Genomic DNA, 67803 nt, shown 5'->3' on the forward strand with positions numbered 1-67803 from the left:
TTTGGGCCTTGTTCTGCTGTTTTAGAGGCCCCCTGTTTGTTTTTCCTATTTTTTGTGTAGTTTTTATTTGTGCTGGCCCTGGCCTGAGACTTTTTAGTCTTGGGGCCTGCCTTCCTGTGTAATGTGTTCGATGTATAATGTACTGTGGATTTCCTTTCTAATGTAGATTAATTTGCCATTTTTCTTTTATTTTATTTTTACAAAAGAACTACACTGCTTTGACCTGCTTGCTTCCTAACCTCAAAACGGTTCAAACCCATATCATGCAATATCTCATTCCTAGCAGACCAATTGTGTTTTGGATTTGAAAAAGTCAAACATTATTGTCAATCTAGTTGGATTTTAGTTGATAGTTGGGCAGCTTACCAATATCGTCTATTGGTCGAATATGTATATAATTACTATATGTATCCCACAAAACTTTGAATTTATATAATATGATTTCCTAACTCCCTATTTTTTAATTCAACAATACTCAAGTTCCTATTTGAAAATTAGGATTTTTAGCCGTTTTGCTCCATAAACTATGATCTTAATTGAACTTGAAACTCTTAAATTAAAAAGTCAGTCAATTTAGCCGTCAAATTAAAAAAATTCGTCAATTTCACCAATGCTGTTAATTTTTCCAAATTTTATCTACTTTTCCGTCCAAAAAATCATGTGTCATCCACTTGAGTTACTATTTGATTGTTTTGCTATCTAAAGTATTTAGAAATTATAAAAATGAAACCGGAAAAAAAACCCACCAGCGCTCCTACCAAACACCTAACCCTCCCACAAGCTTCTCTCTTTCCATAACGCACCACAATCAGAAGCTTCTCTCTCTCTCTCTCATAACATGCGAGACGCAAGCCAACGCCATCGCCTGCGACCAAGACTCCACCAAAGGAAACTCCAACTCTAATAACCTGAATCTGAATCCGAATTCGTACTCCAGTTCCAACTCGCAACAGTTTTCACTGAACTTGAAGTCCAAGGCTGCAATTATCGGCCCCAACTTTCTCCTCAGCCATAAGTTCTGTACATTCTCCATTCCTTGAATTTCTTTCACTTTTGCGGATGATTAATTGGTGTTTGGTCGATAAATTTGAGAATTTGGGTTGCATGGAAAATATAGTTTTTATTTATTTATTATAAATTTTATAATGTTTTTTTTTTCTTCCTCTTTTGATTTTATGTATTTAAATTTTATTTTAGAGGTTAATGACCTAAATGGCCCTCCAACTATTGGTTTAGTATCATTTTGGTCCACCAACTAAAATTTTCATTTCAAACGTCCTTAAACTTTTTATTTTGTACTAAGATGGTCCATCAGTCAAAATCTGTATATTATTCCGTGAAATCGATGAACAAAACCGTATTTTTAGGTGAGTATCCTTTTCTAAAAGGGTTATTGATCCAAATGGTTCCCTAACTTTTGCTCCAGTATCATTTTGATATACCAACTAAAATTTTCTTTTGAACCGTCCTTCAACTCTTTTTTTGTTTTTGTATCAAGATGGTCTTATTGTTAAAGTCTGTCAATTTTATTGTTAAATTGAGGAGTAAAAATGTCTCTATGAATTAAAATAATAATATATAATTAAACATTAAAGAAAACTATTATAAAACTTAGAAAATTTTAAAAAATTGAAGCTCACTAGCCACATGGTTTTTTTTTTGATTTTTTGGTGAGAGTAACCTAACAATTAATAATAATTATTTATTTATTGTTTAAATTAATTAAAATAACATAAATATAAAAAAATAACAATTTTTTTAAAAGAGTAAACAATAATTAAAAATTAAAGGAAACTTTTATAGGAACTTGTACCTAATTTTAAAATTGAAAAAATTGAATCTCACCACCAACATGGTTTTTTTTTATGACATGGACTTAAAAAGTAATATTTTTTTGTCTATTGGTTAAATTAATTAAAATTTTTAAAATAAGATAAATGCAAAAATAAATAACAATAAAATTGACGGACTTTGACGGTAGGACCATCTTGATACCTTCAAATAAAAATTTTAGTTGGTGGACTAAAATGATACTGGATCAATTGACAGGCCCCAACCCAAATTTCACTTTGGAATCCGAGCCGAACACAGTGAGTGTCCGACACCTGATTATCTTCTGTCGAAAATTCAGCAGAGTTTCCCATCTAATTTACTCATTTTCCAAAATCTCCACCTGTCATCAAACATTTATATAACTTAATCGTTCAGCATGCATTCAATTATATCCAAACAAATAAAGCATCATAATATCTTGATCTCAGATCACAATAAATCAAATAAATCAATCTGCTAATAAAATTCATATCAACTTTCAGAACAACAATATTGCGTTGGTAATCTCAAACATTCTAACTCGTGGCTGCACCTTGTAACTATAGGCTGCCTACGTACCCTTACTAAAGGATCAAGCCTCACGTAATTCTTTAATTGCAAAACCACTCTAGTTCTCATATTTCATCTCAGCTTTCTATTTCAAACTTCCTGGCATTTCTCACATAGCAATATATTATCAAATGAAGAAATAAAAGCATTTATATCAAGTAATTATGCTTGGAAAGCCATAACCATCAATTCTTCGTGACACCAATGGTGACACGTCTTGACTTGTAATCCGCAATCCTCGCTTCTACGGTCCGCATAACTCTAAGATTCTTAGGGCAAAATATGCTAAAAAACTCAAGATATTTAATACTATATAAAATAATGCAAGATAAAGATAAATGAACATAATAAAATAACATAAGTTAAAGATTATAAGTTCCGAACACCCTTGTATTGAACTCACGTAAAGTTCATAAATAAATATATATATATATATATATATATATCAATAACTTGATTAGAATCTATATATATTTCCATCTATCGCTTGTAAAACAAATGTGACGCTTAAGAAAATAATGGTAACTGTATAAAATCCTCAATTTAGTTTAAAAGCATCTCAGAACTTAAATTCTCTCCACCTAGGCGTACCCCCATTTCTGATCCGTCAATTCCTTTAATACCTTCAATTCCATATATGCCATCAATTCCATATATCCGTCAATTCCAATAATAATCCGTCAATTCCAATGTTAGTCCATCAATTCCATCCTCGCAGGTCTCGGAACCATAAAGTTAACTGAGCCGCAATTCTCGCAGGTCTCAGAGATAACACTTCAATCCTCTCCGCAGTCATCGCACCACACGGTTTAGGCGTCCCCGAAACTCGTGGGGCATCATCAAAATAACAAACTGTCTCAAGGCAACTGGGAGGGAGGGGGGGTTGTTACCCTCGCGGTGGGTTTGAAAACCATAACTCGTCATTTATATAAACTTTCAATAAATTGGTTCTCAACTAAACTTAAAATATATACACATATATATATATATACACACCACAATCTGATAAAAGCCAAAAGCTAAGATTCATCCTTTTCAACTACTGAATATATATATATATATATATATATATACCAAATACTTGGCTAGTTTGTTAACTATTTCGATCTCTGCTTAGCATACCATTCCAATATTATATTTATACTCTTACCACACAATTAACCATATGAACATATATAAACAGGTGATAAATAAACAGATAATTAAATACTCATCTCGAAATCACATAAAATCATGAAATTAGAACTACAACTAAACCAAGTGAACACTCGCTCGCACATGAGCTTTCTAAAGGCTCAAACATAACACATGGAGCTCATCCTCATTATTTAATCCAAAGTCCTGGGCCTAGGCTCCTAGATGTGCTTGCATTATATTTGAAGTCATTCTCAGGCCTGTGTAAGCATGTCCAATTATTAGAACAGTCTAGAAGTGTCTCGGGACTCAAAAAGGGATAAGTCCCAATAAGTCAACCCGGGACCCCGTGGGGTCCACGAACTCAAGATTCTGATCCAAGAGTTCCTAGAGATCTTATCATGCCTAGGACACATGTCTTGAGACTTTGGTCTCGATCGGACGGTCAGACTACTCACGATCCCACGATCGAACGGTTACTGTAAACCTACTCCTAGGGTTGGCCTTTACGGAGTATCCGGGACTCCGATTCCCGATCCGTTGAATCCTACACGATCCGGGAATTGTCTAGATTGACATATACGAGAATAACCACGATCCAACAGTTCAAATGTATCACTCGGAAATCGCACAATATGCGAGATCCAATTGGGGCTCAAACGTTGTCCAAATTGAGATCCGTGAATTCCTACGCGCTCGTGACAACACGAGGATCATTCTAGGACTAAGAGTGACCTCACTATGCAATCCACGCGCAGCAACACGCTCTGGCAGCGCGTGCGTGACTTGATCAATTTCCGGCAGAGAGAAATACTCCAAACCGCCAGCCCGGTATAACACCCTATTTGGAACTACTTTTGTTCTTGGACCTACCTCGAAAAATGACTGGAAGTGGCCGGAATCTCTTCCCAAAATATGGCCAAATTTTGGGTTACAAATCAAGTTGCCTACACTAGAAATTGATCAAATCCTACCCAACCATCAGCTAGAACATATTGAAAGGATGAAAAAACATACCAAATTCGACGAAAATGGTGGCCAGAGGTGTCCGAACGAGTTCTACGATATTTCGTCAAAAACTGTCCAAACTGCCCTGTTTCGTGGCGGTTTTTGACGACCACAACGGCGAATCGAGGCTGAGATAGGCTGGGACTGGAAGAGGGAAGTATGGTGGTTCTAACGGGACTGGCCTTGCTTGAATTGGTAGCCGGAGTTGGGAAAAATCACCCTTTGAAGTTGGCTCGTCAAAACTCCGTTACAACTCCGATTCGAGTCCAATACGTGTCTACGGACTCGTTTCGATGTGCTCTACACAACGGTACAATCGGAATTTCCAAATTCCTTCCCAAACTTAAAATGACCTTTTTGCCCCTTATAATATTAAATAATATTTTAATTTATCAAAAACCTTAATTAATTCAAATCATTTTATTTTATGTTTATTTCAATTTATTTCCTCGTTTAAATTTATTCTCTCTTACTTTAAATATTTTAACACTTTTTAGGGCCGGAATATAACAATTTCACCAAAGTTTCTCCGGTCAACAAGTCAACATGTAAACCTATTGAAATATTCTGGGGTAACATTGTATTTTTCTTTAATAATTTAGTATTTAATTATTAGTTTAGGACCGGGTCGTTACATCAATAGTTGAGGGACCATTTCAGTCATACCCTTCGATAGAGCTTCTCAAAAGTCGCATATACCCTTCAAAACTCAGTCACATGGCCATCGCGTGATCAGCAGTGACGGAATCTGTCACGGATGGACCATCTTAGTACAAAATAAAAAGTTTAAGGATGTTTGAAGTGAAAATTTTAGTTGATGGACCAAAATGATACTGGAGCAATAGTTTGGGGACCATTTAGGTCATTAACCTTTTTATTTTATTTGAAAATACAAATATACTCCTAAAATTAACGAAGAATTGGATGAAATTATCTAAAATCTAATTGCATGAGTGAAATTGGCCATTTCAATTAATTTGGGTGTTAAATTGGCAGATTTTGTAGTTCAGAGGGGTAAATTCGATTAAAGTCATAGTTCAAGGGGGGAAATGACACATTGCTCTAAAAACTAAGGAATTGCAGAGGATGAGATGTGATTCTGTGAATAAGCCAAGTCAAAAATTGACTAACAATATATTTAGTTACCAAAGAAACTAAATGGATTCTACGGTAAGCCAATATGAATTCCATTAACTCACTAGTGTAACTCCAACAAAAAAAAATAAAAACCAAAAACAAAAAAAAACTCACTGATGTCACAAATTGAGTTACCTTTTTTTTTCTTCTTATAATTGTCTAATAGTCATCTTTTTATTTTTTATAGAAGCGATATTTTATTTTAAACTAATCTAAACTACTTGGAGTGGAGGGGAATTCGAACTCAGGTGCAAAGTGGGGAATGCATTCACTTTAACCAACTTGGCTAAGCACATGTCTCCAGTCATCTTTTAGAGTTTTTTTTTTTCTTTTGGGCAAAATCTTTTAGAGTTTTAGCACAAAATGTCCCTGACGTTTGCGAAACTATCTGATTGCATTCTTAAAGTTTTTTTGTATCACTCATGGTCCCTAACGTTACTATGGGTGCTTTTAAATAGTCCATCTGTTAAAAAAATTATTAAATCCAGGAATATAATCGTCAAATCAATCCGGGAAATACAAAAAAATAGGAAATTTGGAACATCCGTCGCAATTGGCCAGAGCCCAAGGCATATATATATAAGTCCGAAGTTGATCTGGAAATTTGACTTTTAGTGACGAAAAATCTGAAGAACACCGTTGCAGAAAATGTTTAGCCATGAAAAATCTGATGAACATCCGTCGCTAAAAACTTTTGGTGACGAAAAGCTTCAAATTCTGGGCCAAACAACAGCTGATTTTTTTGGTTTTTAGGTCCTCTTTTCAACTTCAAATCGTCAGATTGCGAAGATACCTCCCCAGTTAGTACAGCTTCTCTTGAATTTCTGAATTACTAGCACCTAGTGGATTCACTATATATGTAATCAAGAATGGTAATGACCCCAATAACAAAAGCGTGATCCATGTCTGGTGTCACCACAACATGGTAGAGATCCTTGCTTGCCATAAACTCCTTCTTCACCCCTATCTATGTTTCATTGTGATCAATAAACAAATCCAAACATTCAGAATTTCAATAGAAACAAACAATGAAACTTTTTATATATTCTTTCATGAATAGGAATTATTACTTGTGCCATTGTGTTGCCTCTTGAGTCAACAATCCTACAATCTTTAGCAGGAAAATATCCCTTGATCTCAAAGTCCCAGTCTTTGTTTTGCCTAGCCTCGGTGGAGATTCTGATTGCATGAGTTCTTGCCAAACAAGAGTTTGGCTCTTTCAAACAGAAAACCAATTTAAGAAAACCAATTATATATATTTTATAATTTTGAATTGATTTGACGATTATATCCCTAGATTTAACAGTTTTTTTGACAGACGGACTATTTAAAAGCACCCATATTAACGTTATTAGGGACCATGATTGATACAAAAAAACTTTAAGGATGCAATTTGATAGTTTCGCAAACATCAGGGACGTTTTATGATAAAAAGCCTACTGAAAATACAAATTATTCTTATGATTTTTTTTTATGCGGAAATTATTCTTATGATTCCGATCCCAACCTCTACATTTTTATTTGAGATATTTAGTGATATACCCATTTCTATCACTAATATTATAAATAAACCCTACACAATTGAATTCCTATAAACAAACCCAAAAAAAATCCAAAAAATGATAGCTAACCTTATTGAATTTAATATTGATTATTAAATTACTTTGATGCCCTATTGAGTGCTTTGGGTATTTTTATGAGATTTTGGGGTTGGACTTGTTTTAAGAAATTGATGGTAGTTTTGTAATTTATAAGAAGTTAAAAGCTTTTTTGTTATATTGTAAATGGGCATTGGGTGTGTTTCTAAAGTTCATTTTATATAGGGTATTTTTATAATTTGGGCCCCCATATTGGGTATAATAGGGAATCTCCCTTTTTATTTTCCAACCAGACCTAACTAGAATCCTTGTGACACGGGCTTCGCCACCTGGCACCCAGCAATTTTTTAACACCGTGGTATTCGCACGACATCGTTTCTGGTTTCTTTCTTTTTACCTGTCAGCGATTCAGTTATATGATACAAACACGCTACGGCGATCGGAGAGACAGAGGAAGCGAGCTGATCATTCATCTTGGCTCTCTCTCTCTCTTCTTTCCAAATCCCGTGGAATTTCAATTATCGACTGAAGCAATTTAGGTAACGTTTGGTTTCACCCCTCATTTCTTCATCATTTTGAATTTACTTTCATAAAATCTATGCCAAATTGAAATGTTGCGGCAATTTTTCCTCATAAAACTTCTTAATTTCCGTTGTACTCCCAAGTCATATTTCACTCAGTTCTTTGTTGGGTAGTTGGTTTCCTAGCTCATCATGTCGTGTCTGCGTAAATGTTTGTTTCTCTACTCTATCAGAATTCAATTTGACGTTTTATTTGGTTTTGGTGGGATAATTTTGGCCTAATAATGCTGCATTGTGAAGGAAAAAAAAGTTTTAATATGTTAGAATTAGATAATGGCAAATTATTTCATGTAAGAAATTGTTGCAATTTATACGCTGTTTTTAAAAATATCTTTTATGTTTTTTTTATTTTTTTATTTTAAAATTCTAGACTTCGCTCTATGAACTAGCTTGTTGTTGACAGGATACACTAGAAGAATTCTTGAAGATTCAATTTGGTGTTGCACCTTCTACAGTTTTAGCAGTTAACCCCTTCTCTTGTATCACCCTTGTTTGTCTGGTGTGATGTGGGGTTTTGCTTCTAATGCCATCACAAGCATTGGACTTAAAAGAAGCTCCTCAGAGCCAAGCCGGGTTTGTTTGGACTCCTCGGACGATGAAGTCTGCTCAAATTCAAGCCAAGAGGAGGGGTTAGAATGCCCTATATGCCTGGAATCTTTTAACATTGTCGAGAATGTGCCCCATGTCTTATGGTGTGGTCATACCCTGTGTAGAAATTGTGTCTTGGGGCTTCAATGGGCTCTCTTTAAATTCTCCTCTCAAAATTTTAAGATCCCATTTTTCATTGCTTGCCCGTGGTGCCACTTGTTGTCTTTGCGGCTGGTTTATAAGGGGAATCTAAAGTTTCCACGCAAGAATTTCTTCCTTCTCTGGATGATTGAGAGCTTCAATGGTGAAAGGGTAAAGTTTGGTTCTGCACTCAGTGGGGAGAATCAACAAATTGGTTCTCCAAGAGCAAGTTTAGCTATTGGAAATCAAACTGGCAACGGTAACCTGAGGAGGACCCATTCTAGTTGCCCTTCGCTGTCGAGGTATAACCACGATGATAGGGGTAGTCGTGTCGAGCGGCATCATTTCTCCCTGCAGAAGTCTTTGGAAAGTTTCATTCACCTTACATCCAAGTTCCCATTAGTCGTAGTGTTTCTTTTGATTGTCTTTTTTGCAATACCTGGCTGTGCTATTATTTTGGCTCTCTACTTGTTACTCACAGTGGTTTTCGCAATCCCCTCTTTTTTCTTGTTGTACTTTGCATACCCTATTTTGGAGAGGTTGGTGAGGGAGATAACCTCATGACCAGGCATTATTGGCTCGTCACCCTTTTTAGAACCTTATGGCTCCAACTATCCTCTTCCAGTTGTCATCCAAATTTTTTTTCATCAAAGTAGAGCACATTATGCTAACTTGAGCCTTCGGCATCCAGAGCACTCTCGGATTACATGGTATGCATGACAGTGGAAGTTTCAAGAGTATATGAGGCATGTTTCTTGGGTAATTTGTAAGGTCTGGCGTCTGAGTTTGAATGATTGTCATTAATGTAACTACCATTGTTTATTGGAAGTGGCTGATTTCCTATTGCTCAACTGATTTTTGAGGGAGTATTTGAAGTTGTGTTAGTGAATTTTTACATGTACGCTTACTTGAAGGCCGGCAAAAATGACCGAAAACAACTATTTGACTTTCATGTCTAATCTGTTTCATGAAATCTGCGCAACATAAATGAATAGATTTGGGAAAGTCATTTGACTGGTGTAAACCTTTGGGAAGGCTAGGCTCCAAGGCTCGTCCTTATTCGTTATACAATGAACAGTCAGTATTATTGCCTTCTAATTTCAGCTTGATGCATGCTGCGATACCTTATACATTCAACAGCACAAGCGTGGGATGTCTGATTGGTTTCTTGACAAAGGCCTTGTCTTTTACTCTTAACTTCATTTGTGGTCTAGTACCATCTAATTAGTTGATTTGTACGTGCTTTTAGTATGGTATGAATAATCATGGTGGAACTGCCATCTTATTGTGATTGCACTCTGAGTTTCATACAGGATATGAAAGAAATATTTACAATCTTGAAAGTAGCGGAGTATCTATAATTGGTCGACTTAGAAGCAGAAACATGATGTAGGAGCTTTCCCTGTTTTTCTGATTGCATTTGCCTTTTCTTTTACCTTCAAGACTTCATTTCTGTACCGCTCCTCTGCCTGTGCCCTTGCTCCCTCTGCAATCTGTTTAATATGTTCCATATCTCTGTTGAACTTTCGTTGAGCTTTTACTCTTTTTTTCTCTACTTCACTCTGCAGGTTCAATAAGTTTAAGTTGGATATTAGTCCATATGGTCAAAGTATTACATTTGATAAAGAAATGAAACAAAACCTCTTTTGTACTGAGTCGGCGTCTGGTTTTCTTCTTCTTCTTGCTCTCCCAGGAAAGTATTGTGGCGTTTTGTTTCTCATACCTGACAATCATGAATGTTAGAGGAAGAACAGAATATGATCTTAAATTCCAAGGTGGAAGCTCTCAAGAATCTGTAGTTCATTCAAATTCAATATATAATAAGAGAAAGAACAGCATATGATCTTGAATTTCTAGGAGGAAAACCATATTATTTTCTGTAACCATTTTGGGTATGCTCGAGTTTCTAAACATAATATAATGAAGAATGTAGATCACGTAAAATGTTCGCCAATGCTGAGTAACTACCTTTCTTTAAGCATAGTAAGCTTATTCTCCTCCCAAATATCTGCTTGTGTTTTTCTTGTTCCAGGTTCTGTTGCACTCTGCCTCATGGTTTCATTTGAAGGGCCTGCAGTCTCAGGTTTTATATTGTCAGCTTTGTTCAACTGTTTATCAGCAACAGTTGGAGTGTTTTTAATTGACGGGGAACGAAGGGGTTGTGGTGCTGCAGTTTCGGGTTTTATACTGTCAGTGCTGTTCATCTGCTTATCAGCAAAAGTTGGAGTTTTTTTTATTGACGGAGCCTTTCCGCCGGGGACCTTCCCAGTTGTGGTAGTACCATCTGGATGTTCTCGTTCTGGAATACTTTTAGTTGAACCTGCACTTAATACAGGCCATCTTCTTGGTTATGAACTTACAGTTTGCAAATAAAAACTGGGAACTCAGTTTTAGTTGTCATAAGAATGTTAACCATATTATCTTACCTGGGAATAGTTTGGAAACTCTTCCAGGTTCCGGCTTCGAAATTGCTGTTTCTTCCTTTTTGCTCTTGATCCTCACCAAAGAGGTTTTTGGCTCATTGCCGGTCTTTTTCTGATCAGAGATGGCTGAGTCTTCAATTGACTTAATGGCATATGCAGCTGCTGCCACTGCGGTTGCATGCTCTATTGCCTTGTTAGAATCATAGTCTTGACTCATTTTCCCCGACAGCTGTCTCTGGAACCAATTATGGGGTTTCCTTTTATCTGCAGAAACAGCTTAAGGGGTTCACAATCTGATCATCCTGAAAAATTGTTTCTACACCAGAAAATCTGTATTCTTTGACTTGAAAATGGGTGATATTTTCCCGAGAAAACGGGTTCAAATATTACCTTTGAAAGATTGAGCTTTCTGTGGCGATATTCTACGATCATGTTCAGTCTTCCCTTGTCTTACACCAGAAAATCTCACCCTAACAATAGTGATTAGTCATATTTAAATGGATGATCTCCTCTGGTTATGACTAATAATCATAATTATATGTTTAAAACAAATCAACAATTTTCGAAGTTACTGTCGGAATACCTTATTTGCTTAAGCAAAGACTCCATCTTTCAGATGAAACTGGCCCCCCAATTTCTTCTTCCAAGTAATGATTTGGCACCCATAAGAAGTTGGTGTTTATTTGAAGGTTACGCTTAGAGGGAAGGAGAGCTAGTTAATAGGCTGTTGTTAGGGCCAAGGCGGCAAGAAAACTTAAGTATACTTTGCATGCACGTAATGCCTGGTTTGGATCTTAAAAAAGGCCTTTCTAGTGAAGAAAAGCATTCCTTCTTTCCTTTGATTCTTAGCTTTCTGACTTCCAAAGAACAAAGCATATGTGATCACAACATCACAGATAACAATGCTAATCTTCTATTTCGAAAGAGTACTTAGATTACAACCCTACCAAAAGCTAAAGACATTTTATTCTAAGAACCGAAAAAAAAAGGTAGCTAATGAATTATATAACAAAAAGTTTATGCTAAGCGCAAGCAGGGGCATGGAAGTCTTTAATAGATACAAAGACAATTGAATCAGCTGCAACACTGATGGCAGAGGTAGGATCCACAAGTTTTGGTTCCATTTTAGGAATGTCTGATGAATTTGTGAGCTTCAAAGGATTTCCATTGAGCAGCACCACATCGCTTTGAATGTTGCCACCTTCTGGTGTCAAATGATACTCTTCTCTTTCTCGTCCAACTATACGACCATGCTTTCTCACCCGTATTGGCCCCAGATACAAATTGTAGTCGGGGAGGACAGCAACGTCGAAGGTGGTTGTGTTGGACATGTTGATCAAAACTAGAGTGATACCCTTCTGAAACAAAATATGTTGTGAATGTCAGATATGTTAAAGATCCTTTTAAGGATCAAAAAGGCAGAGGCTGATTGAAATCTGAGGTCTGAAACATTGAGTTACCTGATTCTTTGAGCAATGGGAATATGCACGCAAATAAGGGGAGCCAAGGTGCGAGGTGGAGAGCACCCTATTTCCCATTAGTCGATGCCACAAAAGAGCACTGGTGGAAAAGCAGAAAGAAGGAAAAAAAAAAAAAAAAAGGAAAATCCAATGAACATGTCAAGATAAGTTAGTTGATCATTTTAAGTTAAGAAAAATTTAAGGCAGAGATTCTAACCCATAATAGTCCGGATTAGGGATGAATGTTGTGGTATTAAGAAGAGCATAGTTCCCTCCAATCAAGGCTTGTCTGCAGTAAACCTTATGGTTGTAGGTTGATGTCATGCCAAGTTGGTCCAAGTACCTATTTCAATCAAAGTTAGATCCACATTTGTTTTGTTTGTGTGTCTTTCTAAATTATTAAAGCTAGGGAAAAGGTCCTGACCAGAAGCCATTAGCAAAGGTATGTGACACATCTTTGCCACCACTGTTATAAGCTCCACCTGCTTCCCCAACCCAAGCTTCTGACCATGGCCCAAACTCCTTGATTGTATTTGACAGATCATAAAATGTCTGAGCTATCTCTGAAAGGAAAAATGGGTTTTGAACCCTGTCGATAAGGGTGGGATCAACACCTGCAATCACAATATTTTCATCAAATATAAATCAAATCACAGACACACATCCTGGTCCAGAAGTGGGCATGATTATGCACCTGCACCAAGATTGTAGAGGTGATGAGTTACCGCGTCTACGACACCGGGTCCTGTAGCCTGCAGGAAGTTTTCATACCATTTTTTGTCATAAAAACTAGCTGGGCCTATAATCTTTGGTCGTTTAGAGGCATCTGGGTACAATTCTGTCACAACTTCTTTGAGTTTTTTGATGTCTTTTGCATATTGATCACTTTCTATCCTTGCAGCAACCCCACTCCCGGCTAGCTCATTTCCTGTTAGCATTTGCACTCAGTGAGTAACACAATCAAGTTATATATATAAGTACATATCTAAGCCAAAATTAAAAATAATTTTATTTACCAAGCTCATATGAATCAATCTGGTATCCCTTTGCAATAGTGTACTCCATGAGATCACGAGAGTTTTGCGGGTTCCAGTCACCAATCCGGAGACTTTTGTCTTTGGGAGACACTTGCTTCCCTTGGAGGGCATTCAGCCCAAATGTGATTTTAGCTCTACAACAATCAATAATGTGTGAGTTTGCTAGCAAATGTTCAAACAACCATGGAGCTTCCTAGTTCCTGCACAGCTTTGTATACACAAAAGATCAGCATATATACTTACTTTGTATTGTTAAAGAAGTCATTGAGCTCATCCCATCTTTTCTGGTCAAGGCAAGCATCGCTGAACCCGAACAAACCAGACTCTTGTTTTTTGAAACCTTCACATGATTTAATTCCATATCCAACACCATAATTCACCTGATCTTGCAATGAGCCTCCAACTCTGATTCTCATTGGATTGAAAGCTGAAATTATATCAACAAATTTAGTCCCCCTGTGATGTGACCGTAAACGAATAGTACTTTTTATTCAGAAACTTACCCTTGATAGCATTGTTCAAGATCTTGTTATCCAAATCCTGCAAAAATTGGCCCAAATTATCAAGAAAGTTCAGCTCCTCATCAATTTGTTCATAAAGAAGATGAAAGAGTAAGCAGAGAAAGCAAAACAAAACACACATACCAAATTGAAGATGCCAGCCTTTCCCCATGGACACTGATTGTAGTCACATTTGTTAGTTGGCCACCAGTCCAGAGTTGCACATATGAAATTATCATCTGTGCTGGCTATTGAAGTAACCCCTCCAACGCTGACTTCAACATATTCAGCTAAAGATAATGAAAACCAAGATACAAAGATACAGCATATAAGTGCTCTGAGTCTGACCATCTTTTTCCACATACAAAAAGCCGTGAAAGAAAGATGACATCTATATAGAAAAGTAGAGTTTGTTTGGGGATAAAAGTCAGATATTGATAACGACAAAATCTCTGTAATTTGGTTGTCTTTCAAATTCTAGTATTTGTTTATGTATATACCACTGATTCAGTTAAACTTAAATGTTGAGGGAAATTACCATGTAAGCAAGAGTTCCTGCCAATAGCATTGTGACATGTGTGCAGAAATTTTTCTTTTTGTGTTTTTCATGAATTATTTTTGCATATATTTCAAACTGTGATTCGCATGAATGAATAGTATCTTCTTAGGAGGAAAATAGTATCCAAATGTTGATAAAAACCAAATCTTTGAATCTTTCGTGGTGTTATCTATTTATCCAATTTGAAATAATAATTTCGTTGCTTATCTATTGATATGAAGTTCAATTGATCATGGTTAAGGGTTATACTGATTGACTCGTGTTGTATTAGTAAGAAACATATTATTGGTTGGTTTTTGACTGTTGAGTGTGTTTGTCGAGTCGAGTTTCAAGCTTTCTACTAAACACCACCTCGTCCAATCCATTCTTATCTTTAATTGGACTTTTGGGTTAGAATAAAAAAGGTTATCTTGAAAAGGATTTTTGGATTCTGGCAAAAAGAAAAGGATTTTTAGCTGATGGAGTCACGATCTGGACCTGAGCTGTTGCTATCTTGATGAGAGTCTTGTCTGGCTTGAATATCTGTTGCTTTAAAAAGTTTAAAAAATACAAAAATGCTTTCATTGAGAGTCGAACTCAAGACCTCCCGCTTACTAAACGGGTGCTCTAACCAACTGAGCTATGAAAGCAATCTTGTTATTGCTTTTACCACGAACATATTTTAAATGTAACTCGGTGAAACCATCTCAACAAAGAATAAGATGCACCGCGTCACCCACCCACAATTCTCTCCCACGTTTATTACCATAATCCATCGAACAGATGGTTTCAGAGGTGGACGCCAATGTCATCATATGGCGGCAGCAGCAGCAGTAGATGCCTGCAACTGTTAGAGAAGTGCAAGAACATGAAGCACTTGCAGCAAGCTCATGCACAAGTATTCACATGTGGGCTTGGCAATAGCAGCTTTGCCTTAAGCAGGGTCTTGGCCTTCTGCTCAGACCCAAATCATGGAAGCCTCTCCCATGCTTGGAAACTCTTCCAACACATCCCACAACCCACCATTTGCATCTACAACACCATGCTAAAAGCTTTATTGCTCAGAAATGATCTCATCCTAACCATCAATGTATTTACCAAGATGTTGCAAAATGGGATGTACCCAGATAATTATACCCTCCCTTATGTGTCAAAAGCTTGTGCTAGGCTGCAAAGCTCTTGTCTTGGAGAATTGGTTCATGGGTGCAGTTTGAAATTGGGTTTTGTTTCTGATATCTTTGTGGGTAACTCTCTGATTGTCATGTACTGTGCATTTGATGATATGAAAGCTGCAAGACACATATTTGATGAAATTCCTAGCCTAAGTGCTGTTTCATGGACGGTCATGATTTCTGGCCATTCAAAGGCGGGTGATCTCGACACAGCAAGACTGTTCTTTGATGAAGCTCCTGTGAGAGACAGAGGAATATGGGGCGCCATGATTTCTGGGTATGTGCAGAATAATTGTTTCAAGGAAGGTCTTTATATGTTCCGGCTGATGCAGCTTACGGAGATAGAGCCTGATGAGGCAATTTTTGTCAGCGTTCTATGTGCATGTGCTCATTTGGGAGCTTTGGATACTGGGATTTGGATTCACTCGTATTTGAATCGGCTTCGGTTGCCGCTGAGTGTTCGTTTGAGCACTGGTCTTATTGACATGTATGCTAAATGTGGGAAATTGGATTTGGCTAGAGGACTGTTTTATCAGATGCCAAAGAGAGACACAGTTTGCTGGAATGCTATGATTTCAGGAATGGCAATGCATGGAGATGGAGAAGGTGCACTTGAGCTGTTTAGAGAGATGGAGGCTGCTTGGGTTAGGCCAGATGATATCACCTTCATTGCCGTGTTTACTGCTTGTAGTTATTCAGGCATGGCACATGAAGGCATGAAGGTGTTTGATAAAATGTGTCGGATATACAACATTGAGCCGAAAAGCGAACATTATGGATGTATAGTCGACCTTCTAAGCCGTGCCGGTCTCTTTGAAGAAGCAAAGGAAATAATTCAAAGAATGCCCAGTTCAAGTAAACCATCTGAAGAAGCAGTGGCTTGGAGAGCGTTTCTTAGTGCTTGTTGCAATCAGGGACAAGCTCAACTAGCTGAGGTTGCTGCGGAGAAACTCTTTCGGCTCGAACGCCACAGTGGGGTCTATGTCTTGCTCTCAAATTTATATGCTGCCGGGGGCAAGCATGGTGATGCCAGAAGAATGAGGCATTTGATGAGAAACAGAGGAGTTGAGAAAGCACCAGGTTGTAGTTCGGTTGAGGTTAATAGAGCAGTTCATGAATTCATTGTGGGGGAGAAAACACACCGGCAAATGGAAGAAATACAATTAGTTTTGGGGACCATAAGCAAACAGTTGGATTTTTTAGGCAGTTATCCATATTTGTTTCTAGCTGACAAGACATGACTCAATTAAATAAGGTTAATTGCCGCCCAATTCCTAACCTTGTATTTCATGCAGCTGATAATACAGAGACCTAATATAAACCAAAATTAGCTCTGAGAATAAAAATGAAACGCCAAGAATGGGTAGGGAATGTTAAATTTTGCTTCTCTGATAACACATGATATTGTATCCCTGTTGAACTGGGTGTATACCATGATCTAAGACATCCATCAGTTCTGAAACTACTATTTACGATTTCAGCAACTCCTCAGACAGTTAGCAACATAGGAACTCATTAATGACATCAAAACTTCATCGACACAGATTTTTCATTTCATTCTGAGACTACGTGCACCCTTGTTTGGGCAGTACATAAACACAATTGGTAACAAATAAATAATTGCTTGATGTCTTGACTAAACAAGAAATTCCGTGTCAGTGAGCTCAAGAACTTTGTGTATGCCTATCGGTTTCACACCTGGTCTGAATGCATTCCCTTCAATATACCTACAACCGAGATATCAAACATTCAGCTGCATAGTTTCAGGAATTAAAAGTTTCCAAGTTCCAGAGGCAAAGAAACTCACATGTCTTTCAAGAATGGGTGTTTATAGAAGGCATCGGGAATTCTCCCTGAAAATTGATTGTGATCCAAATACCTAAAATTGATAAATGAACCATAAGCATGTTGGTGAAAATAATTTTGCACACAAAAACACTCATATGCACAAGTGTTTCAAGATAACAAACTGATATATGAATCCTGATATATCAATTTCACCAATGAATGGTAAGTGTGTTAGTCTCTAATAGAAGCCAATAAAGCCAATAAAGCCAACAAGAAATGCATGTCAATGTAGCTAAAGGAATCAAAAATCTTGAAAATCCCTAGTCAATTTTCCATGAGAAGCGAGGGCAGAAACTAAAATTATGCAGGATGCTGTCAGAATTTCTAGCGTGCCAAGATAATTTGCCCACATGCAAGGTATAGTAGATATTAGACAACTCGAAAAGATGATAGCAGAATTAATAAAAAGGAAAATTCTTGGTTGAGAGCACAAGATAATGCATGTCTAAAAAAAAAATTAATTCACAACCAGAAATGAATGAACTTACAAATCTACTTCCTCAATCTAATGCAGTAGTAGGTAAACCTTTGTCAAGGTTGTTCAGTTAGCCCAAGATTTGCTATAATGGTGCTTTTTCCATTATTATTTTTTATAATAGTGTAATAAAGATATGTAGTTCAGGGGTATTGCAAGAGCCTAGATTCAAGTTGAATACTGGCATTAAAAAGGAGGCAAAACCCTTGATGAAAGTACCCCTAAACACCAACTATTCAAGCACAAATAAAAAGAACAGAAATTTCATAAAAAGAAACTCACAAGTAAGTCAATCTCGGAATATGGGAAAGTCCTAATGGAACTATCCCAGACATCTTGTTGTAAGATAGGTACCTGTAGCCAACAAAAGAATTAACCCAACAAACTTTATCTCAGGTCAAAATGTAATTATAACACATACACAGATGGGGGGAGAGAGAGAGAGAGAGAGAGAGAGAGAGAGAGAGAGAGAAACATACAAGATTTCCAACTTGGTCAAGTTTGCAAGCTGTGCTGGAATTCCTCCCGTAAGATAGTTGTTGTTTAGGTAACTACACAACCCAGTTGCAAAAAGAACAACTTAATTTATCATATCATTTATACTAGAGGTGTAAGTAATTACGTATTCATCAGCTTGGATTAACTTACAGGTTACGTAAAGCTGGAAAGCAGCCCTCGATACGTATGAGTTCCCTAATGGTACCCACCAAATGATTATTACCAACGTCCCTATGAACAAATGGCATCACAATGACACACATCAGTAACCAGATACAGATGCGTTATCATTAAGAATATGCGAAGAACTATGTAAACATACAAGTGCCGAAGATTTTGCAAAGTTCCTAGTTCTGCAGGAATCCGCCCAACAAGACGATTTTCTTGCAGATAGAGATAGCGAAGCTCTGGAAGATTAGCAAGCTCCTTTGGAATTTCCCCTTTGAAACTATTAAAGCTTAGATGCCTACAGAATTATTAGTTCATAAAAATAGTGAATAAGTAAATAAATCATGGTGAAATAGTCACAGATAAGAAAGATGCAAATCATTGTGAAAGATAGAATCTGAGTTCACTCACAAATGGGTTAAACTCTTCAGTTCACCAATTTCAGGAGGAATGACATCTTGTAACTTATTCCATCTCAAATTACTGAGAATTTAAAAAAAAAAAAATCAAAAGCTTCTATTAGAATTAAGAAGAAGATGGCAAATCTATCTCTAACTGTCAACCTGCTAGCATATAAAAGCATGTTATCACATAAACCGAATACTATGCCCATAAGTTGAACAGAAAACAAACTGATCTAAAATAAAAAAGGAGTAGAAAGGCTGTACAGCATTTTAAGACGCTTCAAACGTCCAATTTGGGGGGGAATAGGGCCCGTCAGCTTGTTGTTATGGAGATCCCTGTGACACGAACGAACACAGTCACATACAGGATACATCAGATTCTTGAAAACAAATATGAAGTTCGAGATTTGACAAAACTGAAAAACAACTGAGGGGTTATTAATTATGAAGATGTAGCTTATAAATTTGAGGTTTATAAACGTCAACGCGTAAATGAGCACTGAAACAACATAAATTTGTATTAATTGTGAGCAAATTGCAAATTAAAGAGGATTAAAGAGCAGCAGATTTAAAGAGGTGTTCTTACAGCCTAGTGAGATCCAAGAGATTGGTGACAGCAGTAGGAAAAGGCCCAACAATTGAGACTGCATAAACCTCCCTGCAAATTAGCAAAACAAAAACAACATAAATACATTTTTTCTTCAAAACTGAAAACTCTGGGCAATCGCATCGAATCGGATAGAAGGCAAAAGAAAATGGCTTACAACTCAGTGACGACTCGATAATCGCCTTGAGTGGAGCAAGTGACGCCGGACCACGGCGGAAGGTCGCCGTCTCCGCACGGATCGTCTCCGACCCAAGCGTACACGACTCTCCAGCCGAGCGAAGCCTTGATCTCGTTCAATGCTTTCACTGCCCAAAATCACCACAAAAATTCCATATTTCCAAGCCAAAGGCAGAGAGAGAGAGAGTGAAAATACAAGTGAAGTGAATGAAGGAGCTGAGAACTTACTGTCACGTTTGAGGGTTTTGGCGTTGAGAAGCAGAGGATAGGAGAGAAGGAGGATCAGAGAAAATGCTGCTAACGAAAAACGAAGCGCCATTTTCGTTATTGGGAAGCCAAAACCTCCAAAAGGATTGAAGATCCTAGCTAGATCTCTCTGATCTCTCACACAGTTGACGCAGACTTTCAACTAGATTGAGTGGGTAACATTTATTTATTAGTTGAATAGATCTCAAACTCAACACTCAAAACTCATTTTTGATTTCTGAATAGTTGAAGAACAGTGTTTTCTCCTTCGATCTTTTCTTTAGTCTTCGGTGTTTGGCCAAACGCGGAAAGGGAACTCTCTCTGCTTTCGTCCGTCGGTGACCGGATTTTTTTTTTTAATTCCTTCGTTTTTGTTTTATTTTATTTTCCTTGGTTCTGATTGGTGGGGGCCTCCTTTCGTCTCATTTCGGCTTCCCGTTTAGTTACCCGCGGTTCACAGTACGCTGCGTTTTGTGAATTTGGTGACCAATAAAAAATAAGAAGAAAAACTTCGTGACAATCTTCATTAGAAAAATGTAAGATTTTCTAACTCAAATTTCAATTGCACTTTTCCTCCACTACACGTCTATATTAACAAAATGTGAGTATTCAACTCAAAATAATTGACAGTAGATAGAGCTGTTGAATATTTTTTTAACTATTAAGTAACGCTTTAATTCTTCGACATGAATTCTCAATAATAAAAACACATGTTTGGCTATATAAAAAAAAAAAAATCTTTGTTCATTATCAAGAAAGTGTAAATACGATAAGAATAAGATTCGAGAGGAAGATAACTTCTTACTGCGTTGGTGCTCTCTTCCCTGTCCTAAATGAAAAAATTGATGAGAATGTTGAATTTATGAATGGCATGACCTACATGTTGTATACTTAAGTCATACTTTCCCACTAAATTCCCTAAGTGCATCATTATGATAGATGTGATCCATAATGTTTATCCCAAACAGTATTTATGACTTAATTGCGATTGATAATATTTTGAAAATGATACAATACCTTATTATACAATATTGCTGGTTGGGAATACAATTACGAATACATATGTACGTACCAACATATAGTCATCGACACAAACCAACCAGCAAACTTGTCTTGCCAACATAGTAAAACAGTTTTTATTAATTAAAAAAAAATTACTAACTCTTAATCTAACGGTACATATCTTTCAAAATCCCGATTTCAAGTTTCCCCACCACCACCACCAAGGTTGTGTCACGGGATTCACCTCACAAACTGCAGTTGGCAAATTAAGTTGAAAGATGATGTATATTTTTTGGGAACATTCATGTCATGCATGAATGACTTAAAAAGGGACAAAAGAAGAACAAACCAAACTAGAAATAAATAAAATTTCATTCATATACTCAGATGATATCCCAAGGCTTCGCTTCAACTGTTCCTACCTGACTATACACGAAAATATTAAATGCGGACCCACATATTAGCTAGTATTACACGGGGAAAAAGTCCATTTTGACCTTGAAAAAGAAAGGGTTACCCGTTGCCCCTCCTGATTGAATTGACATTATGGTACTCATGGACTTCTTTTGAATTCTTCTGTAATCTTCTCCACCTCTGGACTCTGGACCATTTCCATGCTTGTTTTTGCCGCTTCCACAAAAATTTGTCTGCCCTTCTCTAATCTCTAAGCAAAAGGTAGCGATGGCCCGAGAGTTCAAAAACAAGCATGGAAATAGGTAGCTTAACACACAACAAGTAGTAAAGAAAAGTAATACTGATTAAACAAGTAGCCTAGCTCCTTCGATCTTCAACCTCTCCTTCGTCTTCTGATCTCTTCTTGGGTGTTCAAGAAATGAAAGATAGACCAAGAAATGCTAAAGAAGTATAAATAATGGGGACGGAGACTTTATTTTTTAATTGTGAAGAGGGTTGGGGCCGGAGGGGACGAGTCTCTTCTCGACGCCGTATCTTGGGTCAATCTCATCGTGGTGATCTAGAGCGACGGGTGGCGGCGGTGGTGGTGGGATGGATTGGTAGGCGTGGAAGATTTTGTGTTGGTGGAGTTGAAGACACAAAGAACGTAATTGGGCACTCGATGATTCCGAAACTGAGCTCTGATGATGGCACGGCTGAGGATGAAGAGGATGGTGGTTTGCCTCCTGGACCTTGTAGTGTAGTAACTTGTCTTCTTGGTTAGTGCTAGGGTTTCTTGGTACAATATTGGTTGGGCTAGAGATCGCGGGTGTGGCGGCAGATGTGAGAAGAAGCGAGAGGAAGACCACCACCAAGGCCAAGACCGAAAGCCGCCGGAGGCCGAAAGTAGAGGTTGAACAAGAAGAGAGAGAGCTCTTCATTTTGAATTTTTTGTTGGGTTTTTCTTTCTATGGAGATTGTGAAAGATAGGGGGAGAGAGAGAGAGAGAGAGTAAGTAAGAGAGGTAAAGGGTTGATGATGGAATGAATGAAGAAGAGTATAAAAGAGTTTTAATGCAAAGGCGCAAGAGACACATGAAACACTATAAATTGCCCAGAAACCGGATTCACGTTTGGCTTGGCTTGGCTTGACTACCTGTTTTCTTCTCTATTCCATAATCCTCTAGGGGTTATATTCGTCATATGAAATGTATAGAGTCGGAAATCACATGACTCACGTAAATATACATACCCGCTTAATTATATAGTCTCCTTCTTCCTATGATCCTATATATCCTGTCCAATCCAATCATGTTATTTAAAACAAAACAAGAAGAAGGAAAATTCAAACCAACAATGGACAAAAGAACTACAATGCGACCAATTGGACTGGACTTTTATGACACTGAGATGGGTTTGGGATATGGCTCGTGTTCAAAGACTTCTGATTGGGTTTTATCCTCCCGCATTTCCTTGACAAGGTTGGAAACACACAAAAGTGGCCCAGCCCTTTTTCTTCACAAATCCTTATCAAATATGGTGAAAGAAATTTGACTTTCTTTGGTTCTTACAAGCAAAATATCTCGGAATAAATAAAACAAGAATATGCCTAAGAATAAATATATATTTTCATAAATACCATTCAATTCCATAGCTCATCAATCACAGAGTCATCTCATCCGCCACAATGACCATTTCTCAAACGCCCTTCATCTTCCTCCTCCTTCTTCTCTTTGCCTTCTTCACGCCAACCCATCAAAATGTTTCAGTCTCTCTATCCAAAACCACTCTATCCAAATCCGGCGACTCAGTCCTCATCCAATGGTCCGGCGTCGACTCACCTTCCAAGCTCGACTGGCTCGGCATCTACTCACCCCCTTCCTCCCACCACAACAACTTCATCGGCTACAAGTTCCTCTCCTCCAGCCCCACCTGGAAATCCGGCTCGGGCTCCATTTCCCTCCCCTTAGTCAACCTCCGATCCAACTACTCCTTCCGGATCTTCCGCTGGACCGAAGACGAGGTCGACCAGAACCACCTCGACCAAGACCACAACCCTCTCCCGGGAACCGCCCACCTGCTCGCCACGTCGGACGATGAGCTCACCTTCCAATCGGGGCGGGGCCCGGATCAGATGCACCTGTCCTACACCGACGCAGACGACGAGATGCGGGTCATGTTCGTGACGTCAGACGCCCGGGAGAGGACGGTTCGATACGGTCCGAGCGACGACTCGCTTGATGACGTGGCAGTGGCGCATGTGGAGAGGTACGAGAGGGAGCACATGTGCGATTCTCCCGCCAACGCTAGCATCGGGTGGAGAGACCCCGGGTTCATTCACGGTGCGGTCATGACCCGGTTGAAAAAAGGCATCAGATATTTTTACAAGGTACAAAAATTAAATTAAATTGTTAAACAAATTGACAACGAATTTTTGAAAATTCTGATTATGTATGTTATGTTAATGTTTTCAGGTTGGGAGTGACAATGGAGGTTGGAGCAAAACGCACAGCTTCGTGTCACGAAACGGGGATTCGGACGAAACGACGGCGTTCATGTTCGGCGACATGGGCACTGCAACGCCTTATGCGACGTTTTATCGGACCCAAGACGAGAGCATATCCACAGTAAAATGGATCCTCCGGGACATTGAAGCTCTCGGCGACAAGCCGGCTTTTGTGTCCCATATCGGAGACATAAGCTATGCAAGAGGCTACTCTTGGTTGTGGGATCAATTTTTCAGTCAAATTGAACCTCTTGCGTCCAAGTTGCCTTACCATGTTTGCATTGGCAATCACGAGTATGACTGGCCCTTGCAGCCATGGAAACCAGAGTGGGCAAGCATGTATGGGAAAGATGGAGGTGGTGAATGTGGGGTGCCGTATAGTCTTAAGTTCAACATGCCCGGAAACTCATCGGAACCAACCGGAACTGGTGCTCCGGCTACTCGAAATCTTTACTATTCGTTCGATGTTGGCTCTGTCCATTTTGTGTACATATCTACTGAGACCAATTTTGTTCAAGGAAGCAAGCAACTTAAATTTATTAAGCGTGATTTGGAGGCGGTGGATAGGAGGAAGACACCTTTTGTTGTGGTGCAGGGACATAGGCCAATGTACACAACCAGCAATGAGAGAGGCGATGCTCCTTTGAGGGAGAAAATGCTGGAGCACTTGGAACCTTTGTTTGTGAAGAACAACGTGACTCTGGCGTTATGGGGACATGTACACAGATATGAGAGGTTTTGTCAGTTGAATAACTATATTTGCGGGAGTGTGGGGCCTGTTCATGTTGTGATTGGGATGGCAGGACAAGACTGGCAGCCCATATGGGAGCCTAGACCGGATCATCTAACTGACCCGGTCTACCCACAGCCTGAGCGGTCTTTGTACCGCGGTGGTGAATTTGGGTACACTAGGTTGGTTGCTACAAAGCAGAAGCTTACACTTTCTTATGTTGGCAACCATGACGGAAAAGTGCACGATACACTGGAGATTCTGGCGTCCGGACAAGTTGTTGGCGTTAATGGAGCTGGTATCAAAGCTGTTGATAGCAGTAGTGGTGGTGCTGGTGAGCCTGGAGTTATTGGGGGCAGTGGGGAGTCTACATTCTCTTGGTTTGTGAAGGGAGCAAGTCTGGTGGTGCTTGGGATTTTTGTAGGTTATGTTGGGGGTTACATTTCATATGCCAGGAAAAAGGATGGCACTGGAAATAACTGGACCCCTGTGAAGAGTGAGGATATGTGAGCTCCAGAATCCAGATTGCATTGGTAAGCCTTTAACACGCCTGTTGTAAATATTCAGATTTCTTCACACTTGTTTTGTGATTTAGAGCTATATGCAAATTAATATGTAGGTTCCTCTCTTTCTTTACCAATGTATATAGTGCCTTCATGATATACTTAAAATTTCTGCAGGTAAGATAGTGAAATGGGGAAACAATGTGCAACAAGGTAACTGCAAGGGGAAAAAAATAAAATTGAACAAAAAGGCTCATTTTATTGCATGCGTGTATCCCAAATGGGGGAAAGCCAATAATATATACAATCAAGAGGGAAAACTAAAGTTATGTGGAAAATTTTATGTAGCCTGGAATTCTAAGGCTCTAGACCTTCACTTCCCAAGCAGACGGCGTGTACGTTGGTTGGCACCTTTCATTCGAGAGTTAAGCTCATCCACGTCGTCAGAGAGATGATCGATAGTTTTGTTTTGCCTGCAGTTTCCATATATTACTTAACAACAATATAGAGATATAGATGCAATCATGAAGAATGTGCAGAGAGTAGAAGATTGATATTGACCTGTCAAGTTCACTTCCCATGTCCACAGCCATACCCTTCAAATCACCCAAAATATTACTCAGGTCTGAAAGAGCATCATCTTGCTTTGCCTTCTCATACTGGTATTGACAACCAATCCCATATAAGTAAATCTGGAGAACATGTAGTCATATTCTTGATCACCATAATCACAAAGACTCTTACCTCAACTTGCTGCAAGGCACCTGATCCATCAGGAGGAGATGTCGCAGGAGCCGGCCGACCTTTGGGTATAGGAGCTAAACCCAACTTTTCCCTCTGATGGGGGTCACTCTTTTTGGGTGCAGAAGCTGAACATGATCACCAGATCAAAACAGAATTACATTTTACAATAAGTTTCGCGATGCTTTGAGTATACAGAGCAAGTAGATTATTATAACAAAAGCACACCTGCTGAAAAATCAGGCCCAGAAATATCCTTCCCCTTCTTTGCCTTCCAAGGCATTGCGAACATACCCCCGAGATTATTTAAAAGCTTCTCACCCTGTTTTGAAAATGCATCATTAGGTAAAATGGTAAAGAAATGCTGCTCAAAAATCACATACATCCCCACAAGGATTTCACAAATGCTGCCTCTTCTTGTTTCATAGTTTCAAACTTTCTTGTATCGTAAGAAAAATTAAGTACATAACAAAACCAGAGAGTTCATAAATCAAAATCCTGACAACACTGAGCTTACCCGACTCAAATCCTTATCCATATCCACAGCCGCCATGTGGGTCCTTGTAATTTGCTCACCCTGCGCATGCAACATGTCAAGGGTCTTTGTAGCATCCTCTCTGATGTTCTCAGCAATCCTGAGGCAGTTGTTGACACTCTGTGTAGTCTCCTCAGCCTTGTACACAGCATATTTCTCCAACTCTTGCACACTCTGGTTCTCTATCCCCCCTGAATCAAGAAAATCATTCTTGTAGGAAGCAGGCGAAGACCCTCTTTTACCAGGCTTTTCTTTACTAAAATCCGGGGTTATAAGCATCGGTTCGGAAGAAGTTCGTCTCGCAGGCTTATGAGTGTCCTTATCAGTTTCTGAATCAACAGGAGCTTGAAATCCCGGGTCTACAGAGTTTTGCTTAGCAATCTTTGCTGGTGATTTCTTAAACCCAAACATTTTGACAAGAAACCAAAGTTGTCAAGTGTTTAGTTTTGACTCCAAAGTCACTAAATCAAAGGAATTGGTAGAAACCCTGTGTAGACTAAAAAAAATGGTACCTACAACCACAGACAAGGTTCAACAATGAGAACAAATTCCGAAAGATTACCGAAACACAAATACCAGAAGGCAATCACAAATATTTCATACAACTATACCAATCAATCAATTGGGGCATTCATATGTATTCTGTTTCAATCAAAAAAAGATTACAATTTAGAAATAGAAGAAGATCAAATATGGCACTGAGTGTGAAGGAGGCTGAGAAAGTTGACCCAGAAAGAAAACAGGAATACAAATTCACAACTAGGATTTCCAAATTTCTTTTGTACACTTTCCTTACCTTTACAAAGCAACCCAAAAGAACAATAATGAAAAAAAATACAATTCCACCGAATTCAATAACAAAAAAGAAAAGGTCAAGAACGATATCGCAAACATTTCCACTCAGAAACACGACATGGGTTATGATCAAGACCCAGAATGTACCTAGAAATTTCGATAAAAATGGAAAATTGGCAGAGTTTCATACACAAACCAACACTGGTTTGGTTTGGGATTTGGTTTGTGCTTGAAACGAGAAGAGGAATAATCTAGAGAATGGAGAGAAACAAAGGGTTTCCTTTCGAGAAGTATTTATTTTCTCTATCTGTGGCTATGAGAAAAATCAGAGAAAGGCGCCGCGGAAAAGCAGAGAACTGGACGGCTCTAACCTCCTCCAAGTCCAATACCAACTTTGAGTCCTTTCAGACCGTTGGGATTTACCCTCCTCCCTCTTCAAATCACCTTTTTTTATTATATATTTAATCTTAGATGATTATTGTATGCACATATATGCATGACACGTGGGCAGACCAGATGTCGAGCTGGCACTATGGTGAATGGGGATATGGCAGGCTTGCTATTGGGCTAATCAATACCAAATGGTCTTTATCGGGTCTGATTTTGAATTGGAAGAGGAGGTGATTGGCCCAGACCTTTTTCATTTATCTTTTTCTTTTAACCCAAAACTCTTTTATTCTAGAATCTTCCCTGGAATTGGAAGGATGAACTAAGAAAATTCTAGAAAGGGGTAATTTAAAGAATGCATGAAAAGGGAGCAGAACCGTGCTGATGATCATCTTGCGTAGTTTTGATGTATTCCCAATTTCTTTGGCTCCTATTTGAATGATGAGATTAAATCGGGTGTTGGCACGAAGTATTCTATATTTCTTAGGAAATTTGCACAAATGCCACCTAGATTATTAGAGGTGTGCATATTTACCACCGAATAAAAAGAATTTAGCTATGCACCACCAAACTTCACATTTAGTGCCAATCTACCCCTTCCGTCAACTTTTGTTAAATTTTCTATTAAAAATGGGCCCATTTGTTAAATTTTAATTCATCTGCAAATTCAAAATAATGAAGGAAAAAAAAAAGTATTTAAACCAATAAATAAAAATGAATGTGGCTATTTGGGATATGAAGGGGCAAGCAAGAACCCAAAAGAAAGAAGGTGTGAGTTGTTTGAATGGTGGGGGTAAGTAGCTAACGATAATTGCAGGCCCACTTGTGTTGGCCCAAAGTGGGAAGAGAGGTAAGGTAAACAATCAATCAAACCTTCATATACGTTTCAAGGAATCTTGATTAAATGCATAAACCCACCAAGAAAAAAGTTTCATTAGTGAGGGAAAGCGACGAATCAAAATATTTCCCTCGTTTGAAACATGAGGAACAACAAGTTTACGTTTGTGATGAAACAGCGCAGACGCAGAGCTATTTGCCCAACAAAACAAGATAAGCAGACAAAACACAAGACTCTCTCTTTCACTCATTTTCTCATTCCTCTGCTTCTAACTCCTGGCAATGGCGACTTTACCGACATCCGCACACTCAAATTTAGCTACTCAATCCAAGTTCATCTCAAGCTTCATATACTCGAACACCATAAGAAGAAATTCAAGATGGTTCTTTATCAGTACCTCTTGTTCCAGTCGAGCAAGGAGACAGCTTTGTGTGAAGACTGTGGCTACTGATCAGAAAGATGCTGCCACCCAAACCCAAGAAGGTTTGTTTGTTTTCTCAACCCTCCTCCCTAATGTTTTGTTTGCTTTTGTTCAGAGTTTTGGCTGTAATTTGGTATTATGCGATGTGCTTTTCCTTTTCTTTTTTTGGGTGGAATTTTCAATGTTTTTTCTTTACAAAGTGAAAAGAGCTGTGATTCTGTGAATGGGAAAGATTGATGCTTTCCAAGCCAATTATAGAAGTACTTGCCACCCATCTCAGCCGAGGTGGGAATTCACTTTGCTTTTATCATTCTAAGCCAAACTGGCCCATCATAGTCTCATTCAGTTTCAAAATTTCACTGCGCCGTGGGTTGCTGGATTTTGTTGTCAGTCACCAACATAATCTAGTGAAATTAATGGAGGACATTGTGTTTTCAATCTTGGACACCCCCATTCTGAATGTCAAAGGTCTTGTCCCAATTTGGACATTTAAAATTCATGAAGCTGTTATTTGATACAATTCTATAGGAATTGTTGCGTTTAAGTGTTGCAGGTAGTTTGGCCACATTTCCTCCCGATTCGGCATCCATTGCATCGATGATCAAATACCATGCAGAATTCACACCTTCTTTTTCTATTGAGTCCTTTGGGCTTCCCAAGGCATTCTATGCCACAGCAGAGAGTGTTCGTGACATGCTTATCATGAATTGGAATGAAACATATGAGTACTATGAGAAGCTGAACGTAAAGCAGGCATATTATCTCTCAATGGAGTTCCTACAGGTTCGCCATGAGTCTCACTCTTTGTCCTTCCAACGGCTGAAAATGTCTTGTGGTGTATATATTACTTGCTAAGAGTAAGGGGTATTGTTATCTATTATGTTTTTAAATTGTTGCAGGGTAGAGCATTGCTAAATGCAGTTGGTAATTTAGAGCTTTCTGGGGCTTATGCTGAGGCTTTGAAAAAGCTAGGGCACAATCTAGAGGATGTGGCTAGGCAGGTCAGATTCACTGACCATTTGATTGAGTTATGATTTCATCGTACGGATCACTTTTACATTAGTTCATTGTAACTTCCATTTCGCTTTCATTTGAGTAGCATTATCAAACACTATCCTTTACTTTGGAAAGCTCAAAATTCTGTGTTGTTAAATCTTGATTGACAGGAACCAGATGCTGCGCTTGGAAATGGGGGACTGGGGAGACTTGCTTCGTGCTTTTTGGATTCCCTGGCCACCCAAAATTACCCTGCATGGGGATATGGGCTGAGGTACAAGTATGGCTTGTTTAAGCAGCACATTACAAAAGATGGGCAGGAGGAAGTTGCTGAAAATTGGCTGGAGGTTTGATCATCTTTTGCATTGTTATGCTAGAAACTTACTTTTCCTTTGTTCTTATGCTCTTCAAGGGTAATTCAGTGATTTTTAAAGGGTCACACATGGTATTGATTTATATGATACCTGTTAATTGATTAAAGTATCTCTTATCAGATGGGAAATCCGTGGGAAATTCCAAGAAATGATGTTAGCTATCCTGTGAAATTCTATGGTGAAGTCGTTTCGGGCCCAGATGGAAATAAGCAATGGATTGGAGGAGAAAATGTCACGGCCGTTGCCTATGATGTCCCCATACCAGGGTATAAAACTAAAACCACCGTAAACCTTCGATTATGGTCAACAAAAGTTGCACCAGAAGAATTTGACTTACGTGCTTTCAACACTGGTGACCATGCCAAGGCATATGCAGCTATAAAGAATGCTGAGAAGGTTTGGATGAGCTCATCAGAATCATTAAGCTTCTTTCAAATTTGCTTTACATTGTGTTGCTTTAATTTTGTATGCGCAGGAACTGCCATAACCAACTAACAATGGTTATTTTAATCCCTTTTCCTGATTAGATCTGTTATATATTGTACCCTGGGGATGAATCTGTGGAGGGAAAATCACTTCGATTGAAGCAACAGTATACTTTGTGTTCTGCTTCTCTCCATGATATAATTGCACGTTTTGAAAGGAGATCAGGGGACCCAATGAAATGGGAAGAGTTCCCTGAAAAGGTTGCAGTGCAGATGAATGATACTCATCCAACACTCTGCATTCCGGAGTTGATCAGAATATTGATGGATGCGAAGGGCTTGAGCTGGAAGGAAGCCTGGGATATTACTCGAAGGTACTTCCTTTCTTGGTATTTTCTCAGTAGATGTGCATTAATTTACTAGCTCCTTAGCTTCAAGTTGTTGCATTCCTTGTGATCTGATGTATACACAGGCACAATGCATTGAATCCTCATTGTTACTTATACGAATTGCACTCACTTATAATTTTTTAATTCAAAACTATTATGCCAGAACTGTTGCATACACAAACCATACAGTTCTACCTGAGGCATTGGAGAAATGGAGTTTGCAGCTTATACAAGAACTGCTTCCTCGACATGTTCAAATCATAAAACTGATTGACGAGGAGGTAATATTTGAGGCCATACGCTTCAAATTTTAATCATAACCAAATCTTCATCAAGTATTCTTACTGCTGGACAAGTGCAAATGTGCTGAAGCACCTATACATACATATTTATCAGTCTCAATATTTTTATTGTATAGAACAAAAGATTTATTCTTTACTTTGTACCTTAATGTAACATATCTGATATCTTGGCCAGCTAATTCATACCATTATTGCTGAGTATGGCACGGAGGATCTTGACTTGTTGGTACAAAAACTGAGAGAAATGAGAATTCTTGATAATATCGAGTTACCTGACTCTGTCGTCGAAATTCTGAGTAAATCAGAAGAAAGTTCTGCGGTTGATCACATTGAGGAAGTTGGTAAAGAAGCTAAAGCTACTGATGAAGAAGCTCAATCGGAAGGACTGAACACCGAGAAGAAAAAGGAGGTTACATTTGAACCACATCCTAAACTGCCAAAGATGGTTCGAATGGCTAATCTATGTGTTGCTGGTGGACATGCAGTAAATGGGGTCGCTGAGATTCATAGTGAAATAGTGAAGAATGAAGTATTTAACGATTTTTATAAGGTATAAACATCAAACGGCTACTTTTTGTTCTTTGTTTCACCATAACCATCCTATTCCTACAACAACTTGAAGTGTTACTGGTAGCCTATTATTATTAATTGCATGCTTTGCTCTCCACTTGTTTTCACGTACATTACTTCTGGCAGTTGTGGCCTGAGAAATTTCAAAACAAGACAAATGGGGTGACACCAAGAAGATGGATTCGATTCTGCAACCCAGATCTAAGTAAAATTATAACCAAGTGGACTGGAACAGAAGACTGGGTAAAAGATACTGAAATCTTGGTGACCCTTGGAAAGGTAAAACATCATATCCAGACTTGTAATTGTTTGAATATTTCTGCTTGTCATGTGATTTTTCTTATATTAAACTCTCCGAGGTGATTTTTTTATTTTTGAATCTTTCTCAACAGTTTGCTGATAATGAAGATATCCAATCTGAATGGAGGGAAGCAAAAAGGAGAAACAAGATAAAGGTTGCATCCTTCCTCAAGGAAAAAACTGGTTATCTAGTCGACCCTGATGCAATGTTTGATGTACAGGTCATTCTCTGCCTCTCAAATATTTGCTCTGTTTTGTTGGCAAAGATGAAGCAATTTTTGGCTCATAAGAACTTTATCGAAGTCAATGCGTTGGCAAAGATGAAGCAATTTCTTTGAGCAATGGGATTGCCTTGGCCTTGCTTTTGCTCATCATACAACTCATTTTGATATTGTACAGCAATCTCAGTTTATTATACTCTTGTTGTGAGCTCTAGAAAGAAGAGGATAAAGTAAATCTACCACAATTTCAGGTGAAGCGCATTCACGAATATAAACGGCAGCTATTGAACATCCTGGGAATTGTTTATCGCTACAAAAAAATGAAGGAAATGAGTCCTGATGAAAGAAAAGCAAGGTTTGTTCCACGGGTATGCATATTTGGAGGAAAGGCATTCGCTACATATGTCCAAGCCAAAAGGATCGTGAAGTTCATCACAGATGTAGGAGCCACTGTGAACCACGATCAAGAGATAGGTGACCTTTTGAAGGTACGTTTTGGCTCACAAACAATACCAGCTTCACCATCATGTTCTCAGTGATGAACTAATTATTCTTTTATTACATTATTTATCTTTGATCTTGCAAGTATAGGTTGTATTTGTTCCTGACTACAATGTCAGCGTCGCAGAAGTGCTCATTCCTGCTAGTGAGCTGTCTCAGCATATCAGGTTTCTAATTCAAAGCATTTCATACAAGAACTGCTTCAATTGTCCAATTGCTTGCAGATCATTGAGCCATCAAAAACTTTGTCTGTCTCAGCACTGCAGGAATGGAGGCGAGTGGAACCAGCAATATGAAGTTTGCAATGAACGGGTGCATACAAATCGGAACTTTAGATGGTGCTAATGTTGAAATAAGGCAAGAGGTTGGAGAGGACAACTTTTTCCTCTTTGGTGCACATGCTCATGAAATTGCCGGGCTAAGGAATGAAAGAGCTCAAGGAAAGGTATCATTCAGTTAACATACTACTAGATTAGAGCTCTTGATTTGTTGTTTGATGTTTGAATATATATATATATATATATATATATATATATATATTTTCGTGTGAATAATATATGTGTGTATGCGCGCCGCAGTTTGTGGCTGACCCTCGGTTCGAAGAAGTAAAGGCATATGTGAGAAGTGGGGTTTTTGGTCCCTACAACTATGACGAACTTATGGGATCTTTGGAAGGAAATGAAGGTTATGGCCGTGCTGATTATTTTCTTGTTGGCGAAGACTTCCCTAGTTATTTAGAGTGCCAAGACAGAGTTGATGAAGCATATCGAGACCAAAAGGTGTGACTATTTATATTTGTGTTTTTGTTGCCTTCACCTTTATTATTATCATTTTCCTTGTTGAAGATTTTCTTGTTGCATTCATATATAATATGAGATATATAATGATGCAGAGATGGACAAAGATGTCGATCTTGAACACAGCTGGTTCATACAAGTTCAGCAGTGACCGTACCATTCATGAATACGCAAGAGACATATGGAGGATTGAACCTGTTGTCTTACCCTAAAGTAATCAATTGTAAGTACCCTAATTAAGCTCGGTTGTTAATTACTTAACACATTCACTCACCTATATAGGTAAGCCTAGCCAAATAAACCCCTACTTAGTGAGCTCTCTTTTCTCTTAATCTTTTAATTAGCTACTTAAAAAAATTATGGCCTTATCAAGTGCTAATCTTTGAAACAAATCGATTGCTTTTGAAATCCAACCCAAGCACACATATATAAAATATTATTCCACGTATCCTAGTCTTAGGTAGAGGAGCATGCGAAAGAGAGAATACTTATTTTTTATTGGTTAAATTTAAAAGGTATTCTCTCTTTCCCATGCTATTCTGCTTTTCTAAAGCAGCTCTTTTTGACTATAAATTAAAATCTACTTTATGGGACGAATATTTAACTTTAGGCCACGTTTGTTAGGGATGATTAGACTAGACTAGCAAAGTTGGCTACATCTCATGTACAATCAAGGCATATTATGAATATTGTTGTCTAACTTGGAGAATGAAAGATGACTATTCATAAGAGGTTGATGACTAAAACTCAGAGGCGGCCCTAGTCTAGGGCTCCCAAAGCTGAGAGGGGCACACAATTTTTTTTTATAGCCCATATATGTGTATATTTAAAAATAATAATAAATAAATAAAAGGAACCAAACCTTCAAAACTAGAAGGAGCCGTTCCTGATACGGTGGCATCTCAGCACAAATTACTTTTTGATACTCTCAAGGAAACTTCCTTACTTGGAAAACAAAGTCCAATATATATTATATATTATATAATATAACAAAAGAAAAACCAACCATAGGAAAATTAAACAAAGATAAACAAACATCCACATAAAAAAAAATAAAAAAATAAAAGATAAACCAACATGCCTTTTTTTAAATATTAAAAAAAAAATTATAAGGCAAAAAGGCTATCAAACACAACACAAGAAGACTCTCAAATGCAAGCAAATTTTTATTTTTATTTTTTGTGATTCTCTTCTTCTCCAATACCGAGTTGGAAAACAATCCTCCAGAAGATCCCACCAGTGCCTTTCTTTCAAGATTTTTATTTATTTATCAGATCTTTCAAGGTTCTTCCTTTTTTTTTTCTTTTTTTTTATAGATAGATATAGATGTATAAATTTTATAATACATTATACACATCTATAATACCTTCTTTTTCTTTATTATTTGATTCAACAAAAAAATTGGCAAAGATTCTTGTTCTTTACAATTGGAAGTTTCAAGTTAAAGAAAAGATGCTCAAAATCCAAGTTTTATTGTTATTTGTTAATTAGTTATTTGTTATTGTGTTGTGTTTATTATAAAAATTAAAAAATGCTTCCTAATAAACAACTTTATGAATCTCAAAAGCAGTGGCGAAGCCAGGATTTTGCATCAGAGGGGGTCCTTCACAAAATATTATAAAATAATTCAAATAGGAGCGTTTAAATGCTAACCGGTTAATAAGTTAATACAATACTAACTACTCAGTTTAGCCCACTTCATAATATCATTTCATTTTGATTAATCATTTATTCATTCATTACAATCATAATTGTCCTTAATTTCATATTATAAAATGCTTGAATATTAATCTCATCATCTACACTATTAAAGACTCATAAGTTAATAATTCATATTCCAACAGAGAAAAGGAATATAAAAAAAGTTCATAAATCTACCCTACTCAGACATGTAAAAGGGGAGGGAAAGAAATTACAAAGCTTAAGCTAAACTTAAACGAAAGAGGAAGAGAAAGAGAATGAAAAAAATTAGGAGTTTTTAGTGCAAATATCATAACATAACCTAATAGGTTTAATTGAAAGTAGAAAAGTGATTAAGAAGTTTATTGGTTAATTTGTAGACAAAAATAACCTAATATATTGTTTATTTTAAAATAAATATCACAAATATAATATAATATAATATAATATAATATTTAAATACAATGGGTAAATAGATTGAGGGGGGGCTTGGGACCACACTGGTCCCTAGATGGCTCCGCTCCGCCCCTGCTCAAAAGACAAAAAAGAAAAAGAAGAAGAAATTTTCCAATTGTAAGAGGATTTTTGAATAACTATTTTGTTAAAAATATCAATGCTTCACTTGAAAATTTACCAAATGCATATGATCAGTGTTTAATATTGATAAAAATTGTAATTTTAGTGTTTATTTGTCTAAAGGAGCACACCAGGGCCTTTGAAAACCCTGGACCGGCTCTACTAAAACTTATCCCTCCTAGTCTCACCATTTTCAAAGAGATTAGGGGAATAAGTTTTAGTCATTAACCTCTTATAGATAGTTTCAATTCTTCCTCCAAGTTAAACAACAAATCCATATTACACCTTAAATGCACATAAAAAATAGGCACGTTACTAATCTAGTACTCTCTATCAAACAAGCCTCAAGTGGTTTAATTTGCTGGAGTTAATAATTAGCTTACCATTTTTGTGAAAGTTGTTGTAAAGATCCCCTCGGAAGTTCTGTGAGATTCGTAAAGATAAATGTTTATACCACTAAAAAAAGTGGATTGAAATTGGCCGCGAGATAATATAAATATAAATATAGAAAAAATGCCTGTGGGAATATGATTCCTTTATTACAAAAAAAAAAAGTTGTTCTGGAACTCATTCTCTTGATTTCTTTATTGACATGCATATACAACTCACCTATGACCTAGAGTTCCTAGGCCAACAACACCACTTTTAAACACACTACTTTAATAATTCGATTGTTAACTGCAACTGATGTAATCTGGTCCATCTCCACCCTATTCCAACTATAATTACGCACAGAAAAAACTAAAGCATAAAAAGGTGCGGACGGGAAAACTCAGAGACATGACTTAAAGATATCCCAAGCACGATCAGAATTCTAGTGGAACTTGCCCTACCTATATATAGATAGTTCACGAGTGTGAAATAGCTAGGGCGCCTTGTGTTTGTTTTGCCCTACCTAGCTACCTGTTGGAACGTACGATTTTTCAAGCCATCGATCTCATGCAGAAATAGAGATTATTATCTTGATTACAGAATGTAATTAAGTGTTTTTTTTTTTCCCCGGATCATATGTTAAGCTTATGATGTGATTAGGCTCTTTATATGTAAAAGGTGTGAAACCCTTTTGAATTAAACAAATTAAACTTTTGCGAGGTGGTCCATCCTTCAATTTCATAGCTAGCAGGGAGATGAGAGAGAGAGAGAGAGAGAGAGAGAGAGAGAGCAGTGCATTGTATATAATATCATAAAGCAACCCCACTTAATTAAAAATGATTCTAAAGCTAAAGTTAAAATATAAAAAAAGGTACACTCCAACAATTATTTGTGCATGAAAGCTAGCTAGCATTTGGTTCATTCATGCATATACATATGATGATTTGGTATAAATTTCACTTCCCCGACATGCATATTTTTTTGTGAGCAGTTAAGATTCTGCAGAAGAATATCTTTTGGCCTAAATGTGTCTGTGTGTCACTTTCAGTTAGGGTTTCGCAAAGGGAACAAAAAATGGTTGTTGAAGCTAGAATCATGGCATTTGTGCCTCCACTATGAGTGTAATCATTATAATTTACTAACAATGGAAACTTATGATTATTTATGCATCAAGGTTCAATGCTTCTGGTTAATCTTGGTATAATTCCCTTGACCCACTTTTGCTTATATAATTGACCACTGTATCTAATCTTTACTTCCTGTAACCCTAATTTTTCGGTGCCGGCCGGTTGTAGATTAACATCTTTTTTTCTTTCTGATTAGGAGAGAATTTATCATCAAATTTACACTGGGATAGGGGTTACAATACTTGTCAATAAATCACCATAAGTAGAAAAAAAACAAATGGTCCCCTCCCAATACTCACAAATCTTGAGCAGCTAATACGGTTCATTAATAAAGTGTGAATATGATGAAAAGGATATCTAATCTCAAATCACAATTGGCGCTGCTGCTGATCAATGATGACCAACATGAACCGCAAATGTTTGGTACGGCCTGAGAAGCCTACCTAGCTAGTTTGCGTTATATATATTTTTTGTTTTGTCAAAGAATGCATCATGGAGTTTTAAACTTGAGACCAATAATTTACAAATCATCAAAGTTTTTTTTTTGGGGACTGGACTCCGGTATTAACCCACCGTCCATTAATTGAATTTAAAAAATTTGTATTAACACATTAATTATTGCAGTAGGGATATGGGATGCAGATTGATAGGAGCTTGATGGGACGCAGATTCATGATTAGCATACATTAATCCATAACGTTTTGATAGGCACCTTATATAATAAGAAGATTAAACTCTGGGAACTGTAGAATACATATATTATATCATTTATATACGACTTCACATGCATGCAAATTAATGAGTCATGACAAATTGACAATGACCGAAATAAAGGTAAGGAAAAAAAAAATTAATCCAAGGAACGCGGTATCTTGTTTGTTTTCAACTTTCACTCGATTATAATTTCCAAATGCTTTTTTGCTCCTTCACGTTTTCTTTAAATTTCTACTTTCTACCAAACAATTATATTACATGAATATATATATGATATGGGTGGTGGTGGTGGGGGTGGTTTGGTGACTTGTGAATGTGATGTTACTTTATCCAACGAGCTGATTCTGGAGTTTCAATTGAAGCTAGGATACATGTTTTAGGCTTTTAGCCAGTCACTTTCGTTTCTTTTCTTTCTTTTAGGTGCAAGATAATGCGGCACAGTGCACGCGTCTTCATCTAAAATAGCTACTACAATTCAATACAAACAAAATCTACAATAGCTGCGATCCAATATCAAATTTTCTGTGTCATGGCTCATAATCGTGGGTTTAAAAAGGCATATTTGCAGCTCCTTTCTATATCAAATTTTAAAGTTTGAGAAAAATTATGTCTGTCTAGCTAGGTCTAAAGTCCGACCCAAATTTTCTGAAACATAAGAAAAATTATATCGTTATTCTTGTGCCATCGACAAACATCAATTCAGGATTAAGAATTTAGAGTTCAAATCAGTTTAAGAAATGTGGAAAATAGCATTGGTGCAATTAAAAGATGAATTTTCTTTAGCGATGGCACAAGGATAAACAATTTATGCTCTTTTTGGGTCATTATATTATCAAGCCTCCAAAAACTCCAGCAATAAAATATTAAAATAAGATTAAGATTGAAAATCATATTCTTGAAAGTGATTTTGAAATTTCAAATGGTCCAACTTGCTTTTTATTTCTTGTCCGTTTTAGCAAGAAGGATTTATATCTATATTTAACCATTTATAAATAAAATCGTATGCCTAGCTAAGCTAACTAGGTGGGTAAAGAGCGACCCAACTCCACCAGTTGTGCCGGGGATATGGTAGCTTGGACCCCATCCTAACCTATAGCCTATAGCCTATCGACACACCACCAACTAAGCAAACATTTGCAAGTTGTTTTTAATTATACATAATACATTATTATAATTTTTAACAAGGTAATAATTGTTCTGAGAATTATAATAAATTAATAATCAAATAATAGAACCGGTGGAGGCAAAACAGGGAGATGGCGAGGGTCCTCACTGATCTGCACTGTATGCTGATTGATGACATTACAAATTTTGGATGTTTGACCTCTCGTGAAATATTTCTCTATTTCTATTGCGTTGTCCCGTTCTTTTTATTTTTCTTTTTTAATAAGTAACATGAAGAATGAGATAGGAAGAAGGAGACAATAAAACGGGTAGAGAAGTTTTTCTCCCACTAAAATATCAATTCAACCATACAAATTCAGATTCTCTCACAATTTCCAAATGATTTCAGGTGCTTTGCTTTCGAGCTAAATTCCACATCTGATTACTAATTCAACTTGGTACATACAGTAAATTTTACTTATGAGACTTGAGCTGTAAGTAGGGGTGCAAGTTGGATTGGAACTTCACATTCCGATTCGAGAATTTCTAAATTTAAAAAATTCAAATTAATTTCGACATTCAAAAGTTCTTAAATCTGAAAATTCTAAAAAGAAAGAAAGAAATTAAAATTAAAATGTCAAGATTCCGAAAATTCTAAAAATGGATCGAAACCCTTCGGATTGAAATTGAAATCCACTTATTATGATCCGATCTGTCAGAAAATTTAGGTTGATGTGCGTAGGTCAAGATTTATTGAAAGCAATGAGTCCAACAGGGTTAAAGGACCCCTGATATTTTTAGGGCAAGGGATGCTATTACTGTATCTGGGGAATCCACTAAACCAGTCAATCAAGGGTTCCACAATCCCACAAGTGGACGATTCAAAAGATTACAAAGCATTCATGTTTGTTATTGTAACCATCGACCGATCCCATTACCCCACGTTACCTAATTTGTTATCTACATAAAATCTTGTGAGATGACACTGTGGGGCCCCAGTTCCTACCTCCCCCTTCTAACAGTACACGTGCGTTCATACGGTATCTCCCGCTCGCATGTGGGCCCTGGCCTTATAGATGCTTCAAAAGAGGAGAAACGCTGGAACGTGAAGCAGGCGATCCTAGCTCTTTCACAATAAACTTGTAATTTGGAAAGTGGGGTTGAAATTGACGTGCTTGCTTGAGGCTCAAGTAGTTTTTTTTTTTTTTTTTTTTTTCCTTGCTTGAATAAACTAAGAGATTCGGATATCAGTCTTTGGATTAATTAAGTAACGGGGAAATGGTATTTTAATTTGAGTAATAATTTGGTCCAAAAATAAAGATTTATAACTTTATTAAAAGATAATAGAATGATTATTGTGTTTGGTATGGACATAAATCTTCCACGTCAGAGGTTTCTGATATGGACCAGATATTCCAACGGAGCCCATGGCTTCCAAACTAGTGTTTTCTATTCATCCAGTGAAACCCATAAAAATTAGGGTGGGGCAGATCTCCACTCTTTCTATATTCCAAAGGAAATTGAATAATTGGAGATGAATATTTGTTTTATCGGTGATGAAGAAGAAAGACAAACAAAGGTGTATAAAAGGGGATTAACTTTATTTCAAAAATAGTTTATGGAAATGATAATGAATTTACTCATAACTTTTAATCATGGTGTAGCAATACCCGCTTCACTTGATGCATGTCATCTAACATGTGCTATTTATATTAATCATGGTAAATCTTTAAGCATTAGTTGGTGATTTCTTTAAAGGCTCGTTTGCGAGTAATTCTGAATAAATCAATAATCATTTAAGCCCTAGAAGCATCCTACGAAAACATTTATCATGAGGTTTTTCAAAAAAGGCACTTTTACACAAATGCAGCTCTAATTTTCCGTTAAATTGGTAAAGAAAACAGATTAAAAGTTGATGATACGACTTGTGTTTGTATGGAGTTTTTGTAATGTTAGTCGTGGAAACATTATTTCAATTATTGGTGTTGTTCAGTCATGGAAGATAATGTTTCATGGGTGTAGAAAAGGCGTGAAATAAATTGAGAATAGGGGAATTGGGTAAGCACAAGCACGTACATCATTGCAATAGTCGTACAATATAACTATTTATGTACAATCATACATATATATATATATATATATATATGTCTTCACTATCACTATTTAAGATCTAGCTTCTTCTTTTTGGTGCTTGCAAAAAAAATTATATATATAGTTTTTGGGACTCAAAATTTCCATTCAAATGAATCAAACTTCATAACACTCTTTTGGTTAAGTTCCTTATCAATCTTAGACCAAATCAAGCTCTCTCCAATTCAGATCAATGTGTATATCATTTGCAAAATGAACGATTCTTTCAAGCCTGAACATGATGCGCAACGGACAAAAATATATAAAATTTGGATGTAAAATTCAAATTGAATTGAATTAATAAAGAACTTAGCCATAATAGCGAGACTGGCATTGCTAATGATCCACACCAGAATGATAATTTGTACGTGTTGCATATACACATAAGGTATGAGATTCACAAACTCATCAATATCATCAAGTCACCATACATCCGACCCATGCAACATTAGGCATCCCACATTACCAAGTGGCATATAATATAATATAATATATATATTTATATAATACAAATAATAATAAATATTTATTGGACTTAAAATATATATTGAAGCGTGTGGGGGCCATTTTAGCCGGGGCTGTCCTGCTTGCTTAAATATGAGCCTCCCGTACTATACTGAGAGGTTGACGGCGATTTTTCTAACTTATCTTTTTTCTATTCCCCTCTCTTTCTTTCTTTCTTTCTCTTCTTATTAATTTGATTCCTTTTTTCAATTTCCACTTCTCTCTCTCTCTCTCTCTCTCTCTCTCTCTCTCTCTCTTCAGTAGGAAAATTGAATTGCAATTTGCCACTGTACATTGATGAGACTAAAGCTTTCAAGCCCCTCCCCACCCTTCAAAAAGTTCAAAAACTACGCGTCCTTTCCAACACTCACACTCACACGCACAACCAAACACCCCAAAACCCTAATCTCGCTCTCTCTGGCATCTCTCTTCAGATTCATGCTCAATTTTCACAGCCGATTACAATCTCAACCGATCCTGGTCGATTCTCATGGACGACGACAAAGACAACCGCGATCCAGCTAGAACGACCGAGTTCACGACTCAGTCCACCTGGCCACTCGACCCGGACAGCGCCTACTTCTTCGCCAGCCACGACGTCAGAGACAACACACTCCTCACCGAATTCGGCTGGAACTTCCACCCGGATGGCTCCAGACCCGACGGCTTTTCGGAACTTGACCCGATCGGAACCCGCGACATGTCCGATTTGGCGGCAACTAGTAGCCAGCTTGTTGCGGACTGCTTACGACCCGCCGACAGCAGCAGCAGCAGCACCGCGGCGTTTCGGAACTCCAACCCGGCCCCCTTCGTCGGATCCGCTTCGACGAACCCGTCTGTTTCGTCGACCTCCAGCGAGGATCCGCCGGAGAAATCAACGGGGTCCGTCGGCAAACCACCGCCCGAGATACCGTGAGTGGGTTTCAATGATTAATGGCTTAAATGCGTAATTAACTTGTTTTTCCGTGGGCTAAGCTGTGCCAGGTATCTCTTTACAAAATCAATCAATAATTGAATTCGAAAATGAAAAAGAGAGAGAGGGAGGGAGGGAGGGAGGGAGTTTGGGTGCAATCTGCAAAAATCTGCGTCCGTACGGTCTAGAAAGTAGAAAATTCTGCGCACACAGAAATCAGAAAACACAACAGAATATTACCAACAGCATAATAATAATGATAGTAAAGTTCGCTTCATTCATGCAAGTTGGGGTGGCATTTTCGTAATTTTCAACACGAGAAGGGAATTGAGCGAAATTAAAGGGCTGCAGTTTTTGTGCACTCGAAAACTGCCGTTATTACGGCGGGAATGGCGTGCCATAACTTTTCACGCTTTTGGGTAAAATAATTCTGTGTCTTTTTTTTATATATATTTTTTATAAAATATTTGTTCTCGCAAATTACTAAAATGTTTAGAACGAAGATACTAATTAATCAGCCTTTTAAATAATTTTTAGTTTATTTGTTTATTTAAAATCTTTGTTCTTGCTGTAGTGTCCTAGCATTTGCGTCATAATGTGATGAATGCATGCGACATATTTGTCTCCAAGTTGCATGCTATAATACAATGCTTAGTGGTGTGATTTTATCATAATATTCTTGGATGGGATTCTTCTTTATTTGTGGTCCATTTTATTGTTACAGTTCTTCCTAATAATGGTGGCTTATAATTACATGTACCATATCATTCTGATGATCTTAGAGAGCCTACACTGCATGGTTCTATACTCTGCATGCCTCCTCATGTGAAGTAAGAGCTACAACATAAGCAAAATCATTTACGGTTTCGTTTCGAAAAACTCTAATGAACAAGAATTACAATGCACATTCACTTTAGATTTCTATGTAAAATTCATAGAATGAATGCATGGATTTTAATAGCATTACAAAACATGACTTATTATAAGTAACTTTAGCATTCCTGTTTGTTTTAAAATAGACATGAATTCATTCACTAAGTTTTGCTTTTTCCTTTTGGATTTTCAAGATATTGTTTTTATTGTGATAATTGTAGGTAAAATATTTTGTAGGAGTAAGGTTAAAAAGAAGGGGCAGAAGAGAATCCGGCAGCCACGATTTGCATTTATGACAAAAAGTGAAGTTGATCATCTTGAGGATGGCTACCGCTGGCGGAAATATGGACAGAAAGCTGTCAAAAACAGTCCCTTTCCAAGGTCTGCAACTTTTGAATTAACTAATTATATCTGGAGACCAAAACTTTACATTGTTTTTTCAGTATTGATTTCATTTCAAGTAATTCTGTAGGTTTCAAGGCAATTTGTTGGTTTGAAAACACAGGGATCGCATATATATATATATATATATATATATATATATATATATATACTGAATATGATAAATTGATGAGAGTGAGAATAACATTGTCCTCCAATGATTTTACGAAATTACATTTCATAATCCGAACCGTTTAATTTCTTTGTTACACTCTCAAGTCAAGCGGGTGTTTTGCAGGAGCTACTATCGCTGCACAAATAGCAAATGCACAGTGAAGAAAAGGGTTGAACGTTCCTCTGAAGATCCCACAATTGTAATTACGACGTACGAAGGCCAACACTGTCATCATACTGTTGCATTCCCCCGGGGCGGAGTGATTGCTCAAGAATCTGGGTTTGCAGGCCACCATTTGGCTCAGCTGCCTCCAGTCAGCTCACACTTCATGTATTATCCTGCAATTCAACCCAGAGAACGAGTTAGTCCTGTTAACTTGACAAGAACGACTTCGCACCAATTAGCATCCCCACGTGGTGATGATGAGGATGATGATGATCAAGCTGCAGAAGGAGGATCATCCCACTGCCTTGATCCACAGACAACTGCAGTTCCTACAGATGAAGGGCTTCTTGGGGACATTGTACCTCCTGGGATGCGTAATCGATGAGATGGGTAAAACGGTAATTATACACCCATTCACTTGAATTATTTAATTGAATCGAATCGAATCAATGAAGTGATCACCTTGCTAGGTAGGTTGCACGCATTACTAGAATATGGAAAGCAAAACCCTAAGTCATCGAATGATGATGAAGCTAGAAAAAAAGAAAGAAATGAAATGATGATGAAGCTAGCCTAAGAAACATAGCAAGTTGATCTGGAATATTGAAACATTACTTTAGGCGCATGAACGAAACAATTTACCTTTTAAATTCTGGAATCCATGGTTGGACTGCCAGGAGATCGCAAAAAAGAAAAGCAAAAGCGTCGGGTATATATATATATATGAGTGGTTCTTAATCTATGTGACCCGATTTTGACTATAATATCTTTCCTTTTTGATGTGAAAATGTAACTGTATCTATATATGCACCACCACTATCAACATCATGTACTTGTCATTGGCTACAAACTTATCTGCTACGCTTGGGATCTAGTGCTAGCTAGTTCACTATATATCTTATCTTTGATCATTACAATTTACATGCCCCCGTACTTTAATTATCATCCTTCCACACCACATCTATTATTCAGCTTTCTCCTCTCCTCTCTCCTCTCCTCTTTCAAGTTTCTTTCATTCAACCAAAACAAAGCCAGCAGCTCTAGCTAAATCCATAATGCTTTATTATATCTTTTTCTTATTCAACCTCTGCTGTGGTATTCTTGGAAGCCTTCTATGTTATTTCAGCCTCGTCCGCCAAATTTCATTTCTTCAAATACTTTTTTGCAAGGAGGTGGCGCACTAACTAAGAATATATATACACACACACCGGGAACATTTGGGATGAGCCAAAAACTTTTTAAAAAGGTAAAGAAAACAAGCTTAAAAAAAGAAACGTATACAAAAGTCTATTCTATATGATGAGGGTTTTGTAAATGGGACCTAATTATTACCTAAATATTATTTGTTGTGTAGCATTGATCTTATTCAAGCTTGGTCAACGTCGCCATATATATATATATATGCATGCATGCATATGCGGGTAGCAGCTGCAGTGCAGTATCTTCAGCTTTATAGTATTATCAGGAGCATGCGCATCTTCCAAAATCCAACAGAGCCAAATATATATATCTTTATATCGGAGGAGATGACTGTGGTCTGGTCCATGACCTCTAGCTTTGCATGTGACTGATCTGAGCACCATGAGACTCTTAATCCCTATTGTTGTGTATATAATTTAAATTAATTAAACATCCCAATTATTCATGCACAATCATGTAGGTAGTCCACCGTTTAATTACGATATTTAATTATAAACTCAGATCTGATCTTATATATTCAGTCTAATTCACTTTTGGATGATTAAACATTATATTATATAATGTGCATATATGTATACAGATTTTTTCTTATGCGGATGTTCGCACGTTATTACCATGCAGATGTCTTATATTTTCTATATTCTTCTATGTATTATTACCATACAAACGTCCGAATAGAAGAAGAATTGAATTTATGTAATATCGAACATGCATATGGTTATAAGAATGTTGTGGATATCATATACATGCACCTCCTCGTCGACAGGTTTATGAATTAATACTCATCTTCAACCTTAGAATTAATTAGGGAAGTTAATTGGTATGATCCTTGAAACAAGTTGTTTCGTACATAAAGATTTCGTTAGACTCTGAATTGCCCTAGTTCTAGTTGTTGACTGAGTTACGTGGACTTGCGTACGTGTTGGTTGCCCTAGTTTCTAGTTGCCGTTGCCGACATTGCTTTTTTATTTTTACTTATTATTATTTTTAACTCTTCCTTTTCACCTTATATCTCTATTTTTTTAATTCCGTTGCCGCAATTACGTTTCTTTTAATCCCGGCCCAGTGGCGAAAAGTGGCAATTACACAAGTTAACCCGTGCGCTCTTTACCGAAATTGTTTGTTAATTGTCGGCTAATCTAACGCTGGAGAAGTTTATTATTGTGCCCACCTACCTACTTAGCTTTTCCATGCATGTATATATAGAGAGCTTTAATTAAGAGATACTTTAAATAAGCTTATTTGAGGGTATAAGTCCACTCCGCATTGTATTTCACTAATTCAAACCGTCTATTTTTTAGATAATCATTCAAAGATCACCTCTACAAAAAATCACTTAAATCCGATATTATTTGACCACCTAATTGAGTTATTGAAATTTTAATACTTTCTTGAAGCACCGTGTTTATTGATTTTATAGGACACAATTGGATGTCAAAATGGTCCGATTTATCTAATTTTTTGCAGGGATGTAATTAAAAAAATAGATGGTTTGAATCGTTGAAAAAACAATTCGTAAGGAACCCTAAATGGTGTCCCTCAATAGAAGGGGACTATATATATATATATTAATGGTTCAATTAACAAATAATTGAGGAAGTAATCAGTGGAAGCCTAATTTAGTTTGGTGATGGTTAAAAATTGATAAATCTTCAACGTAAACTTTCCTTCAAGGCAAAATAAGAAAATAAAAAAGCTGGGAATTCATTAACAAGTTTTGGCAGTCAACAACAGTAATAGGATAATGAGCAGAGAGGTAAATTGTGGTGATGTCATGTCATGTAGAAAGGCTTCCATGTAATAGGGATAGTAATCCTGAATTTTTTAGGGCCAGGGCAAGCTAGTTAAATCTTAAGTGCTAGTTGACTCTCATTTTTCAATCAAGATTTAACTTATTCGACTTAATTAAAAATTTAACATTCAAGACAAATAAATTATATAAATTCAATCCAATGAAATGTCAATACTTCAAATAATAAACAAAGAATAACATAACTTGAAATTTGAGAAATCCCTCTCCTCAACAATAAACTTTAAACTTCCAAATTTACAATCAATTATTGCTTAAAAGAGTTGAAACACCCCATGTTATTATTTTTTAAAAAAAATATTAAAATAACATACCTCTTTATAAAGTTAAAAAAAAAAAAAGGAGTCCTTTAGATAGTGGGCTCTGAGCAGTCACACTGACTACTCTTTTAAAAGCTGAATAATATTATAACACACATAATAATATTATTACGTAACATAATATTATTGGTCGAAAATTATACTATTTTGCTATTCGATTGCAACTAATGCCATACCCACGAGTCACGACAATTAAATTGAAATGAAGAGTGTGGTGTAGTCGGTGTTTGGCTTGAGTGTGAGCAGAGCAGAGGAGGACGCGTGCCGTATTGACCAAGTCCTGGTCCTGAGTCAGTGAGTCAGTTGTCCAAATCGAAATCAATATGGGGAATGGACGGACAGAGAAAGACAAGAGATAAAAGCGGCGTCTCACCGGCCTCTATGTACGGGAGCCCAGAACCAACCAACTTCCTTGTCTCCTCCTCCTCCTCTCCCTCCTCGATGGATGGCATATCAGTTATTATTTATTTATTCATGGGCGATTACGTACGTGGTGTGCCTATCCTCCTAACGGATTAACAGTCAGTATCAATTTAAAGCTGTTTTATATTATTAGAATTTGATTAGCTCTCATAATCACTGTAAAACTAAAATAATTTACTCCAATGAGTTTATATTAATTATATAAACATTTGGTTAGGCCATCTCCATCAACCCAACTGCAATTGATTGAGAGAGAGAGAGTGACACCACAAATTATATAAATAAATAAATCCTCTACATTTTGACCTTTTAGGTTATAAAGAAGGAAGGAAGATATCATATAAGAGTATCTCTAGAAGAGTCTCTAAATTTTAGTTAAATTCTAGTTAAAATAGCTAGAAAGTCATTATAGCAAACCACTAAAAATGTGTTTTCTCCAACAATGTTCTCTAATTTGGCTAATTTGAAATATTTTATTATTATTTTCTCTTTCTCTTTCCTCCTCTTTTTATTTTTATTTTTATCAAATCTCTTTCTTCCTCTTTTTCTTGCAAATCCAATATATTTATTAAAATAAGTAGAACCCAACCTCACCAATCTCCCAAATGTCTCTATCTCTCTCTTCTCTTAGCCAAATTCTCTCTCATCCTTGCTACATAGTTGGTTCTCCAAAATAGAGAGCCAAGTAGAGAGTCGAGGAGGATTTTCCTTCTTTTTAACTAATGTATTTAGGAATGAGGGGATAGAGAGTCTGTTGAAGATGCAAGTCAATCTCTTTTGGCTGTTTCATTGCTATAAAACTTCCTTTTGTGTTTCTAAATTGGTATCCAACAAATTATTGCCACTATATTTAATTTATTTCTTGTACCTTCTGGAATCACACCTTATTTTTGTTGCTAAAAAAAAAAAAAAAAAGCATGTTATATTCTGAGCTAAGGCCTTTTTGTGGCTTGGGCCTGGTTAGATATACTCGCTATGAATTTGAGATTCGAGAGAGGCCCATCTATGGAAAATCAAACCCTACATCTACCGGCCCAAAGAGAGTGTGTGCAGTCAGTATACTCTCAGTACTGAGTTAGAAAATAATCAAGATTTTAGCACGCTCTCAGACTCTCTCTCATCCATCCACGTTATAGGATAAGAAGAAGAAGGCATGACAGAGAGATGTCCCCAAAAAAAAAAAAAAAAAAAAAAAAAAAAAAAAAACAAGGTTATGACCAGTCCCACTCAAAGCTCTTGGATTTCATACAAATATTTCTCAGATTCTAAACAAATAAAGTTAAAATTCAGGAAACGAACACCCCTAGTACTAATGGGCTCTATTGGCCATAGGTTAAGAAAAACAACAATGGCTCTGGATATTTTTTGCCTATCCCACCAAGTTCCTTCCAAGTTGGGTCCACTGAATCAAAGAAGACATGGATTTTGTTTTGTTTTGTTTCTGGTTCATAAAGTAATTGAGCTTTGTGATTGCAATAATATACAGATTTGTTTTGGAAAGATTTGGTGTTCCATAGCACATCCCATATGAGTTCATAATTCTATTTACAGTAAGTGTTTATATTCCTCTCAAGTGGTTCTTGATTCTGAGTTGATGCAAATGCAAATGCTTTATTGGGCAAAAAAATTAAAAAAAGTGGTCCTGCTGATGAGGCCATGGTAGATTTCACATGTCACTAAGTTGAATTTAAACAAAAGTCTAATGCTTAGTGGCAGGTGCTATGCAACCATCTTGAGCCATGCACTATATATATATATATATATATATATATATCCAATTTGAGGCTTCATGTTTAAGATTCATCCACATCTCTAACAACCCTGTTCATGCTGAATTCTATTGCAGGAGATTTTGCTGTTAATGGGTGTAATTTAGTTGTGGTGGGAAACACTTTTTTCTACATTGAAAGAGGACTCACTGTAAAGCAACTACAAGAAGTAAGGGTGGCTTAAAAAAATCCCATCTGTAATCATTTCATGCAAATCTGAGTGAATGGGGATGTAAATTCTAGAGGAAACTTATCTCCCAACATTTGAAGTTTAGTGGCACTTTTCAACATTTCCCCATAAAGCAGGTGGTCCTTGATACTTTTGGGAAAAACACACTCAACCAGTGAAAAAAATGGTGCTTGACTTCTGAATGGCCACAATTACAAGTGGAGTTGATTATGAAAGTTGAGAAGCAATTAGTCCCCTTATTTCATTTTGTCTCGTAATTTTTTCTGGTGTCAAGGGCCCTAGCTTGGTGATGGAAAGTGACGCTTCCTCATTAAGTGGTTTTCATAAAAGAGGTAAAAATTTCAAGAGCACATACTTTTTTTTGACATTCTGTTTTACTTGTTCCTTTAAATGGGGAAGTTTGAGAGCTAAGGGAATTGTGTATTTCACACTAAAATTGTTGATGATACGTTACCAACTTTTACTCTTTTCATATTATGATATAGTCATATTTTGTCTTCTTGTCTTTAATTTTATAATAGAAGCTACAGTTAAAAACTTGTTGACTCTCTAAATAATATTATGAGACATTCCAAAACAGTGAGGAGAATATTAAATATTTCAAAATGGGAAGAGAGAGAAGCTAAGTTCCTATAGCTACATGTCTCGGAAAAAAACAGATCAGTGCACTCAAAATGAGACGATGAAATAGATTATTAGAACAAATAAAAAAACTAAGGAAGGTGAAAACTGCAAGAATAACTCATCCTTTCAGTCCATGAACCAGAAATGGAACCATTACCTCTGCAAGGCGTACTTTGAATCTGGGGCCCAAGAGAAACAAAAAATTTCACCACATTGTCTGTACTTGCCTGCATTTGCAACATTACAGAAAAATGGCATTGTACTTGTAAGTTGTAGAGAAGACCCACCAAGAATTCATGCTTGTTCCTTCTTCCAACCTACCATGTCATGAACCCAAATTGCTCATTTGCTTCTTCCTCCATGGGAGCTGGAAGGTTAAGATCAAATAGAGCAGTGATTTCAGCCTCACGAGGGGCTTCAGGTTCTTGCCCAAGTACCACAGTTTTGACTTCACAGCCTCCAACAAAATGGGACCTCTTGTGACCACCTAAAGCTTGGCCTGACCTGAAAATCCTGAAGCAGAATGGGCACTCATGTCCCTTGTTTTTCTTTGAACCTGAATTTCTCTTTGCACTGCCAGATAATACGTTTTCATCAATTGGTCTTTTGCCACTGCAAGGCTCAACAAGCTTACTCTCAGGTGTTGGAACAGGAGAGACATCAGTGTCTATGCTGTTTTCCCCACTCTCATACATGGACTCGGAGTAGCCATTGGTCTTTGTATGGCTGGCTCTGTGTCCTCCAAGAGCCCTATGCGAGTGGAAGGTCTTCTTACAAGTCAAGCACTCATATTTGCTGCTCTTTCGAGCGTTTCTGCAGACTTCAACATTGGTAGAACCATTAGTAAATGGTCTGTGAAAACCATTCTTGGTTGTCTTTCTTAATGCATACTTTAAAGACCCTCCTCTATGCACTTGATCAGGATGAGCTTCTTCCCTTGACAAATGATCCTTCCCCATTTCAGATTTCATTTGAAAACCCCTTCTTAACTTAACATCATAGGATTCATATCCCTCAAATTTAGATCCAAATTCTGCTCTAACCTTGTGAAATTCACCATTCCTAATAAACCCATCAACAGAAACATCTGATTCAACCTTCTTTGGTTCATGTCTGAAATACCCAGAATCAGAATTGTCAGAAACAGTGATCTCCTCAGATTTCAACTTTTTGTCTCTTGCTCTCTTCATGCCCATAATATCACTCACTTTCGAGGCACAATTCAGACCCTGCTCAGCACTAATTCTCATATCAATAGATGATGATTTAGTCTCTAGAACCACAGAGTTGTTATCTGAAGACTCAGCAAATGAATTCAAACCCCCTTTGTGACCAGAATCCCGAGACAACATCATCAAACTAATAGCCACCTCTTGTTGTTCTTGCTCGACCCCAGAACCAGATGAAGAACCATTTGCCATAGAAGAGTAAACATCAAGATTCTGGTACTTCATTCTTTTGGAGATCCTTCTCAGCCTTGGAGCTGATGTCTCTGTATCTGACTGACTATCCATTACTAGTTTCTGCTTCTCACTAGTGTCTGAGGTTTCTTCAAGCTTGTTAATCAGCTTCTCCTTCTCCGAGTGACAAGCCATATGACCACACAGAGCCTTCAATGACTGAAACCCCTTACCACATTCTTTGCACACCTTTCCCTGCTGCAAGTGTAAAGTAGGGCCTGAATCCACAAACCTCCAAGTTTTCTTGGGATTCTCTCTGAGAGAGTAACCAGAATGCCCACCAGCTTCAGACCCTGAATCTCCTTTGCTCTTTCCCACAACATCTGAAGGTGAAAACTTCACTATCCTAGCTTTAGCTATTTCATCATCATCTTCCTCTTTCTCCAGAGTTGGTTTCTTATTCAAATGGGTCCTGATGTGACCACCCAAGGACTTCCCACAAGGGAACCTCTTGCAGCAAAACTTGCACACAAATTTCTTTTTCTGATTCTGATCTTCTTCTTCCATATTTGGATTTTTAATCACTCAATAGTCAAAACCAAACGATAGGCACTAGTAAAGAAAACAAAATCAGCAAACCACGCCTTACCTCAAATGAACTAGAATGCAGCATTCCATTCCATGATCTTGCTTGGTCCAGCAAACAGAGCAAGTGAAGGGACAATCTCAGATCGAACAGCTGAAAAACAGATCACAAAGTTTGGTGCTTTATTGCAGGTGAGTAACAGATGAGAATCGAAATGTTGAGATGTGACAGTTTTGTGAAGTACGAGATCCGACCCACAAAAAGGAGCCCTTTAAATTCCATATCAAAGTACCCACAATCCCTTTTTCAATGTTGCAAAATAAAATTAATTGGGTTTAAATTGAAAAGATCAAAACTTTAAGAAGAAATGGGTAGCTAATAATGGCGACGAAGAGGCCTGTAAAAAACAATCAAAGCTAACCATGACTGATTCAGAGGCTCTTCTCTCTCTCTAAACTGCCTCTAGCTGTCTCTCTCTCTCTCTCTCTCTCTCTCTCTCTCTCTCTCTCAGTTTGTGTTATAGTCGGAGGAGAATTCCATGCATGGAAGCAAAAGATAAAAAGGGCATAAAAGATTGGCAGCACGTGTAGTCAAGCGAGACGCCTTCGCTGATCAATTGGACGGCCAGGATTGGTGGGTATGTTTTGAGGATCCCAAGGTTCGAGGATTAAACAATACTACTAAATAGATATTGGCACAGTAAAACTGAAACATCCAAACTATACCTTAATCTTGTCTTTGCTTGTAATTGTAGGTTAGCACAAATGAAAGGTGAGATCTTCAACTGTTATTGATTTATGAGAGGTGCTACGGTGAGTTGCTCACGAATCACAGCCTATAAAAATTTATGTTAAAATCAATTTACGTGTGCACATGAACAACTAAATATCCTACCCATTAAGAAAGAAATGCAAATGTAATTGCAAATTGCATAGGTGACAATTGCATGTCAACATATCAATGGGTTTTCTTTATTCATTTCCTTTCCCACTACATGTGAATATGACTGCTGTTTTGTAAAACATAGTCTCTATCCACATTCCACATTTTTATACATTTGTTTCTTTGTTTGTTAGTCCACATTTTCAACATTATGTATTTTCCAAGTTTAATTATGATCTAATACAACATCTGAGATTCAAATCTTCAAGCTAAATTTGAAGTTGGATCATCGTTAAAATGACACATGTTTTTCCCAATTCATCAAACACCTCAAGAATATAGGTTTTCCAAAGTGTTCAATTCATAGGAAGAAACATTTACTTAGTAATTACCAGTACAGTTTCTTTGATCAAGCCAATCGGCCATATTGTAGTGATCTGCTTGTCAAATATCCTAATTTAAATTAGAAGTTAAGACACTTCCTGCTTGCCGTCTTGCAAATTCCATCACTCTTTCTTGGGGTCTTAACGTCTGTATAAAATGCAGACCTTTTTACCCAATATTGCTCCTTACACATGAAGCTTCACCTAACCATGAGGTTTTAAATTTCTTAAGAGTTGTTTGATAAATTATCTTGTAGTTGACCATAATGTGCCAATCCAACTGATGAACTCCATCTGGCCAAAGAAAAAATATTAAAGAATTCAACCACCCATTTTAAAAAAGCATTGACCTTGATGATAAGGAGTCGCATTGCAGCATGCATGTCAGTCCTCATTAGACTCTGCTGCCACAAGTATATATTTTCTAAATTTCTAATTCTAATATTTTGTGCAACCAACAGTGCCCAGTGATGAAACAAACATGTTACAATCAAATCACAAATATTTGAGCTTCGACCATGTCTGAATTAAATTTCATTTTCTTTATTCAACTTCATGAAAGCCTTTTTCGGGTATAAGTTTATTTCACTCAAAAACCCAAAAGTCTTGCTCTACTAGGAACATTGACCTTTTTGGGTGGAAGGGAGCATTGACAAAGATTCTTATGAGAAGAAAACAAAGTGCGACTGCTAAAGGGCTATAAAGAGGTAGGAGGTGCACTAAAAACAAATGAGAAGAATATTCCATTTGAGAAAACTTTACATACACATGAATATTAGATTCCATGGATTTTTGTACAAAAGAAACACCGGATATCAAAATTGCCTGTGCTTCAAAGAAAAAGTTGCCTTGCATAGAAACTTGGCTGCCAACCTCAAAACTTAGCCCTCACAAGGGCTGTACTGAATTTACATCTTAAGGGGTCAAAAGAATTATCCGTCACTGGCCACTAGCCACTAGCTGGCCCCTTCTGCTCATCCCTCGTCTTGTAATCCCCCATGCCTTCATCAAATATCTCTTCAATCATACTCCATGTGGGTAGTACATCAACACCTTTCATGGCGTCTAATGGGAACCTGGCATCCCAGACTTTAGCATCACAAGGCTCCAACAAATACGCATGACCCACTACATCACTTGATGCATCAGGTTGGCCATGCAAGCATTTGCTACGATCGTTCCTAAATCCAGTGACTTGTAAAGCAGATCCTGCAGCCCCAGCATCAATTCGATCACAAGAGTCATGCATATTGGACTGAAACTCAAAAGACACGCATGAGTCATCTTGGAAATCAAATTCCTCCCTGGTACACCCTGAAGTTTTTTCCCCATGCTGACCTACAATGTCAAATTTGCCATCATCAACTGTCTTGAGCATGTATGATTCCATATTATCTATCCCACCATCTTCTTCGCTGGAATCTCCTTTAACATGTCCCCCATCACCATCACCATCACTGCCGTCATCATCAACATCATCATCATCACTATCATCTTCATCAGAGTAATCCTCTTCATGGTCTACATGATCATCTTGATAAACACGAGACTCAATAACAGAGTCTTCATCATATTCAGCAACTCTCCTGTCAGTGGAACCTCCATTGTCTCCATGCCACTCATCATCATCACTATCTATTTCTAGTATATTAGATCTGTTCTGAACAGCTCGCCTGCGAAGCATGAACACATTAAAATAATAGCTGACCAGTTCCCTTTTACTTCGAGAAGGGAACACTACAGACAACTGCTTCCAGAAATTCCTCCCCACTGATGCAGGATTGGAGTAAACAACCTCAAGGAAGGTCTCCTCTTCTTCTTCACTCCATCTTCGTGCCACTTCCTCCCCCATGTCACAAAACCCCAGCTTCACAAACTTTTCATTTCCAAGGGTTCTTCTAAGCTCTTCCCGTGCGTCCATGACATGCTTTTGCACACACCTGACTGTCCCTGGGTCCAGGCAGCAACAATCTGTTCTACCAAGTCCAACCTTATCACACTTAAGTGTTGACAGGTTTGAGTCAGGCATTGGAATGACAGAAGTCCCTAAAAGCTTTTCCTCACTGGCATTATTAACAACCTTTTCTGATTCCAAGGAATGCAAGGAAAAGCGGTTCCGATTACTCTCATCTGTCTGATCCAAACATTTAACGCGTCCAGTCCATGTCGGGATACGGGCCTGATGATCTGGTCCAACAGGAACTGGTTTTCTTGGAGAGCGATCTGCCAAAGAAGAATAAACATCTTTGAAAGGAACAAATGTTCTCCTGGGGAAGTCAAATTCGAAATCCCCTGCAGGAGGCAAATAAGCATCTGGTCCGGGACCAACATCTTCTTCACGACAACTCCTGGTGGTCAATGAGAAGGGAGCACCAATAACCTTGTTGACAGGTGTTGAATTTTCATTAACAGTATATTTTTCTAGCACCTCGAGCCATTGAGATTTACGAACCACATTCCCATCCTCACCTGTCTCATGCAAAATAAGATTAGATTTCAATGTGAATAAGTCAAAGCATTTGTGGTCGCCAGTTCAAAAACCAGGCCATATTATCTACACAAAGTAAGCCATGAAAGTGGTTAACGCCAGAATTTTCTTTACCTGAAACATAGGTTTTTCGTGGTGCACCATAACAAGAAACAGCATCAGAAAATGGAGCAAGCTTATCACTGAATTCAAGCTGTCTCGGGTGCTTAAAAGGAAGCTCCTGGAAGTCCACATCATCAAAGGGCCTTTTGAATCCCATATTAACCTGAACCCAAGACAATTAAGATCTATGACAGATTTGAATAATGCATGACAATACCTACAACAATACTACTTATTTCATTAGTAACAAAAATGCTACTTCTGTCATAAAAGATTGTCCAAACCCAAGAACTCAACCCATTAATGTTGCTAATCTGCAACATGCACAACACCTCATAACTTGCTTTTGAATAATTCACTTAATCCAAACACCAGCATATCTTCATTTAAAAACAGGCCATTTATCTCTCTAAAAAACAAAGGGGGCCATTTAAACCATTTTATTTGATCCAAACACCACAAACTCCATTGTGAGGTAACCGAAAAATTAAAATAAAGTTTTGAACAATATAAATTTTTGTTTTTTGGTGGGAGAACAATATCAATATTTAAGCTCAGTAATATTTTCATTCAATTAAATTTGGTTTTCAGCATAAGATAATAATGATAAATGATAGAGTAAATACTAACAATGAGATTTTACCTCAACAAATTCTTCAGATTCAAAACTCAGGTGAGTATGACTGGAAGAACAAAAGGAAAGGCAGACGGCTTACGTAATACAATTGAACGCTCAACTATCAACAAAAGCCGAAGTATCGGTCTTAGGAATCGTATCCCTAATCCAATTTGACCAAATAAAGGAGCTGAATTTTTTTCAGAAACCCTAACCCTAGATTTTCAATTCACGAGCGAAACCGATAAATTATTGACCAAACACATACGAAATAGCCATACGGAGGTGCCCGGAACAAAACCCCTATGGTAATTTACACAAAAAGAACCTCTGACAAGACGAACTCTACGAAACCCTAGAAATTCGATGCGGTCGAAAAATTTACAAAATTAGAACTAAATTCGAGAGGGCAAATTAAGAAGAACAAAATTAGAACCTAGAAACGTAACGGATCGGAAGAACAGAGAGCGAAAGGGGCCGATTCAAAGTTCTAACCCTAGAATTTTACGACACCAAGGGTTGGGTCGAATTTGGGATTAATCAACAGAGAAGACTGGGAATTAAGCAAACAGATGGCCGATTCAACGATTATGTGAAGAAATTAGGCGAAATCTGGAAAAAATTTAGGTCGATCTGCTTGGGTTCCAATCGAAAGAGGTAGACGATGAAAGAAAAAAGGGTACGGTTCGTGCTTTTTTGTAAAGGAAACGGTCCGGATATGAAAAAAAAAAAAACCGGGTTAATCTGATACCGGGAGATAGCGTTGATATGGGCTGGACCCTATATAAGCCAAAAGGGACTGAAGCCGGCTCTTGTGGAACGGAATTTACGATAAAGTCCCCACTCTAAAAGGTAATGGTTGAAAAAAATTAATAATAATTAATTTTCCGAGGCAGGATACCAAATTACAAACGGAACCTTTTAAACTGCATTACAATTTATTTTGAGTGCTGCTATTTTCATCTATCTATCTTTTTTTTTTTCACCCATTTTATTTTTAAAATTTTTAAAGACAAATTTAACTATATTGTAAAATGACTTAAAAAGACTTAAGAAAAAAGAAAGAGAAAAAAAAAAAAAAAAAAACAAGACGTAAGACTTCTCAAGTTCTCACATAACCTTATGGTTTGACAAAAAGAAAAAAAAAACACAAGAAAGCAACGACTCCTTGCTCATGATTCTTCTTATGACTTTTCAGTGCTTAGAACTTAATTCTCAAATAATTTTATTCTTTTTTCTATTTATTCAATCAAATTGTTTATGAAGAAGAAAACAACAAGAGAATGGATGTTGAAGAGAACAATTTTGACGAAAAGGTAAGGAAATTCTATTTGAACATAATTTCTAAGATATTTACGATTACTTAAAGCATTGGGAGATGAGTATTTCTTGGACTCTTATTTTTTTCCTTAAACAAATTAAAAATCTGAAAACCTGGGGATGAATCAACAATTCTACGATTTGGGCTATGTTGATTACACAAAGAACATTCCTTACAAAACTAGTTTGGCTGAGGATTCTTTGAGGCATGAGAAGGTGAAGAGGGCTTTGGGGGTTTAATGGGTCGTTGGTTTTTGAGGAATGCAATGATTTGGTGGGGAATATTTTGCATGAAGATGTGATGAAGAGTGTGAAATACATGGTGGAATATTTGATGAAGAAGAACAAGGTCTTGCTGTGCCATGGGAAGTTTGATTTGAGAGATGGTGTGGTTTCCATTGAGGCAGAGAGAGATGTATAGTAAACATGAGAGACAGAGAGAGATGGAGCATGAGAGATGGAAAATAAAATAAAACAAAAAATGAGAGAGAGATGTGTGGGCCGTCAGAGAGAGAGAAGACATGAGCAGAGATGATATAAAGAGAGAGGAAATGAGGTAATAATAAAAGGGTATTTTAGAAATATTAGCGGGTGGAAAATAGGATTGTGTTTTTTAAAATCTATAGTGGGTGAGAAGATAAGGTGAGTGGGAAAATATGACAAGTAGGTGGAAATAACAGTACTCTTTATTTTTTAACTTTTCCTAATTAGCATTTTTTCATTTAATATTCGTATTTTATATATATATATATATATATATATATAGTTCCCTTCTCTTGAGGGATCCCTCAAATTTATTTGAGGGACACCCTTTAGGGTCCCCTACGAATTTTTTTTCAACGATCAAAACCATCTATTTTTTAAGTCTATATTCATAGATCATCCTTGAAAAAAATTAGACAAATCGGATACTGTTTCGATATCCAATTGCGTCCTACAAAATCAATGAACACGTTGCTTCAAGAAAGTACTAAAATTTCAATACTTCAATTGAGTGGTCAAATGATATCGGATTCAAGTGATTTTTTATAGAGATGATCTTTGAATGAATATCTACAAAAGAGACGGTTTGGATTAGTGAAATACAATACAGAGTGGGCCCTACAAGGGTATCTGTAATGACCCAAAATAAAAATTCATATTTAATTAGTAATTTATTCTGAGGAAAGACAATTTTGCCATTGGAATATTTTATTAAAGAAAAGTTGACTTTTTGACCGAAAAGGAATTTGACAATTTTACAGACACCGTTGCGTAGAGCACGGTGAAATGAGTTCAAAGACATGTAGTGTGCCCGAATCGGAGTTGTAACGAAAGAGATATGGTCAAAAGAAACTCAGTGGCACAATCGTAAATATTTCAAAAAAGAATTTTATAAAAATCAGATTTCTCTCTCTTTCGCGACCTCTCTCCCGCGTTGTCCCCTTCTCCCCTTCAAAACTCCGGCCACCGGCCACGACTGTGGATGGGGCCGGTACCAAAATGACCGGGACGTCATCCTCTTCCAGCCCCAGCCAGCTCCCTCCTCCAGCCGCCGCGGTTTCGCCGGAATTTGGAGAAGAAGCGGTCGGTGTCGTCCGATCTTCACAGCCGTCGATCTCCCTCCTCCGGCCACCGTTTCCGTCGAGCTAGGTATGGATTTTGAACCTCTCGAGCTTTTCTAGCTGCCTGTTGGGTAGGAATTAATCGGTTCTCAGTGTAGCTATTGGATTTTCGAATTTGAAAATTCGGCCGAGTTTCGGCCTCCGTGTTCAGCCACTTCCGGTCAGTTTTCGGGGTAGGTCCAAGAACAAAAGTGGTTCCAAATATGGTGTTATACCTAGGGTAGGAGTTTGGAGCCGTGGTTTTGAGTTTTTCCGGCAATGTGTAATCGCTTTGGACACCCATCGCTGCCGGTGCGTGGATGAGGGTAGTGCAGTGGCACTATGTCTTGTTGCGATCCTTAGGTTGTCACGAGCGCGTAGGAATTCGCGGATCTCAATTTGGATACCGTTTGAGCCTCGAACGGATTTTCCATATTGTGCGTTTTCCGGGTTCAATACTGTTGAGCCGTTGGATCATACTCAATTTCAGATATGTTATGCTAGATAATTTCAAAATCGCGTAGGATTCGACGGATTGTGAATTGGAGTCCCGGTTACTCCGAAATCACGAACCCTAGGGTTAGGGTTTAGAAATTATGCGATTACACGATTGTGGTCAATCCAATCGTCCGATTCAGACCAGACTTGCAGGACATGGTTACTTAAATGTGAGGAATTTATAGGAACTCTCGAATTGGTAATTGGAGGTCATGGACCCCACTAGATTCCGTATTGACCAATATGGAAGTTTATCGCTTAGTGAAGTCTCAGGTCTTTTAAGACAGTTCTAAACATCTGAAATGCTTAGTGGGCATAACAATGACTTTAAAGTTAGTGCACGCACTACTAGGAGTCGGGGGTCAGGGTTTTAATTAAATACTTATACCGAGCAGTTTTATTAATTAAATATTCATGGTGATTTAACCAGGCATCCGGAGCCAGGCAGACCCGCAGGAGGGACCTTCAGGAGGTCTAGCTAGCTCGGACCAGGAGTGAGTGGACTTTTCTTTTATAAATGATTTTATGCAAATGAATTTCATTATTTGATCTTGAATAAGTTTTATTGAGTATGATTTTCCTAGCATGGTTTGTTGAATTTAAATAACTTTATTTATATGCTGCTTAGTTGAATGTGCTAAAGAGATATGGAAAGTAGAGATTGAGATTATATCAGATAAAATGGCAGTAGAGTTCCAGATTTAACAAAAATTCAGTTATTTATCAGAATTTTCAGAAATCTTATATTTTCTTAAACCACCGTGGGTACCCAGTTACAGAAACAGTTTGCTTTCAGTATATATTGCCTTCGGATATGACGATGTCCACAGACATCCAGTTTGCTTTCAGTTTGTCAGTGCACTTGACATTTGCCTCACGAGTTTCGGGGACGCCCGGACCGTGAGAGCCAGGAATGCAGATCAGGCTGACTACGGTCCCTTGAATCCTGCCAGTTTGCGGCTCGGGTTGACTTTGTGTCACCGAGACCTGCCAGGAGAATTGACGGATTATCATGAATTGACGGAATTAAAGGGGTACACCTAGGTGGTAGTTTTAAATTGATAACAGTGCTTTTAAGAAAGTTTTAGTGACCTTGAGTATAGTAGCATATACGTATATAAATATGTGAATGCCTTGATTTTAGTATGATTCAAATGCAGATTAAATATTCAGTTTTACATAACTGTTTTTACAGTAGGAGTTACTATATTCTTGTGCTATTTTCTGAACCTTTATTTTTGTCCACTCACATTTTTTGAATGTTTTGCGCCCCCAGGCTGTAGACGTGCACAGGAATCCACCACCGGGCCATTTTCTCGTCTTCCGCGCCTTTCTTTTGTTATAGAAGTTCTGTTTTGTAAAAGGGTTAACTCATCTGTAAACTCTTAGTAATTGCTCTGATATGTTGTCCTAGATTGAGAACTGAACTGTTGGCATGTATATTTAAGTACTGGCAGTTGGTTGTGTAAATATACATGCTTGTTTTGACAAGTGCAAATTTGGGTTTGAACAAATTACAGGGGAGACTCTGCCGAATTTTCGGTAGAAGTTAAGGCTAAATTGAAAATAAACTGTAATTAGATGGGCAAATAGGTCAATTGTGCCGACATTTGCCAAGTGTCGGACACGCACAGGGTCCGACTCGAATTCCAAAGCGAAATTTGGATCGGGTCCTGTCAGCATCCCTCAAATAAGCTAATTTGAGGGATCCCTCAATGGAAGCTCTCTGTGTGTGTATATATATATTAAGAATACTTCTATTTTTCGCACACATCTTAAAGACTTGATAAAATACACATTTTTTTTAAATCAAACATACAATACATGTACATACATATCCTTCACATTTAATACGTATATTTTTTTACAAAATTTTCAATAATACAGACAAAATTCATATATTATATACATATTTTTTTTACATATTATTGAATAATAATAATATATATAAATTAAAAAAATTAAATTAAAATATTATATAGTGGCCAAATTTTTCATTGTATTTTGAAAACCTTTTGCCGAATAAAACACGTACGTATTTTATTCGTACTTCCCCTTACGTTAAATTTTATTGGATAACTGTGATTCGATATATAAATCTCAAAAATAAAAATTAATCCAACAGTAATTAACATGGAGGCAAAAAATCAAATAAATAAATTATGTTAGGTAATGAAATTAGGGTCAGTGATCTTGTAATTAAACTGAAAAAAACCCATTGTTGAATGCTACATTGAAGAGAATTTTATCATTTCTTGCATCTACTTTTTTCTGTGAAAATTTATCATATGCTTCATGGATTGGATTGTTTGGTACAGCGGACTGTCTTGGATTAGTTCGGATTGGTTTAAGCTGGATTAAGTACTAAGCTACGTTTGGTGCTGCGTCGGACTAAAGAACTGGATTGTAAAAATAGTGAAGACCTATGTTTGGTGCTGTGTCGGACTAAAAAATAAGGGAGATTTTGGAAAAAACCAAAGGAGAGAGAAATTTTTAAAAGAAGCCAAAATGGTCAAAATTGCCTTTATTTATTTTTTGATTTCCTAAGGAATCCTTTACATTTGCATGTCTTTGGTTTGAAAGTTGATAGGTTTTTCTGTCTTTTTTGAAAAAGCTTTGGCTTTTTTCAAAAGTGAAAGTTTTTTTATGGGCAAAACCTAAATTTACTAAAAAAAATAATTATGTTATTAATTTCTCTCTTTTTTTGTTTTTTGTTTTTTTTTTCCAGCCTTTTCTTCTCTCTCTCTCTCTCTCTCTCTCTCTCTCTCTCTTCTTTTTGTTATCATTTTCTCCTTCTTTTTTCCTTCCTATTTCATTCAAAATTTTTTTTTTCTTCTCTCTTGAAACCTCCTACCTACCTTTCTTTTTCCACTGTGACCACCCAAACAAAAAAAACAAAAAAAAAACAAAAAAAAAAACACTCTCTTTTTCCAACTAAAAAGCCCCCAAACCATTCAAAAACACTTTTTCTTCCTTTATCTCGAAACCACCATATTTCTTCAGACTAACCCAAAGCCTTCATCTCCTTGCTGCAGAAAAAATAAGGAAGCTTGCTTCCTTGGCCTCCCTAGTTTTGATTTAGGGTCTTTCAACTGGCCTTTGGGCTAGCTAGATCTGCTTCCGCATCCCCTTCTATTGTTGGAGGTCTTTAAGGGCAGAGACTTGCTAGATGACAGAGCCAACTCAGCTCTTTCTTTGTCTCTTGAATTCCACCAGGAAAGCTTTTCCTCCTTCCCTCTCAATTTGGCCAATGGTTTACTCATATTATTGGATATTGAACTTTTTGGTTTTGTTGGTTTCCTGAGTTTATGTCTATATATCAATTTGCCTTTTGACTAGCCCAAGCCAACTTGGAGCGGCAACTAGAGCTAATTGAGACTCATCAGCAAGTTTCGATTGAAACTGTGGTGGTGGGGTTTAGATTCAAGCAGTTCGGACTCGCGTGTTCAAAATAGCGCTCTCGCTATTTTGCGAACCACATTTCGGCATCGCTACGTTAGACAAGTGAGTCCGGGATTTTTTACACTGATGGACTATATAATCCCACTTAAGTTAATTCCCTTCTTTACCAAACATGGGTTTTAAGTATTATATAGCACAGTCCAGTCTAGTGAGGCATAGTGAAGCATACCAAACATGCCCTTAAGTTGTTCATCAAGCGTTTAAGCATGCATTCAGCTTATTTTGGAAAATTGCCCAAACAGACTTCAATTGACTCCCTTTCTTTCTTGTTCTGGGAACCACTCCAAATGTCCATAAACAACAACATTTTAAGAACAAACTGTTTTTCCTTACAACTAGCTATTACTTTTAAGGAAGATGATAAAAGAAACTTGTATGCATTGAAATGGCAACTAAAATGTTTGATCATATTTCAACATTCTGAATCCATAATGCAACACCAGTTTCAGTCAAAAACAGAGTTCAGCAAAATGCTGCTCCTGTTGCTGCCACTCTGAACTGGAATCTTTCCCGCCATGCCCCTTGAGGATCCATTGATGGAAAAAATGTTGTCTCATGTGAAGCTTGAGGAGGGATGTTGTATTAATGAAATGGTGCAGATTGGTCTTGTTGAAATTGGTTGTGCTGTTGGGAGACGACTGCTTGAGGCAACAAGCCACCATGAGCTGCTGCCTGCTGCCTAGCTTTATTAGTGCCCTTTAATTCTTGTCTAGGTGCTTGGGACCTTGCCCAATTTCACTTCAATCTCAAACCCTTCCTCACTAGTTTATTAGAGAGCTCTTCTGCGACCTTCTCTGCACCTTCTCTTGTTGTGTAGGTTACAAAAGCACATCTTCGTTCGAGCAGCAGCATCCGAATGGGTTCGATTTCACCATGAGCATACTTTCTTCCGTGAAAATTGTCATAAGCTTTGATAACCATATGTAAGCACAATTCTGAGAGACGAATTCTACCAAGCAAAGCATATACATATTGGATATACAGGAATGCAATACTAGGCAGAAAAAAGAACACGAGAGACTAGTAATGTTATGGTAGACTATTTAAGCATGCAAAGCATTTGGAAATTGTGAGATTTATCCAGAATCTATCTATAATTGCTAATTATGTGGTTCATAATTACTAATACAGTCTCCGTCTAACATCAAACACTCTTTCAACGGATTCAAAATCGATACTTTGTTGCATCATCTTGGAAGGTGATGCCTAATCAATCCCTGCTGTTCATCCAACACAAAGCCGGCTGATGAAAACGGGCACTTGTAAAGAAGGGTTTTAGATCAAAGATCTCATGCTCCTGTGCCTGCACAAGATAAATCAAATGCAAAAGGGTTTTGTTTATGCAAGAAAAGTAAAATTTCCAATATCAACCTCTCATGTTTGCATTACCATCCTCTGCAAATCTCCCACTTTGACATCGATATGAGTGCTGAGCTAGAGCCAGAAACAATTTCTGCAAACCCTGCTCTTCATTTTTTGTTATTATTGATGCTTCTTTTATTTCCTTTCCATTTTCTTTTGTCTTCTTCTTCCCCCACATGAACTGTGTCATGTCTTTCTTGTGTTCAAATATACAAGAGTGTTCCCATAGTGTAGGTATGTTATAAGTATGTTGTACGCATACGAATGTGCTTATGGTGTAGGTAATTTTTTTTTTTTTTTTTTTTTTTTTGGGGCAGAATGGTGTAGGTATGTTGTATGTATAGGGTTTGTTGGCCTGATATTAATAGGAAAACAGAATGACTAAAAGAAAAAGAGTAATGCTACACTCACCACATTTCTATACCACATGATGTGGCATGTCTATATTATATGCCACATCAATTAAATCAATAAAGTATATTTTAATTAAGACAATTAGAAAAATAAACATTGGAATAAATCATTAAAAAAAAGAAAATATTAAATAATTTTAATTGATGTGACTGTCCACCTTAGCTGCCACATCAGATGGTATAGCGATGTGGTAAGAGTAAACATTATTCAAAGAAAAAAGGAATCCTAATTAACCACCATCTCTAAATTGGGTAACTTAGTATCCTTTTATGCTTAGTGGATTTGATCTTTTCTAAAATCCTTTGAAATTGTTTTCTGATACGATAATAAAAAAACCGGATTTCACTAAAATTCTTATACAAGACAACAGAAAATAAACCAAATGTATTAACTTTTAAACCGTCAAATTCATAGAAACTGATTAAAGCGATATTAATTAGATATTAATTATTTTAACTGTGACCATTTATCTCGTTTCATCTAAAGGGAAAGCCAAAGTAGTGATCGTGATAATATTTGGGAAAGGAATGGTAAAGCAAGAAGTTGAACAACCTGACCCCAAAAAAAAAAAAAAAAAAAGTTGAACAACCGACTTAAGTGGCTGCAAATTACTGTTGACGGAACAATTAAAAAAAAGAAATTTAATCATAACAATTCTCATAAAAATTATAACATCAAATATGATAATAAACTTGCATAGAATTTATGCAAAACTTTCTTCCTGTATGTAAATTGTAATGCAGCAGATTTTCTGTGAGCAAATGTATATCATATCTATCCATCTCATTTTAAGGGGACAATGCTATCACTATAAACTAACTGAATCAATGGTCTTCCGTGGGGCTTTGCCATAAACCCAGGCCAAACAAAATCAAATATTCTATATCTTTTGCTCTTCATATTATAAAGATGTAATTGGAGTGGAGAGTCGACAACTTCCAGCATTATGGCTAGCTCACCTGTGTGAATTGTGCCCAAAACTTCACCGCAGATTGTTTTTTTGGGTATCTCACCAATAGTAATAGTCTCCTTAACCCACACAAGGTTTTGGTAGTCTTTCAAAATCCATAAAATTATCTTGTTATGTTCCCACCGGTTCGCAACAAACACAGCCACACATCCTCCCACCTCAACTATACTTGGAAAATTAGCATCATAGTCAACTAAGTCTTGAGCACAATCTTCAGAGAGTGGCACCACACTGAAGCTCTCCTCTCCAACGTCAAATACCACAATGTTTTTTTCACTCTTATCGATCCAGTGTATGGCCCCATTGATGCACACACTGTTAGGACTTCTGGCAACAGCCAATATTTTAAATGGAAGGTCAACGTCGCCTGCTGCAGGGTCAACCTGCAATGCTCTCCACGAAGAATCCTGACCTAGCGTGAATGCGTTGAACTGAAAACCTGAATTATGAAAGTTGATGAGCTGGAGAACCTTATACTCATTGGTAAGTGGACTGAAGCCAAAGTTATATACAACTAATGCATTGTGCTTGACATGGGGAAGTTGAATGGACTCTCGAGTGCTGGGGTTAAGTATGAAAACTGGGCCACCATAACTAGAGGATGAACAAACCAAGCCATGGACGCTTTGCGCTCCATCATATCTATAAAGTTGAAAAGCTTCACATCGACTCAGGTATGAAAGTTCGGTGACGGGTGTTGGTATTAGAACCCTGTTATTATTATTATTCCCTCCTCCTTGTTGCTCCTTCTCCTCTATTTTTGAGGAGAAAAAGCAGTTTTGCTTTTGGAAAAGGAAGTTAGTGGTGCTCTTGTTTCTGTCGTTCCAAAAGTCGGCAACA

General features: G+C 37.3%; 13 protein-coding genes and 1 non-coding gene across 21 annotated transcripts in view; 6 read left to right on the plus strand and 8 right to left on the minus strand.

Annotated features, from left to right (window-relative positions):
• LOC117637107 (nucleolin 1) overlaps window positions 1-182 on the plus strand; it is a 1757-nt gene extending 1575 nt beyond the window's left edge. The window contains exon 1 of the mRNA XM_034371904.1: window positions 1-182. This exon is cut by the window's left edge and continues 1575 nt beyond it. The gene's annotated coding sequence lies outside the window, so the exon portion shown is untranslated.
• A 7397-nt stretch (window positions 183-7579) lies between these two features.
• Window positions 7580-10712, plus strand: LOC117615367. Of its 2 annotated transcripts, XR_004584004.1 has the most exons (3): window positions 7580-7798; window positions 8244-10344; window positions 10602-10712. XR_004584004.1 is itself a non-coding variant. In XM_034344441.1 (2 exons), exon 2 carries the CDS (start codon window positions 8345-8347, stop codon window positions 9131-9133), a length of 789 nt encoding a protein of 262 aa, XP_034200332.1. In that variant the 5' UTR covers window positions 7642-7798; window positions 8244-8344; the 3' UTR covers window positions 9134-9860. The 2 variants fall into 2 exon arrangements, 1 of the variants encoding a protein (XP_034200332.1); XM_034344441.1 differs by lacking the exon at window positions 10602-10712 and having other exon boundaries at window positions 7642-7798; window positions 8244-9860.
• LOC117615366 (uncharacterized protein At3g61260-like) lies at window positions 9836-11673 on the minus strand. Its single transcript, XM_034344440.1, has 6 exons — window positions 11576-11673; window positions 11383-11462; window positions 10996-11256; window positions 10538-10889; window positions 10211-10292; window positions 9836-10131 (listed from the first exon to the last, which is right to left on the minus strand). Exons 1-6 carry the CDS (start codon window positions 11599-11601, stop codon window positions 9940-9942), a joined length of 993 nt encoding a protein of 330 aa, XP_034200331.1. The 5' UTR covers window positions 11602-11673; the 3' UTR covers window positions 9836-9939.
• A 211-nt stretch (window positions 11674-11884) lies between these two features.
• LOC117614286 (heparanase-like protein 2) lies at window positions 11885-14371 on the minus strand. 2 transcript variants are annotated; one of them, XM_034343048.1, is made up of 9 exons: window positions 14134-14371; window positions 13993-14029; window positions 13733-13916; window positions 13469-13623; window positions 13147-13380; window positions 12877-13066; window positions 12670-12795; window positions 12453-12552; window positions 11885-12347 (listed from the first exon to the last, which is right to left on the minus strand). In XM_034343048.1, exons 1-9 carry the CDS (start codon window positions 14350-14352, stop codon window positions 12015-12017), a joined length of 1578 nt encoding a protein of 525 aa, XP_034198939.1. In that variant the 5' UTR covers window positions 14353-14371; the 3' UTR covers window positions 11885-12014. The 2 variants fall into 2 exon arrangements, with proteins under 2 accessions (XP_034198939.1, XP_034198938.1); XM_034343047.1 differs by having other exon boundaries at window positions 11885-12350.
• A 732-nt stretch (window positions 14372-15103) lies between these two features.
• Window positions 15104-15177, minus strand: TRNAT-AGU. Its single transcript has one exon. It is a non-coding gene; the product is annotated as a tRNA-Thr (tRNA).
• A 125-nt stretch (window positions 15178-15302) lies between these two features.
• Window positions 15303-17000, plus strand: LOC117613483 (pentatricopeptide repeat-containing protein At5g66520-like). Its single transcript, XM_034342092.1, has one exon. It carries the CDS (start codon window positions 15333-15335, stop codon window positions 16938-16940), a length of 1608 nt encoding a protein of 535 aa, XP_034197983.1. The 5' UTR covers window positions 15303-15332; the 3' UTR covers window positions 16941-17000.
• Window positions 17001-17065: 65 nt separating this feature from the next.
• Window positions 17066-20519, minus strand: LOC117613493 (probable leucine-rich repeat receptor-like protein kinase At1g35710). The gene is made up of 11 exons (XM_034342098.1): window positions 20105-20519; window positions 19857-20004; window positions 19679-19750; window positions 19357-19428; window positions 19100-19171; window positions 18843-18986; window positions 18671-18751; window positions 18502-18573; window positions 18305-18376; window positions 17507-17578; window positions 17066-17426 (listed from the first exon to the last, which is right to left on the minus strand). Exons 1-11 carry the CDS (start codon window positions 20193-20195, stop codon window positions 17336-17338), a joined length of 987 nt encoding a protein of 328 aa, XP_034197989.1. The 5' UTR covers window positions 20196-20519; the 3' UTR covers window positions 17066-17335.
• A 2583-nt stretch (window positions 20520-23102) lies between these two features.
• LOC117633522 (probable inactive purple acid phosphatase 2) lies at window positions 23103-25602 on the plus strand. The gene is made up of 3 exons (XM_034367162.1): window positions 23103-23905; window positions 23991-25285; window positions 25433-25602. Exons 1-2 carry the CDS (start codon window positions 23204-23206, stop codon window positions 25260-25262), a joined length of 1974 nt encoding a protein of 657 aa, XP_034223053.1. The 5' UTR covers window positions 23103-23203; the 3' UTR covers window positions 25263-25285; window positions 25433-25602.
• Window positions 25490-27732, minus strand: LOC117633530 (putative SNAP25 homologous protein SNAP30). 2 transcript variants are annotated; one of them, XM_034367180.1, is made up of 6 exons: window positions 27474-27729; window positions 26514-27043; window positions 26225-26318; window positions 26000-26124; window positions 25817-25914; window positions 25490-25728 (listed from the first exon to the last, which is right to left on the minus strand). In XM_034367180.1, exons 2-6 carry the CDS (start codon window positions 26940-26942, stop codon window positions 25629-25631), a joined length of 846 nt encoding a protein of 281 aa, XP_034223071.1. In that variant the 5' UTR covers window positions 26943-27043; window positions 27474-27729; the 3' UTR covers window positions 25490-25628. The 2 variants fall into 2 exon arrangements, with proteins under 2 accessions (XP_034223071.1, XP_034223065.1); XM_034367174.1 differs by having other exon boundaries at window positions 25490-25914; window positions 27474-27732.
• Window positions 27733-28668: 936 nt separating this feature from the next.
• Window positions 28669-37618, plus strand: LOC117612581 (alpha-1,4 glucan phosphorylase L-2 isozyme, chloroplastic/amyloplastic-like). Of its 2 annotated transcripts, none has more exons than XM_034341271.1 (15): window positions 28669-29034; window positions 29526-29755; window positions 29872-29973; window positions 30139-30315; window positions 30463-30738; window positions 30870-31141; window positions 31320-31437; window positions 31634-32008; window positions 32155-32307; window positions 32421-32549; window positions 32801-33037; window positions 33141-33217; window positions 33309-33495; window positions 33629-33829; window positions 33943-34255. In XM_034341271.1, the coding sequence occupies exons 1-15, from the start codon at window positions 28833-28835 to the stop codon at window positions 34057-34059; spliced, it is 2853 nt and encodes a 950-aa protein (XP_034197162.1). In that variant the 5' UTR covers window positions 28669-28832; the 3' UTR covers window positions 34060-34255. The 2 variants fall into 2 exon arrangements, with proteins under 2 accessions (XP_034197162.1, XP_034197159.1); XM_034341268.1 differs by lacking the exon at window positions 28669-29034 and adding an exon at window positions 37524-37618 and having other exon boundaries at window positions 29439-29755; window positions 33943-34070.
• A 4618-nt stretch (window positions 37619-42236) lies between these two features.
• Window positions 42237-46307, plus strand: LOC117616726 (probable WRKY transcription factor 57). Of its 4 annotated transcripts, XR_004584172.1 has the most exons (5): window positions 42290-42966; window positions 44078-44221; window positions 44520-44959; window positions 45731-45807; window positions 45916-46307. XR_004584172.1 is itself a non-coding variant. In XM_034346123.1 (4 exons), exons 1-3 carry the CDS (start codon window positions 42545-42547, stop codon window positions 44944-44946), a joined length of 993 nt encoding a protein of 330 aa, XP_034202014.1. In that variant the 5' UTR covers window positions 42237-42544; the 3' UTR covers window positions 44947-44959; window positions 45916-46307. The 4 variants fall into 4 exon arrangements, 1 of the variants encoding a protein (XP_034202014.1); XM_034346123.1 differs by lacking the exon at window positions 45731-45807 and having other exon boundaries at window positions 42237-42966; XR_004584173.1 differs by having other exon boundaries at window positions 44062-44221; window positions 44520-45807.
• A 4530-nt stretch (window positions 46308-50837) lies between these two features.
• LOC117614782 lies at window positions 50838-53346 on the minus strand. Its single transcript, XM_034343685.1, has one exon. The coding sequence runs from the start codon at window positions 52862-52864 to the stop codon at window positions 51215-51217; it is 1650 nt and encodes a 549-aa protein (XP_034199576.1). The 5' UTR covers window positions 52865-53346; the 3' UTR covers window positions 50838-51214.
• A 1500-nt stretch (window positions 53347-54846) lies between these two features.
• LOC117615639 lies at window positions 54847-58095 on the minus strand. Its single transcript, XM_034344753.1, has 3 exons — window positions 57382-58095; window positions 56751-56901; window positions 54847-56617 (listed from the first exon to the last, which is right to left on the minus strand). The coding sequence occupies exons 2-3, from the start codon at window positions 56893-56895 to the stop codon at window positions 55098-55100; spliced, it is 1665 nt and encodes a 554-aa protein (XP_034200644.1). The 5' UTR covers window positions 56896-56901; window positions 57382-58095; the 3' UTR covers window positions 54847-55097.
• An 8588-nt stretch (window positions 58096-66683) lies between these two features.
• LOC117615236 (F-box protein At1g52495-like) overlaps window positions 66684-67803 on the minus strand; it is a 1650-nt gene continuing 530 nt past the window's right edge. Inside the window, exon 1 of the mRNA XM_034344286.1 lies at window positions 66684-67803. This exon is cut by the window's right edge and continues 530 nt beyond it. Within this exon, the coding sequence (XP_034200177.1) occupies window positions 66777-67803 (1027 nt within the window). The 3' untranslated portion in view covers window positions 66684-66776.

Source organism: Prunus dulcis, chromosome 1 (assembly GCF_902201215.1).
Source record: "Prunus dulcis chromosome 1, ALMONDv2, whole genome shotgun sequence".
In the NCBI taxonomy this organism is placed as follows: Eukaryota; Viridiplantae; Streptophyta; class Magnoliopsida; order Rosales; family Rosaceae; genus Prunus; species Prunus dulcis.

Coding starts and splice junctions, on each gene's coding strand:
- LOC117615367 (XM_034344441.1), top strand. CDS start 8,345: ATGTGGGGTTTTGCTTCTAATGCCATCACAAGCATTGGACTTAAAAGA.
- LOC117615366 (XM_034344440.1), bottom strand. CDS start 11,601: ATGGAGTCTTTGCTTAAGCAAATAAG. Junction 11,463..11,575: donor TCTTTGCTTAAGCAAATAAG/GTATTCCGACAG, acceptor CACTATTGTTAG/GGTGAGATTTTCTGGTGTAA. Junction 10,132..10,210: donor GCCGACTCAGTACAAAAGAG/GTTTTGTTTCAT, acceptor TTGAACCTGCAG/AGTGAAGTAGAGAAAAAAAG.
- LOC117614286 (XM_034343047.1), bottom strand. CDS start 14,352: ATGTGGAAAAAGATGGTCAGACTCAGAGCACTTATATGCTGTATCTTT. Junction 14,030..14,133: donor AGGCTGGCATCTTCAATTTG/GTATGTGTGTTT, acceptor CAATTTTTGCAG/GATTTGGATAACAAGATCTT. Junction 12,351..12,452: donor CCCATTGCTCAAAGAATCAG/GTAACTCAATGT, acceptor ATTTTGTTTCAG/AAGGGTATCACTCTAGTTTT.
- LOC117613483 (XM_034342092.1), top strand. CDS start 15,333: ATGTCATCATATGGCGGCAGCAGCAGCAGTAGATGCCTGCAACTGTTA.
- LOC117613493 (XM_034342098.1), bottom strand. CDS start 20,195: ATGGCGCTTCGTTTTTCGTTAGCAGCATTTTCTCTGATCCTCCTTCTC. Junction 20,005..20,104: donor CAAAACCCTCAAACGTGACA/GTAAGTTCTCAG, acceptor GATTTTGGGCAG/TGAAAGCATTGAACGAGATC. Junction 19,751..19,856: donor TATCGAGTCGTCACTGAGTT/GTAAGCCATTTT, acceptor GCTAATTTGCAG/GGAGGTTTATGCAGTCTCAA.
- LOC117633522 (XM_034367162.1), top strand. CDS start 23,204: ATGACCATTTCTCAAACGCCCTTCATCTTCCTCCTCCTTCTTCTCTTT. Junction 23,906..23,990: donor GCATCAGATATTTTTACAAG/GTACAAAAATTA, acceptor TAATGTTTTCAG/GTTGGGAGTGACAATGGAGG.
- LOC117633530 (XM_034367174.1), bottom strand. CDS start 26,942: ATGTTTGGGTTTAAGAAATCACCAGCAAAGATTGCTAAGCAAAACTCT. Junction 26,125..26,224: donor TGGGCCTGATTTTTCAGCAG/GTGTGCTTTTGT, acceptor GATCATGTTCAG/CTTCTGCACCCAAAAAGAGT. Junction 25,915..25,999: donor GTGCCTTGCAGCAAGTTGAG/GTAAGAGTCTTT, acceptor TGTCAATACCAG/TATGAGAAGGCAAAGCAAGA.
- LOC117612581 (XM_034341271.1), top strand. CDS start 28,833: ATGGCGACTTTACCGACATCCGCACACTCAAATTTAGCTACTCAATCC. Junction 29,756..29,871: donor TCTCAATGGAGTTCCTACAG/GTTCGCCATGAG, acceptor AAATTGTTGCAG/GGTAGAGCATTGCTAAATGC. Junction 33,496..33,628: donor ATGAAAGAGCTCAAGGAAAG/GTATCATTCAGT, acceptor TGCGCGCCGCAG/TTTGTGGCTGACCCTCGGTT.
- LOC117616726 (XM_034346123.1), top strand. CDS start 42,545: ATGGACGACGACAAAGACAACCGCGATCCAGCTAGAACGACCGAGTTC. Junction 42,967..44,077: donor AAACCACCGCCCGAGATACC/GTGAGTGGGTTT, acceptor AATATTTTGTAG/GAGTAAGGTTAAAAAGAAGG. Junction 44,222..44,519: donor AAAAACAGTCCCTTTCCAAG/GTCTGCAACTTT, acceptor GGTGTTTTGCAG/GAGCTACTATCGCTGCACAA.
- LOC117614782 (XM_034343685.1), bottom strand. CDS start 52,864: ATGGAAGAAGAAGATCAGAATCAGAAAAAGAAATTTGTGTGCAAGTTT.
- LOC117615639 (XM_034344753.1), bottom strand. CDS start 56,895: ATGGGATTCAAAAGGCCCTTTGATGATGTGGACTTCCAGGAGCTTCCT. Junction 56,618..56,750: donor ACGAAAAACCTATGTTTCAG/GTAAAGAAAATT, acceptor TGCATGAGACAG/GTGAGGATGGGAATGTGGTT.